This window comes from Mytilus edulis, chromosome 4 (assembly GCF_963676685.1).
Source record: "Mytilus edulis chromosome 4, xbMytEdul2.2, whole genome shotgun sequence".
NCBI classification, from domain to species: Eukaryota; Metazoa; Mollusca; class Bivalvia; order Mytilida; family Mytilidae; genus Mytilus; species Mytilus edulis.
The window spans coordinates 40,421,925-40,494,013 of NC_092347.1; the positions used below are offsets into that span (position 1 = coordinate 40,421,925).

Here is a 72,089-nt window from a genome sequence, read left to right on the forward strand (position 1 = left end):
GATTTTCATTTCCTTATTCGGTTTCTTTTTCCTTTTTCAATATTCATTTCCTTTTTCGTTTCTATTTCCTTATTCGGTTTCTGTTTCCTTATTTGATTTCTATTTCCTTATTCAATTTTCATTTCCTTATTCGGTTTCTAGTTCCTTATTCGATTTTCATTTCCTTATTCGGTTTCTTTTTCCTTTTTCAATATTCATTTCCTTTTTCGGTTTCTATTTCCTTATTCAGTTTCTATTTCCTTATTGGGTTTCTATTTCCTTATTCGGTTTCTTTTTCCTTATTCGGTTTCTTTTTCCTTTTTCAATATTCATTTCCTTCTTCGGTTTCTATTTCCTTATTTAGTTTCTATTTCCTGATTGGGTTTCTATTTCCTTATTCGGTTTCGATTTCCTTATTCGGTTTCTAGTTCCTTATTCGATTTTCATTTCCTTATTCGGTTTCTTTTTCCTTTTTCAATATTCATTTCCTTTTTCGGTTTCTATTTCCTTATTCGGTTTCTATTTCCTTCTTGGATTTTCATTTCCTTATTCGATTTCCATTTCCTTATTCGATTTCCATTTCCGTATTCGGTTTCTTTTTCCTTTTTCAATATTCATTTCCTTTTTCGGTTTCTATTTCCTTATTCGGTTTCTATTTCCTTATTCGATTTTCATTTCCTTATTCGATTGCTGTTTCCTTATTCGGTTTCTATTTCCTTATTTGGTTTCTATTTCCTTATTCGGTTTCTATTTCCTTATTGGATTTTCATTTCCTTATTCGATTTCCATTTCCTTATTTGATTTCCATTTCCTTATTCGGTTCCTTTTTCCTATTTCGATATTCAATTTTGAAAAATATTACAAGTCCAAACTAAATTTTTTTTTTGCTTCAAATTTTTTTTTCCTCAAAATTTTTTTTTGCTCAAATTTTTTTTTCCTCAAAATTTTTTTTTCCTCAAAATTTTTTTCCTCAAATTTTTTTTTTCTCAAATTTTTTTTTTCCTCAAATTTTTTTTTCCTCAAATTTTTTTTCCTCAAAATTTTTTTTTTCTCAAATTTTTTTTTCCTCAAAATTTTTTTTCCTCAAATTTTTTTTCGCAAATTTTTTTTTTTCGTTTCCTTATTCAATTTCTTTTTCCTTATTCGATTTTTATTTCCTTTTTCATATTCATTTCCTTTTTCGGTTTCTATTCCCTGAATCGGATTCTATTTCCTTATTGGGTTTCTATTTCCTTATTCGGTTTCGATTTCCTTATTCGGTTTCTAGTTCCTTAGTCGATTTTCATTTCCTTATTCGGTTTCTTTTTCCTTTTTCAATATTCATTTCCTTTTTCGTTTCTATTTCCTTATTCGGTTTCTGTTTCCTTATTTGATTTCTTTTTCCTTATTCAATTTTCATTTCCTTATTCGGTTTCTAATTCCTTATTGGATTTTCATTTCCTTATTCAATTTCCATTTCCTTATACGGTTTCTTTTTCCTTTTTCAATATTCATTTCCTTTTTCGGTTTCTATTTCCTTATTCAGTTTCTATTTCCTTATTCGGTTTCTATTTCCTTATTCGGTTTCTTTTTCCTTATTCGGTTTCTTTTTCCTTTTTCAATATTCATTTCCTTTTTCGGTTTCTATTTCCTTATTTAGTTTCTATTTCCTTATTGGGTTTCTATTTCCTTATTCAGTTTCGATTTCCTTATTCGGTTTCTAGTTCCTTTTTCGATTTTCATTTCCTTATTCGGTTTCTTTTTCCTTTTTCAATATTCATTTCCTTTTTCGGTTTCTATTTCCTTATTCGGTTTCTATTTCCTTATTCGATTTTCATTTCCTTATTCGATTTCCATTTCCCTATTCGATTTCCATTTCCTTATTCGGTTTCTTTTTCCTTTTTCAATATTCATTTCCTTTTTCGGTTTCTATTTCCTTATTCGGTTTCTATTTCCTTATTCGATTGCTGTTTCCTTATTCTGTTTCTATTTCCTTATTCTGTTTCTATTTCCTTATTCGGTTTCTATTTCCTTATTGGATTTTCATTTCCTTATTCGATTTCCATTTCCTTATTCGATTTCCATTTCCTTATTCGGTTCCTTTTTCCTATTTCGATATTCAATTTTGAAAAATATTACAAGTCCAAACTAAATTTTTTTTTGCCCCAAAATTTTTTTTCCTCAAAATTTTTTTTTCCTCAATTTTTTTTCTTCAAAATTTTTTTTTCCTCAAAATTTTTTTCCTCAAATTTTTTTTTTTCTCAAATTTTTTTTCCTCAAATTTTTTTTTCCTCAAATTTTTTTTCTCAAATTTTTTTTTTTCCTCATTTTTTTTCGTTTCATTATTCAATTTCTTTTTCCTTATTCGATTTTTATTTCCTTTTTCATATTCATTTCCTTTTTCGGTTTCTATTCCCTGAATCGGATTCTATTTTCTTATTGGGTTTCTATTTCCTTATTCGGTTTCGATTTCCTTATTCGGTTTCTAGTTCCTTATTCGATTTTCATTTCCTTATTCGGTTTCTTTTTCCTTTTTCAATATTCATTTCCTTTTTCGGTTTCTATTTCCTTATTTGGTTTCTATTTCCGTATTGGATTTTCATTTCCTTATTCGATATCCATTTCCTTATTCGATTTCCATTTCCTTATTCGGTTTCTTTTTCCTTTTTCAATATTCATTTCCTTTTTCGGTTTCTATTTCCTTATTCGGTTTCTATTTCCTTATTCGATTTTCATTTCCTTATTCGATTGCTGTTTCCTTATTCGGTTTCTATTTCCTTATTCGGTTCTATTTGCTTATTCGGTTTCTATTTCCTTATTGGATTTTCATTTCCTTATTCGATTTCCATTTCCTTATTCGATTTCCATTTCCTTATTCGGTTTCTTTTTCCTTTTCCAATATTCATTTCCTTTTTCGGTTCCTATTTCCTTATTCGGTTTCTATTTCCTTATTCGATTTTCATTTCCTTATTCGATTGCTGTTTCCTTATTCGGTTTCTATTTCCTTATTCGGTTTCTATTTCCTTATTCGGTTTCTATTTCCTTATTGGATTTTCATTTCCTTATTCGATTTCCATTTCCTTATTCGGTTCCTTTTTCCTATTTCGATATTCAATTTTGAAAAATATAACAAGTCCAAACTAAATTTTTTTTTTGCTTCAAAATTTTTTTTCCTCAAAATTTTTTTTTCCTCAAAATTTTTTTTCCTCAAAATTTTTTTTTCCTCAAATTTTTTTTCCTCAATAATTTTTTCTTGAAACTTTTTTTTCCTCAAAAAGTTTTTCAAATTTTTTTTCGTTTCCTTATTCCTTTTTCGATTATCATTTCCGTATTCGGTTTCTTTTTCCTTATTCGATTTTCATTTCCTTATTCGGTTTCTATTTCCTGATTGGATTTTCAATACCTTATTTGATTTTCAATACCTTATTTGATTTTCAATACCTTATTTGATTTCCATTTCCTTATTTGGTTTCATTTTCCTTATTTGGTTTCATTTTCCTTTTTCTATTTCCTTATTCTGTTTCTTTTTCCTTATTTAGTTTCTATTTCCTTTCTTGATTTTCATTTCCTTTTTCCATTTTCATTTCCTTATTCGGTTTCCCTTTTCCTTTTTTAGTTTCTCTCATCATGCTGAACACTGCCAACCTGCCAGAGTTTGCCCAAACTAATGATTTTTAATATTTTGGTGGAAAACTGTTATTTGACCCCTCTGTTCTATTTTTAGTAATGGTTGCCATTTTTTTTTTACGGATAACAATTTGAAGCATACAGTTTGTGCAGCATACCCTAGGAAATAGACCTGCTAAGATTGATCAAAATCCATTCAGTGGTTTCAGAGGAGAAGATGTTTGACAAATTGTTTATGCAATGACTGATGACCACAGACACCAAGTAATGGCAAAAGCTTACATTTCCTTTGGGAAGGCGAGCTTAAATGCTTAGAATTGAAAACTGGTTTTATTTTTTAAATGTATAGGGTAATAAATGCATGTAACAACCACATTTTAGCAAGAAGCGTGGAACCACATTTATTTCTATATTGCAACAAATCTAACAAACTTGTACTTCATTATCGATTCTTTCTAATGACAGTTTTAAACAAGGAGTTTGAAGACTTCCTAAATTGTATTGTATTGTTTACTTGATATTGCATGTGTATTCAGCATAAAAACATTTTATTTGCTTTTTAGTACTAGTTATGTGATTTCGATTTTAGCGTCCCTGATGAATAGTAATCTTGCCGTAGATGAAACACGCATCTGGTTTACCCATTATTAGCGCGGTATCAAATTTTACCAAACAATTCAATAAAAACAAAATCCTTTTGTATGATGTCATCAATTTATTTAGTACCAAGACCATAACAAATAAACTGTAGTCAAGTATAAGTACTAAAACACTACTTTAGTATTCATAGTAAGGTTCCAGTCATAAATTATATGCAGCAATTCTACATGTACAATAACAGTTTCTTAAACACTGATATAGTTCTAAAACTGTGCAGTGCTTGTCCATGCATTATTTCAAAACTAGTATTTTGGAAAATACATATTTCACTTTATGGGAAAATACACTTGTTGTTTATTAGAAAGTCAAGTAAAAACAAGAGTTAAAAAATGATAAAACATAACTTCAGTACCATATACATGGAAAAATACAGAATCTATGTTGCATTGTTTATGAATAAAGCATATTTCCCTTTTTATTAGTTTCAAAGAAAGTTTAAAAATATCATGCACCTTTACGTCAGACAAAAAACCCAGACATACAGATATGTAGAACCTATTTATTTATTATGTGATATAAAATACATACTAGTACGTTATTCTTATATGCCATTTGCATTTGGTAATGAAATTGAAAATTAACACTCCGCCTTCAAAAATATAACAAATTGCGTTAATTGTTAAAATCAAAGTTTTATTTTGGATTATCCCTGATACAGTAAAATCAAGAGTATTCATTAAACCATTGCTAAATAATTATAAAACTATGCTTGTTAACCCTTTTTATTAACACTCATGGTGTAACACCACTAATTCGGGCCAGGCCAGAAAGAACATACCAGAAAGTAGTACATATTTAACACAAAATTGTTCCTACGCATGGACACAACTTTCAAAATATTTAAAATATTTTATTAATTTTGGAATCAAATGAAAGCTGCATGACTGGTGATCATTGTAGAACAATTTTGGACTGATAAATTTGAATAATAAAAAAATGGCATGAAATTTAAAAAGGAGGGTACATTTTGCCTTTTTGTCAGATCGGAAGTACCTGTTTTGGTACATCCGAAGTTCCAGGAACCAGTTCTTTCTTATATGCCATGTAAGGTATGTTGATTTTTTCAGTACATGACACCAGAAGGTGTTGCTTTGACATGCAATGATTGTCACTTTATTTGAACTTAAGATAAAAGAGCGTTAACCACTCGAAATTGAGGAATTTAACATAGAAAGCAATGGGGCCATTAATTAGTGGTGTACTTCCTTATATACAAAATGTACAAACAAATCTATAATAAAGCTGTTTATTCCATTTTGACAAAACTTTAGTAGTTTTTCTATATGAATTGGATTGTGAATAAAAATGCATATTTGCTTGCCAAAAAAAGTATATTCACCGCGCTAAACGTCACATGCTTTTACATGTATAATTTTGGTTAATAGGTTTGATGTACAATTGATTTGGGTAAATAATTTTTATAATAAAGATTTCTCTCGGAAATTGAAATAAAACCATCAATTTTGTTTCGGTAAATATGTGGATTAATTGACTGTTGAAAAACTGATAATCAGATATGTACCTCACCAAGAGACGGTTATTGTATAATACAAAATGTACAAAAAATTTAAAATCTAATATACACTTGCATAAAATAAATATCTATTCAATTCTATAATAAAGTTGAAATGATACTTGCATATATATACAAAATCACATCAAGTAGACACTGATTATAATACATAACATATATAAAGGTTGAGGATGAACATGGAGGCGGCCACTTTCAATTTAGACAAAAACCATCTGAAAAGTGACATTTTTCAGCATATTTGTTCGATTTTTCATATTTGAGCTTGAATTGGATCATTTTTAATGACTAAATTAGTTAAAATCTTTCACATAATTTAATTGAATCAAATGAAATAGACACTTTAAGTGTTTGAAAAGTGGTCAAAATCTTTCGTCAGATGAACCTGAAATATGAGGCCAAAATCTGTCCTTACAGGAGTACTCCTTTATCAAAAATATAATAAATAAGAGAAATGAAATAAGATATGCTCATGTTTTCCATTTTGAGTTTACATAAATATTGTTTCTAATTTTTGGTTAAAAAAGCGGTTTTTAAATTCTCAAAAATTGCAAAAAAACTTTTGTTTATTTAAACTAAAATCAATGCTTTTGATTAGAAAAGAGCACCCTACATTCGAAAATGCATCACATTGTGTTGTTTCTTTTGTAAACTACTATATAAAAGTACACATATGCAGTGTACATTTACTATAAAAATGTACAAACAATTGAAAATCAAAATAAAAGTAAGCTTTCAATAACACACTTATCATAACATACATGTGTACGCAAATTTCAAACAATTGGCATCATATATAAATCTAGTATAATACAAACCATTCAATACCAAAGGCACAAATAATTAGAGTAAGGCTAGCAAACGCCTATCCTTGCACTTTTGCTTATACAATTTCCCCCAAAATAAAGAATCAACAAGTGAAACTGCGAGGTACTGCTCACTGATGATACCCCCGCCGCAAGTGGATAATATAAATAGTGTAAAAATATGCAAGTGTTCGGTAAACAGGAAGTTGTTGAGTGATGAATCTGAAAACGCATCACACAGTATAGCTGACTTATATAAATCCTGAAACCAAATCTCAGAAATCCTTGTATTGTAGTTCCTGAGAAAAATGTGACAAAAATTTTCAACTTGGCTATCATGTGTAAAATCATACAAGTGTTCGTTAAACAGGAAGTTGTCGAGTGATCAATCTGAAAACGCATCACACGGTATAGCTGACTTAGATAAACCCTGAAACCAAATTTCAGAAATCCTTGTATTGTAGTTCCTGAGAAAAATGCGACGAAAAAATAAATAGTGTAAAAATATGCAAGTGTTCGGTAAACAGGAAGTTGTCAAGTGATGAATCTGAAAACGCATCACACGGTATAGCTGACTTAAATAAACCCTGAAACCAAATTTCAGAAATCCTTGTATTGCAGTTCCTGAGAAAAGTGTGACGAAAATTTTCAACTTGGCTATCATGTGTAAAATCATACAAGTGTTCGGTAAACAGGAAGTTGTCAAGTGATCAATCTGAAAACGCATCACACGGTATAGCTGACTTAGATAAACCCTGAAACCAAATATCAGAAATCCTTGTATTGTAGTTCCTGAGAAAAATGCGACGAAAATATTCATGGGACAGACTGACTGACGGACGGACAGACAGAGGTAAAACAGTATACCCCCCCTTTTTTAAAGCAGGGGTATAAATATATAGATATGCTACCGTGTATGGATACCAAACACACCAACTATAAGCATTGATAATATGTACAGACTGGCTAGCATACACCTAGTATCACTACTTGCATACATCTAGTATCACTACTTGCATACACCTAGTATCACTACTTGCATGTACAAAAAAACTAAAATAGTGGTCTTAATTTACAAAATTTGACACCACCTTAGAGTAAATGGTAAATTAATGCAAGCAAATTCAAAGATAAGAACAACATGTTAAAAACAACTGTTTAAGTCACTTTCAATGTAAATCTGGAGGACACTTTACTGGCATATAATATTTATTTGATGACTGCTTTCATTATTCTTTGTCTTATTCTTTGTCTTGCAGTAGCTATTTCATTCTGAAAAAAAGGTGCCAACAGTTTGCATTACATTCATCCCTATTGGTTAATTACCTTTCATTACATATTAATATAGCTTATAATACCTCATGGCATAAATATTTTTAAAGGGGTAATATATACTAATGGAAAATGAAATTTGCATAGTTGGTAATGAGATATTAATGAGAATTTTCATTCATTTACTCCAATGTCATTTACATCAAAATACTGAATTATGAATTAACAAGAAAAAAAGCTATTAGTGTTTTCTAAGGAAAATTGCTGCATTTTGTCCCATTGTTCTCAAATTGGGTTATGCTTTCTTCTTATAGATCTTGCGCTTCAGTGTCGTTTGACTTAATATGTTTTTTCATGCATTTTCCTAAGCAAAATGTCTACCTTAATGTGACAATTCAATTGAAAGTGCGACTATTTAGCATGAAAGTAATTGTTCATGTCCCAGGTGAATTTCAACATAACAGATTCGTTTACCAAAAAAGTGTCCTGGATTATTTTCCAAAATGCAAATCAATACTATATAGAGCTCATGTTGTTATGTTATATGCATTAAATTTATTATCATTTGAACAAAATTAATGTCAAAATAAGGTCAAATGACTGTAAAGAGAAGTACATATAAAATGGAATCATATTTACAATTTCAATAAATATGTAATTACATTGCATAATTAACTTTTATATTTTCATTTTTGGTGTTTTAACACCATTTGAAGTACCACGTCTGGCCTTTTTTGTGATTCTCAAGTTTTTAATTGGCAGGGGAAATCTGAGTACTTGGAGAAAACCACCTAACTTGAATAAAAAAAACCCAACAATACTAGTAAATTAGAATAAGGATGATCCGATCAAGTGCACCAGCACCCGGTTTAATCTCACAATCTCAGTGTTGACTTGCTAGAAAAACAGTAAAGATAAATTAGACTACTCGTCCACTGAGACCCCCCTAATAAGATGATGATTTATTATATTGGTTCTTACCTTCGTGAAACACAAAGTCTGTCCACCTGCTAAAGCTTCAGAATATAGGAGGACAAATACACCACAGTCATATCCGTTTTCTTGGAGACTTATTTTCTAGAGATACAAAAAAAAGATTTACAAATTACCTCTGATTTCAGAACATTGATTATTTTTTAAAACTTGTGAAAAGATATATCATATTAAAAAAGTTATTTGTGAAAAAAAATGTGAATAGATAGGACAATGGAATATCATAGTGAATACAGTGTTTTCGCAAACAACGTCCCTGGTCATGTATACTATGTTTCAAGCTGATGGGAATATTAGCCTGGTGATCTGGAAGAACTAAAATGGATGCACTGGTCGAAAACAGTATGCTAGTCTTCTATTATATGTGGGACAGGGCAGAAAACAAAATATAAAATACTGCAATATACAACATACACTGAATTACAGGCCAATTAGATGGGATTTGCACATGTAAATAATGGTGGGGTTAAATGTTATTGGTGACATGACAAGATCTTCCCTTAATCTTGGATAATGCTTTAGCAAATCTTTATAATATAAATAAGAAGATGAGGTATGAGTTCCAAACAGACAACTGTCCATCTAACTCACAATGTATTTAAAGTTAACAATTACAGTTCAAAGTAGGGCTTCGCCACAGATGAGCCTAGGCTCACACAGTTATAAAAGGCCACGAAATTACCAGTGTTTACAATTTAAAACAGGAAAACCAAAGATCTAATCTGTATACAAATTGAGAAACCAAAAATTGTAAATTAATCACAACAAAGGACAACCACTGAACAACAAATGCATATATATGCAGCGAGTTAAATGCTTAAGCAGGTGTGTCAACCTTCATTTTTACCTCATACATTAGAACAACATTAAAACATGAAAAGACACCATCAAATATTCATTGAAAACTAGTTATAACAAAAACAACACTAATCAAATAGGTATGATCCCCAATACAATCTAAACTACCATTTGACTTAAATGGGTGGGGGCTATATTTTGTCTAAAAGAATATTTATTCCCAATTTGATGAAAAAAAATATTTTGTTCAAACAGTTGACAAAAAAAAATATTGAGTCCAGATTTTCCCCACACCTTTTAGTATTTAAGGAGTAAGTTTGGTAAGGGCCATATTTGGCCTCAATTATAAAGTTCATAGTTACAAGACAATAAATGTTTTAAGTTGCCTTAAAGACAAGTGAGAAAGTGAAACAGAACTGTTTTTGACAAAGATTAATTCTAACACGTTGGTTTTTACATCCCAAAAAGGTCAAGATAAGGGATTTTGTTGAAATTTGACAAAATCAGCTGGATTTCCACCAAATTAACATGATTAAGGACCAGGAAACATAGAGGGCAGGCGTCGACTAACTAAATATTCAAATAAGACATGTGAAATGTCTTCAAAAACATTATTTTAAAAGATCTACGTTGTCAACGTATGCGTTCTATGTTTTCTGTCCAATAATCTATGGAAATTTTACCCTTTTTCATTGATTTTTTCGTGAAAGATCAATATGAGTACAACTTGTGACGTCATAATGAACTGCAGAAACGTAAGTTTTTCAACAAAATGGCTTATTTCCTATCTAGTCACTGTACTAGCTATAAAATATTGGGATATTGGTCAATAAATCTGAATCTGAAATTTACGCTAAAAAAGGGTGCCATTTTAGGACCTTACCGAACATACTCCTTTTGGAAAAATATTATCTGATTGATAGTGTTGAAAAAAATTAATATCAAAAGTGGTATCCGTTAAATAAACTATTCAAAGGTTACTACATATTATTAACACGGTAAAATTAACTTTTAATATAATAATTGAGTTGTTAGCAGTGTTCCAATACAATTAACGCCATAAAACAGGCAAAAAAAAATTATGGGAGGAAGAAACAGACAGACACACACACAATCAGAAGTAAAACTTGAAGCTTTTTTTTGTTGAGTAACTTAAAACCTAATATTAACAAAATAATAAAATCTCCCTGGCACAATTAAGTAATACCAAAAAAAATTTATACTTAATTATTGTTGATTACATACATGTTTTAGTTTCTTTGTGTAGCTAAGATCTATGCTGAATTCTTTTTTATACAGGGATCTGAAACAAATATAAATTAAATAATTATTATATAAACATGAAGATTAAAAGATCCTGAATCAATCACCCATTTTTTTTTCTTATGAAACAAGAGTGCACACGCTGAAATGTCTCGCCTTCTTTACTAATCATTGATATTATGTTGATAGACCTAAATATAAAGCTTTACTACAACTGTCACATAAACATGATAAACTCAACATTAAACAAGAAAACGAAACATTGATCAATGAACCATTAAAATGAGGTCAAGGTCAGATGAACCATGCCAGGCAGACAGGTACAGCTAACAATTTTTCAATACAACAAATGAAATTGACTTATTGCTTATAAATTAAGAAAAAACAGACCAAAACACAAACACTTCACACTCAGCAATGAACCGTAAAAATGAGGTCAAGGTCAATTAAAACATGCGTAACAGACAATTAGATCATAAATATTTTCATACACCAAATATAGTTGACCTAATGCATAAAGTATTGGAAAAATAGACCAAAACTCAAAAACTTAACTTTGACTACTAAACCATGAAAATGAGGTCAAGGATTTGTTCAACTATTAATTTGATTTTAAAATGGGCGTCAAAAATAACGCTCTTGAAAAATGGAAAAAGAAAATTATCTAGATGAAAATTCAGATCATGAGAACTATATAGTCCAAAAACACATTTCAAGGGGACATTGAAACTCATACAGAAAACAGTTTGTTAGTATGGAATGTAAGAAAGCGGTTTAACTTGGTTATTTTGCCAAATAACTTTCCCTGTGTTCCAACAGTCCCTGAAATTCATTGGTCTCTACAGAGTAAACTCGATAAAGTCTCAGAACCATTTTAAAAATAAAGTGCTAGCATTGTAATCGTATAAACCAGGTATCCACAGGACAAAAATTTACTTATAGGAATGAAGCCTAATTAAAATATCGAAGGCTGAGATATCACTAGTACTTTTGGGGCTTGCTGTTCAGTGTGAGCTAAAGCTCTGTTTTGAAGGCCGTACTTAGACCTATAATTGTTACCTTTTTATATTCATTTGTGACGTGGATGTCGAGTTGTCTCATTGGCACTCATACCACATTTGTTTTCTTATATTGAGTGTGTAAGTTCAAACACAATCTTTAATAATTAGCTTCCTTGCTAGCTTAATCGTAAAGTCATTCCCAGGTATGGTAAACTATAGCATCCTCCTTACAGAGTAGTTTTAAAGTTCACTGGGCTAATAGATTGGGTAGCTGTCGCACTAGTGTATTCTCAAAGGAAAGTAGTTTATCTAACATTCTTTTTTTATATAATGATGACTTCATACTTCAGCTGACAAGGAAGCTAACCAAAGTTTTGTTTAACCTTCACACTCAAGTCTGATGGCTGCGTTCTTATTTTGAATAACTTACTGATAGTTTTTGATTAAACAAATAGAATGAATCTGGTTCTAGACCTTACCTGTAGCAGTTATAATCTATAATTTTACTATGTTGATGAATGTATTCTACATATACATGATATATACAATTATTTCAGACAATATATATTACCGTATGAATTCCACTGCCTTCATGTTTATTACCCCAGATGAATCCAAGACAAATACTGTTTGATTTTTGGACTGAACAACCTAAAGTAATATAATTGTAATTCATAAAAAAAATGACAATAAACTACAGAAGCATATATAGCGCCACACAGGTTTTCTACATAGAAAATGTCTGTACATGTACCTGGTCAAGAACATGACTGTTATTTTTCAGTCATTTTGTCATTTGACATGTTTGATGATTTCGAGCCTTTGTATAACCTTTCCCATTTTTAATTCCCCTTGGTTTTTTTTTTATTTACTTTTTAGAATATACAGCTTTGGTTAAACTGAAGTTGTTGCACTATAAATCTAAAAATGCACCACATAGTATAACTTGTTATGAACTTGTTGTTGATGTTATGAACTTGTTGTTGAATCCAGATTTCAAACAGTTATAATATGTAGATCCGGAAGAAAAAAACAAGACAGAATAAAAAAACGGACTGACTGATAGACAGATCAAGAGGTTAAAAATTAGGGGTATAAATATAACAGTTTGTGTGGTGATGATATATATAATGTTTGTGATGTTCATAATTCCCCTGAATCACATACATGTACGTCCATAATGATTTGAATTTCAATGGTTTCTGCTTTACAATTTAAGTTTTATGTTCAAATTTTGATATCCACATTATCGCTACTTTTACAAAAATTATGTAACAGAAAACTTCCATTTTTATTAGTTATTAGCCATTATAAACTGAGCCAAAAAAATTTGGCAACAAATGGTCCAAGTACAGTTATTTCGTAGTGCCTTTCTTTTAGACAATAAATGAAAATTAAAAAAATCCCACCTGCGCTTTCTCAATAATATTTTTACAGTGTGTTGTAATACTTTTGGGACAAATTATATCAAAATTATAGAAACTTCATCAGCTCTAACTCAAAATATGGACAATTGTATGTTGAGGGGGTCATGAAATCTTTTGACAGCTTCTGAAGTGCTAATTTTTGACCTTTTTCAGCTGGACCTAATCACTACTTTACATTAATATTTATGACCCAAATTTTTTTACAGTGTCATTTTACCCCCCAACTTGCAATATGAGGCATAAAACATGGAGAAATAAATTTGGAAGGGGTATAACAGACATTGGCAAGTAACACACTGTCCACACTAAGGACTATATTCGTGGACAACGAAAATCAAAGGACGATAACTGTGTACTCAGACCAAATATGTAAAATTTTTATCTTATTACAAAATGATAACAACATATAATTCTAATAATTACAAAATGGAAATATATCAGAAGCAACATGAATGATTATCACTCACATTCACTAAAAATTTCTCTGTATGGAGGGCAATAGGATCAGCACGCAGAAATGAGTATAGTGTTATTCAAAATCAATTTTCCATCCATGCTCCACATGCATAAATGAAGAAGTGGCAAGCACCCAAGAAGCTGCCCCAAGTCTATGCACTACTCTTGTGGCCAGCATATCTGTTTATGTGTTTATGTCTTTTTCTGACCAATGAAGTATGACTGTTAAAACTACAGGTAGATCTCAGTATTATGTCAATGATATTAACAAAAAGAAATGGCAGAGACAACAAAATAAACCAGATGCTCCGCAGGGCGTAGCTTTATACGACCGCAGAGGTTGAACCCTGAACGGTTGGGGCAAGCATGGACACAACATTCAAGCTGGATTCCGCTCTAAATTTGGATTGTGATTAAATAGTTGACACAGCATAGGTTTCTGACACAGAATGAATGTATTCAAATGAACTTAAAATTTTTGTTTTCTCTTAGAGCAATTCACTATGCTGTTGAATATTAATCCTCTCAAAAAAATGTTTGAAGAAATTTTCTTTTTATTTATGAAATTTCAAATGAGAAAAATTGAACCCAATTTTTTAATCACATCCCCCTTTCCCTTATTCCAAAACTAATTACAATTAAAATATTCTAATGGAGTTTGCAACAATTACTACTCATTTAAATACATCATAAAATATTAAGATGTAAAAAAACTGCTTGTTATCACTGAATGGTAAAGATTATTTAAATTTATCAGTTGGTATTAAAAAGTGAATATACATTGTATATTGTATATAACAAAGATTTAAGTTGATTCTGGACAAAGAAAAAATTCTTGCAGATATTTCTTGCTTACTATACTGGACAAAGAAAGATAACTCTTAATTAAAAAAAATTTTGCTATTTCACAATATTGTGAAATTAGATATTTCTTGCCATTGCACAATACTGTGCAATTGAAAAGACTTGCTATTGCACAATACTTAATATAATAATTTTAGATCCTGATTTGGACCAACTTGAAAACTGGGCCCATAATCAAAAATCTAAGTACATGTTAAGATTCAGCATATCAAAGAGGCCCAAGAATTTCATTTTTGTTAAAATCAAACGTAGTTTAATTTTGGACCCTTTGCACTTTAATTTAGACCAATTTTAAAACTGGACCAAAAATTAAGAATCTACATACACAGTTAGATTTGGCATATCAAAGAACCCCAATTATTCAATTTTTGATGAAATCAAACAATGTTTAATTTTGGACCTCGATTTGAGCCAACTTGAAAACTGGGCCAATAATAAAAAATCTAAGTACATTTTTAGATTCAGCATATCAAAGAACTCCAAGGTTTCAATTTTTGTTAAAATCAAACTAAGTTTAATTTTGGACCCTTTGGGCCTTAATGTAGACCAATTTGAAAACGGGACCAAAAATTAAGAATCTACATACACAGTTAGATTCGGCATATTAAAGAACCCCAATTATTCAATTTTGATGAAATCAAACAAAGTTTAATTTTGGACCCTTTGGGCCCCTTTTTCCTTAACTGTTAGGACCAAAACTCCCAAAATCAATACCAACCTTCCTTTTATAGTCATAAACCTTGTGTTTAAATTTCATAGATTTCTATTTACTTATACTAACGCAATGGTGCGAAAACCAAGAAAAATGCTTATTTGGGTCCCTTTTTGGCCCCTAATTCCTAAACTGTTGAAACCAAAACTCCCAAAATCAATACCAACCTTTCTTTTGTGGTCATAAACCTTGTGTCAAAATTTCATAGATTTCTATTAACTTAAACTAAAGTTATAGTGCGAAAACCAAGAAAATGCTTATTTGGGCCCTTTTTGGCCCCTAATTCCTAAAATGTTGGGACCAAAACTCCCAAAATCAATACCAGTCTTCCTTTTATGGTCATAAACCTTGTGTTAAAATTTCATAGATTTCTATTCACTTTTACTAAAGTTAGAGTGCGAAAACTAAAAGTATTCGGACGACGACGACGACGACGCCGACGCCAACGTGATAGCAATATACGACGAAATTTTTTTCAAAATTTGCGGTCGTATAAAAATTGAAAAAAAATGTTGCTAAACTTTTTTGGCTCAGTATATGTTGTAATTTTGATTGGACATTTTAAACAAAAACTTAGGAGTAATGCAACATTGACATCATGAAAACAAAATCTGACCCTACCATAAACAAAACTTACCAATAATGACCAATGGTTATTGGATGGTACAGGTATAAGCACCATATCCACAGTATTGATAGACTTAATACTTTTTAAATCATGCTTTTTTTCTATCAGAAAGAAAGTGTCCAGACAGAGCACCAAATCTCTGTGGTCTCTTTGAATAATAGCCAGATAGGCATTAATAACCTGAAAATAAAATTTCAATTATGAACATGTTTAAAATCAAAAAAATCATTTCTAAAAGGTACATGTATATCAAAAGTGTATTAACAAACTAGAACAGTTATAATAAAACATTGGAAAAAGGTCCTTTGAAGTTCTACTTGAATAAGATAACATTGTACATGTTAATTGTAAATAATCTAACAATTGCATAAGAATGATTGAGCCCAAAAATTTTAAGAGGTATCATTTGGATAAGGAATAGCAGATTCTTACAATATTTTTTTTCCTAGATGGACTTTCATACTTTATAAAATGGTGCCACCATATCAATTAAAATTCCTGTGTATAAATTCCTGAATGTACTGCATTAATTAGTATATCAACCGGGAGTCCTGATAAATGGACCTTGTTTCACTGAAAGTATCTTATATATATATATATATATACTTTTTCACTCTTTTGGTCTTTTGGAAAATGTTGTTTGTGCTGTTTTTAGACCCTTCTACAACGAAATTTGTTTGACATGCATACGTATAAAAATTGCGGTTTTTATCCAACGCCGTCATAGGTTTGAACGTAGTTTTCAATTTAGGCTCGTTTATATATATATATATATAGCAAAAGTAAATAAACACGGTGTACAGAATGTGTATAATAAAAAATTTAAATTTGCAAAAAGTAAAAACACAATAATACCGAACTCCGAGGAAAATTCAAAAAGGAAAATCCAAAATCAAAAGTCCAAACACATCAAAGGAATGGATAACAACTGTCATATTCCTGACTTGGTGCAGGCATTTTCTAATGTAGAAAATGGTGGATTGAACCTGGTTTTATAGCTAGCTAAACCTCTCACTTGTATGACAGTCGCATGAAATTCAATTACATTGTCAACGATGTATGAACAAAACAAACATACTCAAAGAGTAAAAATGTCAAAAATAGGGGTACAGCAGTCAATATTGTGTTATAATCTTAATATCACAATAAAAACAACAAATGTAACGAAGAATCACAAAAAGGCATACATCAAATTTAACATACTCATTTTGCTTTTCTTGTACCAATCAATTTATGTATATAAAAAGTCTACCCGTAAAGGAAAGAAGGTTTTCATTGCTGGTGTAAAAATGCGCGTTTGAAATTTGTACAGGTAGACATAATAATAATAATTTTGTCGTTAAAAGTATGAACAAAACAAACATACTTGCATCACTATAAAAACAACAAATGTAACGAAGAAGCACAAAAAGGCATACATCAAATTTATTATACTCATTATGCTTTTCTTATACCACTTAATTTATCTATATAAAGTCTACCCGTAAAGAATAGATGGTTTTCATTTCACATCAATTAATAACAGTTTGTTAAAATATTGTCACTAGCGCTTTCATGCCTTCTGGCAAATCTTTAGGCGATGTTTTAACAATGTCCTTGACATCTATAAAAAGATTGTTAATATTGTAAAACCATTTCAATATATATAGTTAAAAAAATATGCATCTACCTGTAATGAATCAAATTCCATAAAAAATGTTCAATTTATAATAACACCTTATACAAGAAAGCAAGATTTTGATTGGTTGATAGCCAGTGTATTTTTCGCATATTCTAAAATGTTTTCCTCATTTAAAACGAATTTGCCTGTTTTTGGATATTCCTTTTTTACCCTCGCGGGCATCTTCCCGCCAAAAGATTATAGATAAGACGTTTCATAATGAAAGCTCATAATGAAAGCTAGCTAACGCGTATTAGTACATAAAATTGAGAATGGAAATGGGGAATGTGTCAAAGAGACAACAACCCGACCAAATAAAAAACAACAGCAGAAGGTCACCAACAGGTCTTCAATGTAGCGAGAAATTCCCGCACCCGGAGGCGTCCTTCAGCTGGCCCCTAAAAAAATATATACTAGTTCAGTGATAATGAACGCCATACTAATTTCCAAATTGTACACAAGAAACTAATATAAAAATAATACAAGACTAACAAAGGCCAGAGGCTCCTGACTTGGGACAGGCGCAAAAATGCGGCGGGGTTAAACATGTGTTTGCTGAACATTATTGCTGTTTACAGTTTATCTCTTTCTACAATAATATCCAAGATAATAACCAAAAACTGCAAAATTTCCTTAAAATTGCCAATTCAGGGACAGCAACCCAACAACCTATTGTTCAATTTATCTAAAAATTTCAGGGTAGCTAGATCTTTACTTGATAAACAATTTAACTTTGTCAGATTTGCTCTAAATGCTTCGGTTTTAGAGTTATAAGCCAACATCTACATTTTACCCCTATGTTCTTTTTTAGGCAAGGTGAGCTAAAAACAAGAAACGAGTATAAATAACATAAACAAACGACAACTACTGTACATCAGATTCCTGACTTAGTGTTTGATTTATAATGCTATTTTCTTTATTTTTTTTAAACTATATTTTCAGAACTAAGGACTTTTAATTTATCAAAATATAATTTGTCCTTGGTCAATATAATCTGAACAGAACCATATATAACTTATTGACCTCGTCAAATGTTCATGATTGATACATATTTGTATCTTATATGTTGCTTTGTTGGTAAGGTTTGAATTTCAGTATTGGAAGTTTCAAGTGGCATGTTCTTGTTCTTGTGAGCACCAGGTTTTGTTGTTGGGTGTTGTTTGTATTTACAAGTACTTAGGTAATCAGGTACGACTTACTTGATCATTCAGCCATCGTCCATCGTCCAGACATTCAAGATTGCTTTCATAAAGGAGAAGAGAGCCTATTTTGCCAATAACTGGATCTGTCTCCAAATTTTCCACGCAATGCTATGAATAAAAAAAAAAAAACTTAATAATTATGTAATATGGATAAAAAGAATTCTAATCAAAGGATATTTCTTGCTGATTGTATTTACTTCACATAGGCTCTTATGTTAAAGTTAAAGCCCCCCGCTGGCATCCGTCTTGAATGAGGGATTGGCTACAAAGAAACAACACTTGGTCAGCACCTCATACTGAACATTTCAATGTGCACTGTTTTAGTTCCTTCAATTCTGTGGTTCTCTAAATTAGAGACATTATAGTATTTCCCATCAGGTCCTAAATGAAACTAGATCCCTGTCTAGCGACCATCTCAGATTATGGATCGGCTACAAGGTACCAACACTCGGTCGGCACCACATTATAAACATTCATACCATGCTTAGTTGCATTCTATAGAGAAGTTCTCTAAAGAAAGATAATTGTATGTATTTCCCACAGGGTCCCATGTTAAACTAAGCCCTTTATGGCTGCCATCTTGGATGAATCAGCTACAAAGTAACAACACTTGGTCATCATCTTATGAGCCATATGCAATCCATATTCGGTTTCATGCCATTAAGTGGTTCTCTAGAGGAAGTTCAAAATGTAAAAAGTTAATGGATGGCGGAAGCCATGTTATGAGAAAAGCTCACTTGACTTTTATGGAGTGAACTTATATTATAGGACAATGGGGTTAATAAAAAATGTCATCATTCCGGGCATTTTTGTTTTCCACATTATAAATAATAAAAAAAATGAACACATTTATGGTAGAATCCTACAACGATGCCAATGTTATATGTCACATAAAAGTAAGTTCCAGAATATCATCATCAGTTAAATTGTGTTCATCTGCCTATGGCATGTAAGAGATACATTTGGAAGATATAATTGTACAGCTCAAGAAGTCACATTGTTTTTTTTTTACTTATCTATTTATATAAATATATATGTGTGAGCAACGGAACAATGGATCATAATAAGGTTATCAGGTTATAGAAACTATGTTCCGTAATTAGTAATTCGTAATTGTCCCCATTTTCAGTTATTCCACTGTTCCTTTTTCAAACGTTTCAGAAAAATGTTTCACATTTTAGTAATTACCGATATGGGTCATGTACTTTTAGATTGCATAAATCGGTGCTTATCAAAGGTTGCGTACATTGGTGCATATATAGACTATATACACAATTATCTCAAAAGCAAGAACGTGGCTCAAAAGATTTTTCCACATCAGTTCACATCAGAACTTCATAAGGCTTCATCAAATCTACATTTGGTTTGGTTTTTTAACTGGTACCAAATCTTAAGCAGTGTCCCCTGACATCTCCTCCAGCTAAGTAATCAATAAATCAAACGAAAAATTATAACATTTTAGACCAACAGTATTATATTAAAATTTCAAAGTTTACCACTTCATCTTACTCTAATTTTACTTACCGAATCTGTCTGTTCGTAATACAGGATATAGGCGTTATTCTTAAAAAAAAATAATATTTTGTTCATTACATTTTAACATTAAAGTTGAGATGTCATTTTCCCATACCATGTAAGGTTTCAAACAGTGGTAATTTGATTTCTCTTTTAAAACTTAGGTACACGTTTTTTTACTTGTAGGCTATTTCCTGCTTTTTTCACTTCACTTCTTTAATTAAAACTCTCAACTTCACCTTTTTTATTTTTCATTGAACCTTCAACAAGCCCTATTAAAATTTCGCAGTTGTGGATATAACTTAATTCCAATTTGAAAATTGATATAAAGATCGAGTTGTAAAACATTGATATCAAAACATCACGCATGATTCAAAAGTTCAAAAGCTAATTACACCTAAAAGACCAACTGATAAATATCCAGTGGAAATACCAATCCATCTTTTAGCCTGAAAAATGAAGGCATAATCCAGGCGACAAGCATAACTTGTTGAATTTTTACTAAGTCCACATCCTGAAAAAGTTACCCACTCTCTATTGGACATCTTTGAAATTGATCTCGTTCAAGCTTTTATTTTTGTTATCAAGGCCATGAAAGTTTATTGGAAATCTTAGAATAACAGAAGGTGGTATTCAGGCGACAAGCATACACGTATGATTTTTTACCAAGTTCTCTTCCTGAAAAAGTGGCCCCCTATACAGATTTTTGCAGAAATCTATTCAATCGAACCATTTATATTTACAAAAACTTCAAATAAGTTTGAAGGAAATCCCACATAAATTGAAGGCACTATCCAGGCAACCAACATAAATGTGTGATTTTTTTTAACATTCAGGTCACTCTCTTGAAAAAGTGGCTCCTTCATGGATATCTGTGCAAGTCATTCAGGTTTATCAGGGTATTACAAGCTGTGCAGATTAAATCATATATACAGACTTGCTTGTTCAATAACTATAACATAAAATTCACTTGATGTCACATTGCAATTTCTATATACTTTCATTTTCATGTTACAATCATAAACCATGATCATGATGTAACCCAATATTGCACAGATATTTTACAGATACATCAAATATAAAAAAAGCTGTTTTAGTGATACTAATATAAACATCATTATCACTGAACTAGTATATATTTGTTTAGGGGCCAGCTGAAGGACGCCTCCAGGTGCGGGACTTTCTCGCTACATTGAAGATCTGTTAGTGACCTTGTGCTGTTGTTTTTTCTATGGTCGGGTTGTTGTCTTTTTGACACATTCCCCATTTCCAATCTCAATTTTATATCTGTTTTAAAATACCTATCAACTGTCAAACTTATTGGATTGTTTTCTCGCCTCTTGATTGATTTAGTGGTAACGAAACTCATCATAGATACCAGGACTAAATTTAGTATATATGCCAGAGGCGCATTTCGTCTACAAAAGACTAATCAGTGACACTCAAATCCCAAAAATTTAAAAAGGCCAAATAAAGTACGAAGTTGAAGAGCATTGAGGACCGAAATTCCTTAACGTTTTGCCAAATACAGCTATGGTAATTTATGTCTGAGGTAGAAAAGCCTTAGTATTATACACCTTAATGTTATTGTTGTATACAAAAGTTTATGAATGTTATTACCTGAATAGATGTATTAGTCATGATGTCTTTGTCTTCAATATTCACCAGCTCATCATTATAACACACAATTTTCTCTTCCTCCAGTGTCAATGTATAGTCTGTTAAAAAAGGGGATTAATAAACAAATAATCGAAATAAATGATGTTACACACACAATGGGTCTGTAAGTTACCTAATATAATTAATTTAGTTTTTATATATAAGTCTATATTCGATTCTAATATTACGTGCTTCTTTCGCTTTATGAATAAACCCATGCTCTAAATCATATAAAATTTGTTTGCACATGCATATATTGACTACTGCAGAATAATTAATTTATCAAATTGGCATGCATTTAATATATTTCACTTCCAAACTCTTAAATGATGCACATTTTTGTTAATTTTTGTTAATAATTCATTTATTATGATTGTAATGTGTTGCAATTGGAAATTGACATATTTGACCTAATAATGTCATGCTGGCTTGTTGAAAACTCCTCCCTCTGAAAAATCACATTGCCAGTCGTTAGCTTGTTTACAAACAAACAAGAGGCTCTCAAGAGCCTGAATCGCTCACCTTAATTCTTTTGGTTAAATCTCTCATCAATGATTATTTTGGCTTTTCAATTTATTTAAATGTTTTTTGGATCGTCCTATTTTCTTCAAAAGCCAAAAAAAATAATCATTTTCTCCTATGTTCCATTTTAGCCATAGTAGCTAATGTATGTTTCTTGACATACAAGGAAATAAAATATAAAATTTATACTAAATACTCTGAAACTCATTTAGCCTAAGTTTGGCTGAAATTGATACAGCAGTTTCAAAGGAGAAGATTTTTTAAAATAAGTCAACATGATGAACAAATTGCGAAAAAAATTCTTAAAGGGCAATAACTCCTTAAGGGGTCAATTGACAATTTTGGTCAAATTGACTTAATTGAAGATCTTACTTTGCTGAACATCATTGCTGTTTACAGTTTATTTCTATCTATAATTATATTCAAGTTAATAAACAAAAACAGCAAAATGTCCTTAAAATTATCAATTCAGGGGCAGCAACCCAACAACAGGTTGTCTGATTCATCTGAAAATTTCAGGGCAGATACATTGGAGAACTTGACCTGATAAACAATAACCCCAGGTCAGATTTGCTCTAAATGCTTTGGTTTTTGAGTTATAAGCCAAAAACTGCATTTGACCCCTATGTTCTATTTTTAGCAATGGCGACCATGTTTGTTGATAGATCATAACTTCGGATACAATTTACAAACCAAATACCCTAAGGAACATTCAGTTAAAGTTTGGAATTATTTGGCCCAGTAGTTTCAGAGGAGAAGAATTTTGTAAAAGATTTTTAAGATTTACGAAAAATGGTTAAAATTGACTATAAAGGGCAATAACTCATAAAGGGGTCAACTGACCATTTCCGTCATTTGACTTATTTGTAAATCTTACTTTGCTGAACATTATGGCTGTTTACAGTTTATCTCTATCTATAATAATATTCAAGATAATAACAAAAAACAGCAAAATTTCCTTAAAATTATCAATTCAGGGGCAGCAACCCAACAACAGGTTGTCTGATTCATCTGAAAATTTCAGGGCAGATACATCTTGACCTGATAAACAAAATAGCCCCGGTCAGATTTGCTCTTAATGCTTTGGTTTTTGAGTTATAAGCCAAAAACTGCATTTGACCCCTATGTTCTATTTTTAGCAATGGCGACCATGTTTGTTGATAGATCATAACTTCGGATACAATTTACAAACTAGATACCCTAAGGAACATTCAGTTAAAGTTTGGAAGTATTTTGCCCAGTAGTTTCAGGAGAAGATTTTTGTAAAATATTACTAAGATTTACGAAAAATGGTTAAAAATTGACTATAAAGGGCAATAACTCCTAAAGGGGTCAACTGACCATTTCCGTCATTTGACTTGTTTGTAAATCTTACTTTGCTGAACATTATTCCTGTTTGCAGTTTAGGCCAAATAAAAAAGCATGTGTGTTTCCTGTTTCCCTACCTACCCTATATTTTAAGCTTAGAAATAGCCTACCCTAAAGTTTTTTTGGTCATTTTTCAATAAGCACTGTTAAAGTCAGGATTTCTCTCCCATAGACTCAATGTAAAAAAAAATGGTAAAATAAAAAAAAATCCCTACCTACCTACCCTATTTTTTTCAAAGATGAAACAGGAAACACACATATTATTTTATTTGGCCTTATCTCTATCTATAATAATATTCAACATTATAACAAAAAACAGCAAAATTTCCTTAAAATTACCAATTCAGGGGCAGCAACCCAACAATGGGTTGTCTGATTCATCTGAAAATTTCAGGGCAGATAGATCTTGACCTGATAAACAATATTACCCCATGTCAGATTTGCTCTAAATGCTTTGGTTTTTGAGTTATAAGCCAAAAACTGCATTTGACCCCTATGTTCTATTTTTAGCAATGGCGACCATGTTTGTTGATAGATCAAAACTTCGGATACAATTTATAAATTAGATACCCTAAGGAACATTCAGTTAAAGTTTGAAAGTATTTGGCCCAGTAGTTTCAGAGGAGAAGATTCTTGAAATAGTTTACGACGACAGACGACGGACGACAGACGCCAAGTGATGGCATAAGCTCACTTGTCCCTTCGGGACAGATGAGCTAAAAAGGGGGGTTCATTGAAGACCCTACACAATCCAACACTTATTCACATCCGACAATAAAATTTCATTCACTATTGCTCAGGCAAAAATTATCATGAATATAATGCCTACCCATGTTAAAACTTCAATAAAGTATAGCTTGCATCAATTATTTCTTAATTTGTGACACAGATCTGGTAAAAAGTCTCAATAACTAATTTATCCAACTGGAATGTATAATGATTAAATTCAAATATATGTTTAAAATATAAATGTTCAATAACAAATTGAATATTCTTTTAGATAATAAATCAAAATTGTCCAAATACAAAATATTTGACAGCATTTCTTTATGGTGCCCACTAGATATTTACCAATTTTTCCAGGAAAATTGACTAACACATGAAAAAGTTTTTGTCATTGCTCATTTGCTGGAAGTCTGCATCTGATAGTTTATCTTTGAAATGTTAACTTCTAAGTAAGTAAAAAAACAAACACTCAAGAACAAAGTGATATTCGTCTTTAATTTTGTTTTCGCTTCAGAATCTACAGATGTGTTCCCAATGTATACTCATGGAAAAAAGAAACAGAGCATCGAAAAAATTCTTATAAAAACATAAATGGTGATACATGTGACATTTTTTGTAAAGAACTAATCCAATTATCACCTTCAGCGCACCCATTTTTGATCAATTCTACATTGTTTCAAAGTCATGAAAAACAAAAATTTTTTAACGAATCTTAAAATTCAAATTTAAAAGGGAGAGATGAAAATCTTGATACTGACTATCCATGCTTGAATTTGTAATCTCATGTTAAAATTTGGGTACTGTGCTCATTTTGTTATTAATACCTAAACAAACAAGATTCTGAAGCAAAAGATAAGCAATGCAGAACAGTCAGTTATTCATGCTCAATCATGAATTAAGTCACTAAAGCTAGGCAGACAAAAATTGCTTCTGAATGACAAAGAGACGTAATCCAACATTTTTTAAAGTGCCTAGGAGCTTCTGGTGGCGTTCACCATTATTACAACATCTTAATTAATTGATCAAAGAGCCTGAATTTTTCAAACTTAATTTAAATAAAATGACAAGGTATGTCTCTGGAAGCACTTCAATATCTTTCATGACCTAAAAGATAAAACCATCTCACAAAATGTAGAGTTATCACATAATCTCATAATTGCACTGGTTTTATTTGTCATCAAGGTCGTTAAAAGTAAATTCAAGTGGTCCCAATGACATGATATTTTTTTATGCAGTTCTTTTTTCCATTAGTATATTTTTTTTTTTTTACATCAACAGATTTTTTTTAATTCTTAAATATTTCAGATGTTCAGTGAAAAAAACCATCTATAAAAATCATGTACAATACTCATTAGCAACAACTGAAATAATTATTAGTATGAATAAAACTGAACAAAATAATGTTGAAGAAACTAAAATAACAAACAAAGAGAGATTTTGCAAGTAAGGTTGTTTTTTTACAAATACAGTTGTTTCAATTAACCCTTTTATTTCATAGAACTGTTCATAACTTTATACATAGGCATGTATACAAATGTACCTTTTTGTATCAATTTTTTATACTTGTGTGCATTTTTATAACATGATCTATACTATCAAAATAATGTTATCCTTTCAAAATGAATGCTGGTCTTTAACTCCTTTAATCATGCATCATTTTGTATCTGAGAGTATAAAAGACAAATTTATTCAGAACTCGAAATTTAACTTCAAGATGAGGGGTTTCTTGTAATAACTATCATCATAAAAATAAAGTCTGTTCAAGTATCTTTGCACTGCAAATCAGCTTCAACTATTTTATCAATGTTTGCCTCATCACCATAATCAGTTTTTAAAAGTCAGGCTATGGTAAATTGTTTTATTATACTTCACGTTAAAATGCCATATTTTGATTGGCTGAGACGAGGGTGTCAATTTACTCTATCACATGGCTGAGCGGGTGACAATTTTTTTTAATGTTACCCTCTCGTCTAGACCAATCAGAAATCGATTATTCAAAGAACAATGAAGTTGTTTTTTTCTAATACCCGTAACGTTGTTATGAACGTGACGTCATAGAAAATACCTTTAAAATAAAATTAATCTGTAAAAGCCAATAATGTTAGGACATTCAGTATAATAAATTAAATAACACATAGCTGAGAGGGTGATAGAGCAGATTGGAACCCCTTGAAAATTGGCTTCGCCGCGGTTGACAATGTTTTCTCGGGGTACCAATCTGCTCTATCACCCTCTCAGCTATGTGTTATTTATATAATGACTGCCTGTGACAGTTGTTTTCACTTCAACTTAAAACTTTCGATTTTGAAAAAAAACATCAAGTTTAGATAGGTTTCCTTTTTTCGGTGGTTTAAGGAGAAAACATATTGTATTAAAGGGTACAATAAAAGAAGACGGATGCAAGTGAAGACAAAAAATCAACTTGAGTTTGGTTTTCGTTAGAAAATATAAGATAATTACAACCAAACAAAAACATAACGCTTCACAAACTGAATTACGTACAATGTCCATGCATGAGAAAATTTCCACTATGTATCTATAAAAAGATTGTTAATATTGTAAAACCATTTCAATATATATAGTTAAAAAAATATGCATCTACCTGTAATGAATCAAATTCCATAAAAAATGTTCAATTTATAATAACACCTTATACAAGAAAGCAAGATTTTGATTGGTTGATAGCCAGTGTATTTTTCGCATATTCTAAAATGTTTTCCTCATTTAAAACGAATTTGCCTGTTTTTGGATATTCCTTTTTTACCCTCGCGGGCATCTTCCCGCCAAAAGATTATAGATAAGACGTTTCATAATGAAAGCTAGCTAACGCGTATTAGTACATAAAATTGAGAATGGAAATGGGGAATGTGTCAAAGAGACAACAACCCGACCAAATAAAAAACAACAGCAGAAGGTCACCAACAGGTCTTCAATGTAGCGAGAAATTCCCGCACCTGGAGGTGTCCTTCAGCTGGCCCCTAAACAAATATACTGTAAACCAACTTTGCGAGCAATTTATTTTCGCGAGTAGAAAATTAACGCGAACATAAATCGTCGCAAATATGTAAAACTTAGATCTTTCCTTATTAATCTATATCCAGAAATTAGAATATCGCGAAATTAAATAGCCGCGAAATAGTTTACAAAGGGTAAAACGCGAAATAAAGTATCCGCGAAAATAAGTTGGTTTACAGTATACTAGTCCAGTGATAATGAACGCCATACTAATTTCCAAATTGTACACAAGAAACTAAAATTAAAAAAATACACGACTAACAAAGGCCAGAGGCTCCTGACTTGGGACAGGCGCAAAAATATGGCAGGGTTAAACATGTTTGTGAGATCTCAACCCTCCCCCTATACCTCTAACCAACGTAGAAAAGTAAACGCATAACAATACACACATTAAAATTCAGTTCAAGAGAAGTCCGAGTCTGATGTCAGAAGATGTAACCAAAGAAAATAAACAAAGTGACAATAATACATAAATAACAACAGACTACTAGCAGTTAGCTGACATGCCAGCTCCAGACTTTAATTAAACTGACTGAAAGATTATGATTTCATCATATGAACATCAGGCACAATTCTTCCCGTTAGGGGTTTAGTATCATACCATCATAACATATATGAGAAGAACATAACCCGTGTTATGCCAACAACTGTTTTTAGAATAAATGGGTTTAGTAATGATGCAAAGACCTTATCAGTGACTCAATATTAACGCAAAAATATGCAATCTTTAATGATCTGACAACAGTATCGTAATGATATCCCTTCTTAATAAGTCTATTCAAAGGTTTTGTAAGTTTTTGAGGTGAATACTGACACCTTTGTGCTTTATAAAGAATATTTCCATAAAAAATTGGATGTGAAATACCTGAACGTATTAGAAGTCTGCATGTTGAGCTATATTTACGAATGATGTCTTTATGCCGATGATAAAATTTAGTAAATGTTTTGACTAGTTTGTGATATCGAAAATCCTGGTGTAATAATTTTTCAGTAATACATAAATTTCTTTCGTTAAAATCTAAAACATTGTTACATACACATACATGTTATGTAGGGGTATTTGAGAAAAATACCAGTCTTGGGACAGAATTTCCCTCGCCTAGCGGCTCGGGAAATTTCACAGTCCCTTGACTGGTATTTTATGCAAATACCCCTCCATAACATGATATATCTGTTCAATATTCAATATCAATGCTTACGATACACCTCTATTCAAAGAGAAATTTCTAGGGATAAATCCCAGAATTCTAAAAAGGAGGGAAGTGCTTAGGGTAAAGTATTCTTGCCTAGGGAGTGAAGTAAACATTTTTTCAACTTTTTTGCTATAAAACCTAAAATAATAATAAAAAGGATGCAGGGTAAGGGAGTTTACGCCATCACAGCCCCTGGATCCACTACAGATGTCTGCATAAAATAGTTCAGAACCAACTTTTATTCTTTGATATAGTATGTAATTAAGATGGCATTTTCTTTAATTCTTATTTTTAGGATAACCTACCTGTACAGACCGAAGAGTATACTGTGCCTCATCAATAGAAATTATCCTAGAAAAGTATATAAAAAAAAAAGTTATTTTAGTAATTTAATCCTAGCATTGACCATGTGCATTTTTAGAATGAACGCTTCCAGGCTTCAGACAAAATGTACTTCGGTCAATGTTTTTACACATTTTGGTTGGGTTGTTGTCTCTTGGCGCATTCACTGTTTCCATTCTTATTCAATAATATAATCATGATCAATGATTGTAGTACCGAAATATTATAGATATATATATGCATTTTTAAATTATTTTTTTTAAAGTACAGTTATTGAGCAATTTTCATTTTTTTTATCAGATTTATGTAAAAACATGTTGTGAATGTCGTAGGTCGAAAGGTTAACCAGTCAATATGTCTGCAGATAGACTTGTTTACAAATCCACAAGTTGAACATGCAACTTTTGCTTCTCTAAAATTGATCGATATCTTTTACTAATAGAGTAATCATACTTCGATTCCTGACAGCAAAAATTTATATCAACATAGAGGTGGTATGATTGCGAGAACACACATATTGATCTAAGACCAAATGTAGTTGTAGTTGATGTAAGCAATTATACCAATCAGACTTTGGTAAATTGTCCTCCTTTCTGAGCTTTCTATTCTTATTGGTTATCTTTCAGACTAGGTGTCTCTAATAATGGTAACTGTATCTGAACTTTAAAAAAAGACATAGTTCCAATGAACATATTTTGCCTACCAAGGAGCATCCCACTCTTTTAAAAATCTATCATCACCCACATTTTCATACTAGTCCAAAACAATGCTGATTTAAACCAAGTATGCAATAAGTTTCATAAAATAATTTCAAGAATTCTTCCTTTGAGAGTGCTAACAAGGTCATTTTTCATTATTTTTAAAGTGGCATAACTCATTATTTAAAAAGTCAATCGACACCAATTAAAAAATTTGTCCATATATTGCTGATATTGAACTCTAACATACATTTCAGAAAATCTGACAAAAATAGGTCCTGTGAAACGCAAACAGGTCTATTTTCCAAAAAAAAAAAATGATTTCCAAGGGACATAACCCTTTTTTTTGTTGAGTTTATTGGAGAATTTGTCAGAGATATTTTAACCTATAGATGGTATAAATTTTCTATGCCCCCCCCCCCCCCCTCCCCTGGTTCAGGGAACAGTAATCATTTTATAATGCTGTCAGCAAGCAAGGTTACCAGTTATTTTGGTTTTATCTACAAACCCAAGTTTATTGCTGTAAAAAGGTCTTTCTTACCTGTCTACTTTGATTGTATCTGTTACTTTTTCCAAGTCATTTGTAAATCTCTTTAACTGGATGATTAATGTTGACGGTGTCTGGATGACTCTAGTGATACGCTCGAATGGTGTTTTTATTTTGCAATGCCTGCAAATTCTAATAATCAAACAATAAAAAAATGAACAAACAGCACAAAAGCATGCAATGTCAGTACATAAATTAAAAAGTAATAAAATTAAGATGTAATAAGTTTACCTTATTTGATTTTTTATAAACTATGTAACAGAGCCGTAATAAAACATATTAGCGAAAACTTACACCACTAGAACCAAATTTGGATCATTAATTAATATAAAGGAAACTATTTGTCTTCATGAAAATTAAAAGCAAAATCATATCAAAATTAGATCAAACTATGTGATATAACTATAATGTTAAGAGATTCCGCTTTGATCATTTGTTCATTTAAAAAAAAAGGGAAAAAAACCTAAGAATAAGAGTAAATGCGTAACTAAGGCATAATGTTTATAATTTATTCTCCGCCAGATGGAAGTTTTCTTTAAAAACAAGAATCGTAATTGACGCTCGACATGCTCGAATCAAACTATTTACTAAGCCAAATAAAATACAAAATTGCAGCAATGTCTACTTTGAAAAACCACATAATTTTATTACTGCATTAAAAGAATATGAGGTGGACAACATAATTGTATAGTGAAGAATCTGAGAAAGTTTCATTAAAAAATACAATAGGTGGTTTATGGAGGAGTTGTGGTTACAAAACTGGTACCTCAAAGAAGGCAATGGAAAAGCCTGTGTTTTTCTTACGGGGGGGGGGGGGGGGGGGGGGGGGGGGGGCAAAATATTTAAAACCCCTGCTAATCTTAAAAAATAGTCCAGCAAATATGATAACGTTTAATATATGTATTGAAAAATTGAGTTCAGATGTACATATTTCATCTGTCAAAGCATTTGAAGTCCAAAGACTTTACTCTTTTAGAAAAGTCAATCAGCACCAATTTTTGAAGTTGTCTGATATATTACTGAATTTGAGCAATAGTATAAGTTTTTATAAAATTCTGGCAAGACTTGTTTCTGCAAGAGCAGTAACAAGGCCATTTTCAGTAAAACTAATAAGGGGTATAGCTGGGTACATGTGTCACTATCTGGAGAGGCTAGCAAAGAACATAACAAGGTGGAGAAATATCATTAGTCGTCACCAAGGGGCAACAGGACTAAGCAAGTCAACTTCGACAAAATATTATGAGCCTTGTGTACATTGACATGTCACTCTGTGTGTATGTAAATGACCCCTTCTGCAGATATAGTTTAGAGAAGGGGATATTAAATGACAAGTAGAAACATTAAGTATTAATTTGTCCAAACAGTACACTTATCAAATGTTACATAGTGATTTATTTTCTGCATTGTATCCCTACCCATAGAAGACCAGGATTAAGGCCATGTTTTGTAAGAATAATATGATTAATAATTTGATAAAGTTCATAACATTATTATAATTAGTAGTTTAAGAGGAGTTGCAGATATAAAAGTACTTATTGTAGTGGATGGACCAACAAAGCGATTCCGCCTACACTATATTCCTCTGCTATAAAACAGACATGGGGTATGAAAATGATATATATGTTAAAACCTCAAGGAGTCCTGAACCAAAAACGGTTTCACCATGTTAACCAATATGTCAAAATCACATAATCCTATTTGCACTAACTTAGCTTAACTGAATAAAAATAATCACAAACTTACAGCATATTTTCATCTGTCAATGTTTCAGTTTTAAGATATTCATTTACCATTTTCTGAACAGAAGGTTTCAATTCTTGATGAACTAGTTCAACTGACAAGATCAAAGTTTTTTCCTCTCTTCCAACAAATTCCTGCAAAAATAATTCTGTATAAATGGGGAGGCGTTTTGTTAACAAATTAAAATACATGTTTGTTCCTTCAAGTTACTAATTATAACGTACATCAAGACTACTCAGTGGTTCAGGAGAATAATTGGAGGTGGGAGTGGTATACGTTTAATAGGATGAATTTGTTTTTTACTTTTTGGTAAAATAAAGATGTAAACATCTTTTCTTAAAAAAATGCAATATAGGATTAAACACATTTTTTCTAGAGGTTATTGATGTGTAAACCGGGGCGATTAACTCACAAACTGAATAAAAGTCCGAAGGACTTTTATGTTGAGTTTGTGAGTAAGAGCCCCGGTTTACACATCAATAACCTCTAGAAAAAATGTGTTTAATCCTTATAATTCTTCAGCCAAACATTTGTGATATTTAATAAACATTTGTTTTGTTGATGGCTACTATATATATTTACCATCAAAAACACAATGGCAAGTCGTAACTAAGAAGTACGCCGCCATCTTGACTTTCTAAAAACTATAAATGTCCGATAAATACAACGGAATCTTAAATGAAATAGCACCTACCTCAAAAACTTCATTTTAATTAAATGTTATCCGAATTTGAAGCGTACACGTAACAAAATAATCTTTCCCTTGCAAATTTCCAATCGAATGACGTCGTGTTTTGCCATGACGTAAATTCGCCAAATCCTTCATGAAATTTCGCGGAATTTTATTAAATTTTATTTTTATACATTTTCGAAGCTTTAGTGCTTTCTATATATTTCTTTTTTTGTTATATATGCACTAGAATAGTAACAACTGTTATGTAATTGTTTTTAAATCTCAATTTGCTGAAAATCCCGGGATCACTGCAAGCTTGTGTATTGCGCATTAATAGATTACAAAAGTAGTTTCGGAAACATGGTTTATCGAAGTGTAAACTTTGAGAAAAATTCTAATTGACCAATCCAATTCAAGTATTTATAGATATGCAAATCATATAAGAATTATTACAATATAAACATAAGTTGAATTGGTGTGATTTCCAATGACAAAAAATGAATGAGACATCTTTTCACCCAAGACCTACATGTAAAGGTAGTAAATGTATATAATTATCATAGGTCACAGTACAGCCTTCACGATAAAGCCTTCGCCCTGACATCATAAAGAAACTATATGTATAAAAGGCCTTACAATTATCATTGTAAAATGAGTAAGTCAGGACAAACAAACAGCAAAAATAATATGACAAGAGTGCACACCCTGAAATGTTTCACCTTCTTTACTAATCATTGATTTTATGTTGATAGTCCTAAATATAAAGCTTTATTACAACTGTCACATAAACTTAACATTAACCAAGAAAACTAAACATTGATCAATGAACAATGAAAATGAGGTCATAGTCAGATGAACCATGCCATGCAGACATATACAGCTAACAATTCTTCCATACAACAAATATAGTTGACCTATTGCTGATTAATTAAGAAAAACAGACCAAAATACAAATATGTAACACTTATCAATGAACCATGAAAATGAGGTCAAGGTCAAATAAAACCTGCACTAGTTGACCTATTGCATATAGTATTAGAAACTAGAGGCTCTAAAGAGCCTGTGTTGCTCACCTTGGTCTATGTAATTGTAAATATTAAACAAAGGAAGCAGATGGATTCATGACAAAATTATATTTTTGTGATGGTGATGTGTTTGTACATCTTACTTAATTAACTTAACATTCTTGCTGCTTACAATTATCTCTACCTATAATGAACTTGGCCCAGTAGTTACAGTGGAAAATGTTAATAAAAATTTACAAATTTTAGGAAATTTTTTAAAAAATTGACAATAAAGGGCAATAACTCCTAAAGGGGTCAACTGACCATTTTGGTTACTTGACTTATTTGTAAATCTTACTTTGCTGAACATTATTGCTGTTTACAGTTTATCTCTATCTATAATAATATTCAAGATAATAACCAAAAACAGCAAAATTTCCTTAAAATTACAGATTCAGGGGCAGCAACCTAACAATGGTTATCTGATTCATCTGAAAATTTCAGGGCAGATAGACCTTGACCTGATAAACAATGTTATCCCATGTCAGATTTCCTCTAAATGCTTTGGTTTGAGATACATGTTTCAGCCAAAACCTACATTTTACCCCTATGTTCTATTTTAAGCAATGGTGGCCATCTTGGTTGGTTGGCCAGGTCATCAGGCACATTTTTTTTATACTAAATACCCTAATGATTGTGGCCAAGTTTGTATCAATTTGGCCCAGTAGTCTAAGGAAAAGATTTTTGTAAAAGTTAACACCTGATGATAGATGACAGAAGATGAAAGACGAGGGACACCAAGTGATGATAAAAGCTCACTCAGCCCTTTTGCCCCAGGTGAGCTAAAAACAGGATCCTTGATTATTTATATTTTTTCTATGTATTTTGTCACATATACATTTGCTCTATATCCCTTTTTCTCCCATTAACTCAATAGACTTAATATATTGATAAAATCTGGAAACAATGTACCTGTATACATCTTCAGAAGACAGTTTTAAAATTTTGCTTTATATATACAAGATATTAAATGTATTATGGACATTTACTGACCAATCTTTTATAGAATAGCAACCGTTTGAGGAACCACCATTTATATTTTCGAAAAATGCTTCACGTAAATGCTTTGCTGCGAGTTTCATGAATTTAGGATTAAGAAAAGCTATCTAAGCATTTTTTACATTCCTTTTATGATTTTTTCTTGTGCATAAACTTATTCTTACCGATAAAAGGAAACTGAAGTTATGAATCATAAACCATTTTTCAAACATATTTATACTTTAATTAACAATGATATTGACCGTTGGCCTATTTACAATCAAATGACATGTCATATATCTTGACCTTGAAAGTGATTACTTTGTACCAAAATTGTTATCTGGAATCATTAAAATAAAAAGACCTTTGCTATGGATTGAAAAGCGTCATATAGACATTTGAATCAGGGGAAAATAGTCATACAGAGTTCGCAAAAACTTCGTTTGACCCGTCGGACATTGGACCGACAGAGCAAAATTATTTGTCAGTCCTACAAAATTTTTGCCAGTCCTAAAAATCTGTCAATTTGATCCTAATATAAAATAATAACATATTTTATCCAAAAATATCTTTATTGTTATTTTTAGTTTTATTTTTCACAGCCACGGACAAATTAAAAATGAAGGACACGTTCTGTTCTTCTGATTGTTCTTATAGTCATCTTAACTATCAATTTCATCAACTGAATCATTTTCTCAGTATTTGTTATCTCCATCTAAGATTTCAATCGCCGATTGTTTGCCAAGAACAAATTTAGCAGGCCACGTGTAGATCGGCAGCTTGTCTATAATAACAGGAATCCAGTACCTGAAATAACCTGCAGGTACATCTGAAGACCGATGTAAACACGTATTGGAATTAGTTGCGATACAACTAATTACCGATAAAAAGGGAACTACAACGGCCGTTTTTACATCGGTCATCAGGACCGGCACTAGGTTTCAAAATACTGGTCTGAGCCTCATTTTGGCGGTCAGGACCGACCATTTTCGCGAACTCTGGTCATAAAGAAATTAAATAAATCATAAAATGGACATGTTTGTAGGATTGGACAGTCTATAGAAAAATAGCATACTAAATGAAGTATAGGAATCATTTACACTTACACGGTTGCATCTCAAACAGTGATGGTCATATCTAAGAACACATGGAACAAATTCTTTAAGTGTCTCGAGGAAATAGGCCAGAAAAATCGATGGATCGTGTTGTCTTCCATTTGCCAGATCTTTCAGTTCCACATTCAAGGTAAATGATTTCTGAAAACAAACAAAAAACAAAAAAATATGTTACTTGAAAATCGATAATTTATTCTTTTGTAAATATTTATATTATTTTGAAGCATACAAAGACTGCTGATATACATGTAGTTGATGTAGGAAGTGTTCTGTTGACTTATATTTATCTTTACAAATCAATAAATAATCCACTATATGCAAATCTTAAGGTTCATCATAACCTTTTGGCTAAAATGGCCGTATTTACACTCAAAATTTTACTCCGAGTACAGACTAACCTATACACCTGCAACAGTTTTGAGGGATGGCAGGAACTAGATATATAAATTTTAAATGCATTTTATGTTTCAGAAAATTATAACTTTTCTAGATTTTTCTATCCATTTTTTTTCGTTCCTGCAGAAGGTGCAAAAATTAACTAAGTAGTGAAAACGATTGAGAAGCTCCCCTCATATAATCAATGTTGTGAGTAGTATTGATTTAAATGGACAATAGATGGACAATAGTCACCTGTAAACAATAGGTGTTTTAACAGGTTTAAACTGTGTAGCTGAGTGGACCGTATCAAATGAAACTCGGGTGTTTGTTTATTTTGCTATCTTTTGCAGACTGGAAAAAAATGCACATCAAAATGCAGGTAAGTTTTTAATTTTCTGAAACGTAGACTTCATATAACTTTTATATATCTAGTTCCTGCCATGCCTTAAAACTTTCCTGGATGTACCAGTTTGTCTGTACTCATAGTAATTTTTGAGGTGTAAACACGGCCATATTTTTCAATTCCTTATGATGAACCGTAAAGGGTACAGCACCACCAAAAGAGTAGTAAAATCGTGAACAAATATAAATTTAATTGTGTAACAAATATCTTTCATCAGTAATTACAAATCCTTGGTACATTGTAATATGTAGATTTAATTTTGTTACATCTTACTGTTGTGTGCATTCTATGTTAATCTATAGTAGTAAGTACATATTTGAACATTGTTGAAGCATCTGGTGTGATTTTATATAAAATGATCTATGATTTTGTAGATAACATACAATATAACCTCATCTTCTGTTTTGCAATAGTCCATGAAAGGGGTCTCATTGGGGGTTTCTGATCCCAGATACTGCTTACTGTTTTGTCAGGTTTCCCGTATCCTGCTTTAAATACACTACGAAATGTATGAACAGAACGTTTTTACAAGCAATTCTCATTTTTTTATTTAATTTCCTGTGTCCCACTAGACTTCATTTCCTGTTTTCACAACACAATCATTTGACTTTCAGGTGTCACGCTTAGACCCCAATGAGAGCAGAGACCCACATGAAAAGGATGTTATGAATTAAGGAAAATAAATTACCATTACATACCATGATTACAGAAATTAGAAAACCTTTTAAATTGATGAAATAAATATAACACAAACATTTATCATGTTTATATGGAATCTAAGAAACAATTGTATATGGATTCATTTAAGGGGATAGACCTGATATATGGGAGACAACTTTTACACATGTATTGAAAATCATTTGTGCTGCTGCATTTTATTAAAAACATAGCAGTTAATTAAACAGTGATCAAGCATTATGTTGTTTACATTTGACAGGGAAAATATTAAGCAAACAGATCCAGTTAACTGTACATGTTTTACACAACAAAGCATTAATTCCATTAAAGATATATATATATATAATGACTATTAAACAGATAAAGACTCGTTTACTCAGTGATCGGGAAGGACGTGCGCCCTGCGCCTATCGACGAGAAATGGCGCATAGAGTGACAAATATAAGCGCCCATGTGGCGCACGATTTTTTCACTTCATTTCGAAACGTTTAAAAATCGTCCTATGGATTTCCGATCGTGTTCCGTGCCGCCATGTGTGTGTACACAACTGTGTAATATTCTTCCAATGATAGGAGCACTTATATATTTTTGGGACGTCTCGGGTGTTTTCCTATGGTAATAATAGAACCATGCGTTTAACTGATTACCCAAAAAAACGTAGTTAACCATCGTTCATGATATAATTTTTTATAAACAACTTTAAATTTGTAAAATTTGGCTAGTACAGACGACATTTTTTCTCATATCATATAATCTTTTAAGTTAGCTTAGTTTACTATTATTTCGATTGAAAAATCTCAAAGCCTTTTTATGAATATAGTTTATGTCTCCATAAAAGGCCCTAAACTGTCCTTGTCATGTTTTGGTCTTTGGCTCGTTTTGACACTTTGAAATCATGACTTCACCGAATTGTTGTTTTGTTCTTTCAATTAATTAATACTCTCTACTGTTATTCTTGTCATCGTGATGAAGTTATAATAATACAAGAAGTGCAGAGGAAATGCCAGAAACGTCCTCTAATACGGAACGTCTGGAATAAGTATGGTATTGACGAAGACCCAAATTAAATGTAAAATAAAAAATGAACATGAACAAGACCAAGACAACAGTACCAGTTTTAAAATTGTAAATAAAGGTTATCTTAAATATTGTCTGGTTAGGAAGAAGTATTGTATATTCATTGAAATTGAAATTAATAAAATCACAGGAACACTATCCATGATATTAGTAAGAATCATAAAGGTAAGTAACACCACCTCTTTGCTGATATACTTTTTTAGTTTTGTTTTACTTAAGTCAATTCAAATGGCCCACTCATTGGACAACATGGCCCATTATTTTTTTAAATGGCTCATTGAATTTATTTTCGGGGGGCCCTGGGCCCATTGAGAAAAAATCCTTCCAGATCACTGGTTTACTAAAGTTTGTGGAATCATTTAGAAAGAAATTTGTGAAATTCAATTTGAACAAATGGATTGAAAAATAAAGTTAATGGTTTTTAAGTGCTGAGTCATTGATACAGAGTTTGTACTAACTGATTGTGTTTGGGTTTTTTAAATATGAAAGGCACTATTCCCATGATTCTTGAAGATATCATCTGAACAACTGGAAAATTGATTTATACTGATGTACTGTCAGTTAAACTTAGTGTATGCTATAAAAAAACAAATATTGACTTGTAAAAATTCAAGTGTGACTGCGCAAAATTGAAATGAACACTTTATTTCAATATTATTACTTTTTACAAGTTACAATTTCTGCTCCCTGTAATTACAAAACGCATAAGTAATAAACAATAATTATATGTTCATTCAGGGGAATAAATGTAGGTGTGTATGCAATGGTTTATTACAGACCCACGTGCGAAATCACGAAAATATATTTTCAGAATCCCGCCAAATATGAATTTGCCCGCGTCAAAATAGACACACAAAAACTAAATTTATAGCCACGACAGCGTTCACATCTGATACCAATGTTGTGTTTCTGTTATGGGCGTTTATACTCATGGCTACAAACCTTTAACTATCTGTTATAGTCACTGAATAGTCACTGAATCAGTCACTTGACTTCGTAGCACGTCTTGTTGGGTTATCTCTAGCATCGAAGTGGGGTTTCCGGTCTTGCGCATTGGGAAGTTATTGTTCCTCCTAATCGGAGCACCTTGGTATGAGGGTTTGGATGGGGTTAAATGATTAAAGAATAATGCCCTTAAAAAATGAAGATTAGAGAATAATGAGCCAAAAAATAGAAGATTAGAGAATAAAAGGGTTAATTTTTGGAAGATTAGAGAAAAAAGGGGTTAATTTTTTTAAAGATTAGAGAAAAATGGGGTGAAAATTAAATGTTTACAGAATAACAGACCCCCCCATCCATACCCTCTGGTATTGGACTTTACCACAATCCCAGTACAAGCTTATGCTAATAAATAATCTACACAGTACTTAGTTGGATAGTGACAGACTGTCAATCAAAACAATAAATTCTGAAGGCTTCTTGCTATTGACTATTGATGGCAGGGACATTTTGTTGCCTGGGAGAGAAACCAATATATAGTTGTGTTTAAAAATATGTTATCTCACCCAAAGGATACTCGTCCCATACTGAATATTACTGTTTTTATCTTATAAAATTCATTACAATTATTATTGGGACAGAACACCGTCGATTATAACACATTAAAAGAATGCAAAGACAGTCAGGTGGACTTTACTGTTGTCTATGAACTCTATTTTTTTCGTTCTGAGAATGCCAGTGTATCAATAATTAAAAACTTCTTTTTTTACATTTAGGCTATTTGTATTACCACGATGTTTCAGATTTACTTAGAAATATATTTCTTCTGTGCATTTTAATAGTCTATTTCGAATGACAACATGTGCCAGAACACAAAATGATTTTTGCCTACTGGTGTTTTCGGCCGATTTTAAGAGTACACCAACATTGGTCATATTGAATATACCCTAAACATAAAATGAAAGATCACGACCATTTAATTTCATTAACACTTCAGTGGCAGATGATGAATGGATCCCTTCATTTTCAAGGATGTAAATAAAAGAAAAAATTAACGAGAGGAACATTTTAGTGTTACCAAGTCCTACCCCCTTAAGTGTCATAATGTTATACATTACCAGTATATCAGTGATAGAATAAACTGTAGGCTGTGTAGTTTTAGTATTCAGCAATGCTATCTTCTTCAAAACCACATTTCTTAGAACATCCTTGCTATCATCTACAATATAATCTAGTGGTGTCAGCATTTAATATGATTTTAAATGTGCATTTATTGTTGGAAATACGCATTATTATATAGATATATGTCTAAAGATGTAGTGTGAGTGACAATGAGACAACTCTCCATTCAAATAACAATTTTAAAAAAATAAACCATTTTAGGCCAATGTACGGCCTTCAACACGGAGCCTTGGCTCATACCGAACAACAAGCTATAAACTTCGGAGACCCAAAATTCCTAGTGTAAAGTCATTCAAACGGGAAAACCAACGGTCTAATCTATATAAAAATTATGAACATAAATGATAGTATGTCTTTGTCTTATTGATTTTACCACAACTTCAGAGTTCATTACCCCGATCTTCGAACCGATATAAATACATATAAAAATTGAGAATGTCTTCGTTTAACTGTACCAATCTATCACGTTTCCATATCAAATTATCCAGAAAAACACACCCATATGACAAAGCATTAAAATAATTTAGGTTCTCTTAGAAAGTCAGAAGCTGACGATTATAAAACATGTAAAACGAAATTAGCATTTTTTTTTTAAATAGGGTGCATTTGGTATTTAAAAAAAATACGAAATGAAGACAAACTGGTGCATAAACGAATTGAAAAAAAAATTATTTTCATAATACTTTTATATACTCCACAGTTTGATAAAGCATATTCATATAAAGTAAGCCGGTCCGAGTCATTACTGATATAAATATTAACCTATGACATAAGTTTCATAACATTCTTGCAAGAATTGGACACGTAAGAGCGCCGACGAGGCCATTTTCCAAATACTTAATATTTCCAAGGGTAACTCTTTATTTAAAAGTCGAGCGACGCCGATTTTATAAATTGTTCCCGTAAGAGGTCTAACAGTTGGTTGTACGTTCCACGCAAAACCTGGTACGGGGGACCAACAAAATTACTAGTAGTATATAATCAAATATAAACGGGGAACATATTCTATGGCAGATGTTTCTCGAGTTGATAAATATACTTGTAATTTAAATTTGTCATCATCCTTTTTGAGATTAAAGCCAAACAATAATTATTCTATCGATTATTCTATTTTTTCAACAGCAGGCCAGTTCTAATTTGTCCATTACGTTTTCAAATCCCTTGATTCAATTATCTAGCTAAGTTTGGCAGTAACGCGCTTAATGTCATAAGGTGTCAATTCATGGTTTTAGTCATGCCAACGTTTTGTAGATCTTTCTTTGCTCTTTGCTGAACACTTTTAGTTGTTTAAAGTTTCTCATGCTTTCTATGGTAATACATATCAATTTTCAAACAATATTACTAATTCTGTACAATTTCAGTGTTTTTGGGAGTGGACAAACAAATTCAAGTTATTTTATCAAGGATCTTATAACATCTATCATATGTATACATGTTCTTACCATAACTACATGAGGAAATCTTGGTACACATCTTGAGAGCTTGTAGAGAAGAATTTAGCCAGCAGTTGTTCTTTACATTCTTTAAACCATTATTTCTTTTGCACACTTGTTTTGCCTTTTTTGGTTCCGGTGCCTTACTTGGACTTATGTAGTAAGACCGGATATTACTTTCTTCTCGTTTTTTCCATATTTCTTCCTGCAGTTCAATATTATGTCCAACTGCCTTCTTCGTAGTTTTAATCTTACCGCTGCCAACGGTTTTGGAAAATCCCTTGATTCGACCTTTCAGCACCTGATAAATTCTTCTTATAAAATTCCCAGGAGCAAGACGTTTTTTGCCTTGTAAAGTGTCTTTCTTCATTATTTTGAACCAGTTTTCGACATGGCAATTTGAGTCCCTTGTTATCCCTTCTGTTATACTGACGACAACTCCACTCCATAAAGGAAATATTGGCATGTATGTCTCTATGTAAAGTAGAGCTGGAGGTAGATAATACGGATTTGGCTGCTCATTTGTTTCGTCTAGTTCAATTTCGCCTTCCTGCTTGAAAAAATAGTCACTAAAAGGTGATGACTTTCTTATGGTTGATAATGAAACCAGTTGGTCATCTTCGTCAAAGTCTATGACAAAATCTCCCCCTTCTCCTTCTGTATCCTTTTCAACTTGACTTTCAATTGAACTCTCAATATTTAGATTCAGATACGAAATTCCTCCTTCTACTTTTTTTGTCAGTGTAGGACTTGTCAGGACATTCTTGATATGCTTAAATGTTAATTTTGCCTTTTCCAATTTTGTTGCGTTTTGCAGCAAAGCAAAACAGTAAAGAATAAATTTGCCCAGCTGCTTGTCCTTCGTTAAATCAGACATTTTATCTCGAATTTTTTTTATAATATGGCTGCAGCATAAATGTATTATACATGTGTCTCTCCTTTCTTCGTTTGTGTTTTCTCGTCTTAATAAACCCCACATTGAATTTAAGTACTGCTTGATATTTTGGCCACAAAATGCAGCAAGCGAGGCATTAATTATTGGCCACGAAAAATCGCTTTCCACACGATCTGGAACAATAGGCCTACCAAATACAATAGAAGTGGCATGCCTTAGCTTCAAGGCAAATGACGCTATGGATACAGATGTATGGTCATTTGTCACCATTTCTGCTACAGGCATTGACGGCTCTCCTTTAACGGGGCTTTTAACACAAGCTGCATAATAGAATGGTTTTTTTGTTTGGTTCTGGATTTTTCTAACAACTTTCCCAGTAGCATCTAAATATATTACCAAAGTTCCATTTTTTTTTTAATCTTTTCATCAATCGTATTTGTTCTTCTGTGTAGCAAATAATGCTAAACGGATCTGCTCCAACAGATTGAATATACCCTTTTATTTTTTTGCTTGTCTCGTCAAGATCAGACATTGCATTTTTTGTAAGCAAGACGTCGGCTATATCTTCTTTAGCAAATTTTTCCTTTTGTCGTATTTCATACAGCACTTCTTGAAGGACTTTTTTAGTTAGGCATTCTGTAAAATTTCCATGTTCAATAGCTTCATTTGGCATATCTGCCATAAGAGTATAGTGCACATTACTGGCACCTTCTGTTTCTAACCGTTTTCCTATTTCAGTTCTTTGTTTTCCAGTTAACTTTCTTTTTTTTACCACTTGTTCTTTATGAACACAGTTTCCGTGGGTTTGGACTTTTATCTTGATAAATTCCTTGCTGTCTTTAGGTTTTTTTCTTATGGTAAATTCATACATTGTGCCTTTTGCATGCCCACAATACGCCTTTCCCTTAAAATATGGTGTTGTTTTCTTTCTTGATCCCATTTTTTTCACCCGGTTATATTTAAAAGCTAAAACACAAGATGAGTTAATCTTATAAAACTCTTTGCTCAAAACATCGGTCCACTTTCCAGAGAGGGCATACTGTTTTTCTTTAGGCTTTATTGTCTCCCATGTTTGCTTGCTAATTTTTATAGAAAATTTCGAAGGGCATTCTATTTCACAATGTTCTTCGCTGGAATCTGACGGATCATTGTTATCTGAAAAAGCTGGTATGTGATCATCTTTCCTGTACTTAGCTTCTGTGTTCCTATCTTTCTCTTGTGTTGTTTGTTCTGAAAAGTCTTCGTTAATGTCCTGTAAACCATAGACTGCAGGAATATATTCTTCAGAATCACTGTTTAGTGGCAGCACTGGTCCCCCTCTTTCAAACTCATCATCCTCATGATAAACCTTCTTCTGAATTCTTTCTCCTAAATCATCTGGCCTGTTTATCGGTCTTTTTGGTTTGGTCAAATTCATGTCAAGTGAATCATTGTCATGTTCAGTATTACTGGGGGCATTATTTCTATCTTTCTCTTGTGTTGTTTGTTCTGAAAAGTCTTCGTTAATGTCCTGTAAAACATAGACTGCAGGACTATATTCTTCAGAATCACTGTTTAGTGGCTGTACTGGTCCACCTTTTTTAAACTCATCATCCTCGTGATAAACCTTCTTCTGAATTCTTTCTCCTAAATCATCTGGCTTGTTTATCGGTCTTTTTGGTTTTGTCAGTTTTATGTCGAGTGAATCATTTTCATGTTCAATGTTCCTGGGGGAATTGTGTGTGGTCTCATGCAGTGTGTTATACTTAAAAAAACTTTTATCTTCCTCATCACTTGAGTCTTGAAGTGATTTGTACATGTTTAGTGGCAGTACTGGTCCACCTCTTTCAAACTCATCATCCTCATTACTATATTCTTCAGAATCACTGTTTAGTGGCAGCACTGATCCCCCTCTTTTAAACTCATCATCCTCATGATAAACCTTCTTCTGAATTCTTTCTCCTAAATCATTTGGCTTGTTTATCGGTCGTTTTGATTTTGTCAAATTCATGTCGGGTGAATCATTGGCATGTTCAGTATTACTGGGGGCATTATTTCTATCTTTCTCTCGTGGTGTTTGTTCTGAAAAGTCTTTGTTAATGTCCTGTAAAACATAGACTGCAGGACTATATTCTTCAGAATCACTGTTTAGTGGCAGCACTGGTCCCCCTCTTTCAAACTCATCATCCTCATGATAAACCTTCTTCTGAATTCTTTCTCCTAAATCATCTGGCTTGTTTATCGGTCTTTTTGGTTTTGTCAGTTTTATGTCGAGTGAATCATTCTCATGTTCACTGTTCCTGGGGGAATTGTGTGTGGTCTCATGCAGTGTGTTATACTTAAAAAAACTTTTATCTTCCTCGTCACTTGAGTCTTGAAGTGATTTGTACATGTTGTGTTGTAAATTATATACATTGTCTTCGTTTATAGTTTCGTCTTCTGTTTTAGTGTTTTCTGCTTCCTCAATTACTTGCTCAGGAAGCAATATGTTCCCCAATTCTGCGCCGAACATATTTTTCATTATATATTCGACTTCCAACTCAACATTAACTGTAGGAGGAAGAGTTTTTTTCACTTTTTCCGGAATCTGAAACTCCTGAGAGGACAAATTCTTATTTCTTTTTCTTCGTCGTTTTTGTTTGTCGTCCATGTTTTAGAAATCAGTATGCACTATTTGGTTGTTATTTTTTTTTTTACCTAAAAATAAAAATTGAAATGAATGTTCGCTCGATTGACAAATAATCAGACAACCGATGTAACAAAATTGATATACAAATCCTCATTTTCACGGAGATGTAATTTACCGCACCCGCAAATTTATAAATGATCCTTGAAAACTTGTCTATCCTTAACTCGGTCGCACCTAACCGGATAGCACGAACGGACGACTAACGGATAAAAATAAAAGCTGTCCGTTGACAAAATTGTTATCCGTTGGGAGTCCGTTGATGTACTGACCGAATTAAACCGACGTGTAGCGGATGCAAAACGGACACAGACCGGATAAACAACGTACGAGAAACGGACACGTACCGGACAAAACGGACACGTACCGGACAGAACGGATGTCGAACGTACACCCAACGGACAAGTAAAGCATAAAACAGATACCTAACGGAAGCGTACCGGATAAAAGGGATGAAGTAGATATACGAAAAAACCAAAGGCGACAATAATAATACATGTAAATCGCATAAATATTAAAAATGTTTCTGTATAACTGGTTTTGGTGTGTTCTTCAAAATTCCGCCAAACGACAGTGTCTGGCTTGAATAAGAACTGCTTTATTATGAAGACGTGCCTATACTCTAAAATCGATTATGAATAATAAGAATTCATGAAGCTTAATCTGACATACCAATAATTTGCATTCCTAACGCAAAATTTTCAATTGGCATTTATCCGTTTCAGATCCGTTCATCGTCCGTTTTATCCGTTATACGTCCGGCAGAAGTCCGTTTCTCATCCGTTCAACATCCGTTTTATCCGTTTAACGCCCGTTATACATCCGTTGGTGAATTTATCTTCCAGACCTCCAACAGATGTATAACGGACACGTAACGGATACAAAACAGAGACGAAACGGAGGAGTTCCGTACAAAACGGACGCCTAACGGACGTTCAACGGACATTTAATCCGTTGGACGTCCGTTCAAAGTTTTGAACATGCTCAAAAATTTTCACCGGACAGAACGGACGTCGACGGATAAAACGTACGCTTAAGGTGGTATGAGAGTCTAAAATAAAAATGATAGAATTTGTTCATACTTTGCCAAAACGTAGTATCTATTGATATATGTTGAAATATATTATAAAAATGATAGGTCACCGTGCATTTTCTCACACTACAGGACGCGACAAAATGACACATTTTGTAAGGATTATACAGGAAAAAACACCAATTTGTGGATAGAAACTAAACAAAATGATAGAATTGTTCAATACTTAAGGAAAAGATTACTTCCAGACAATGCTTTGAGAATTTCGAAAGAAAAGATAGGGTCACCGTGAGTTTTTTCCGACTAAAATACATAATAGGAAAATTCCATGAAGAATCCTTCAGAAAATGAACTATTTTAGAGTTACCTCCCCTTAAAATGGCAATTTAATTTTTTTTTTTAAAACAAAAAAAAATAATCAATTTTTGCAAAATTATCAATATTTATAAGTTATATTCTTATAAATTGGTTTTTTTAAATGAAAATTCATATTAAATTTCTGCATTCCTGCATCAAATTTTGCTAACTTGATAGAAAATATGGACCTTTGGTTCACTGTTTTTTACAATCCAAGATGGAGGAAGACACCCAAACCACCTTAACGGACATGCAACGGATATGGACGGACGTCTAACGGATAAGAACGGACGTCTAACGGACATGAACGGATTGAATAAAAGTTATCCGTTAGACGTCCGTTCGAGCTATCCGGTAAGGTGTGACCGAGGTTTTAAGAAATTCAACACTGTATTTACATCATTGAATATTGTTTTTATTGTTATCAATATTGAGTTTGTAATCAGTAAATTGAAAGCAAACTAAATAAAATTGTTATATATGTTCCAGACCATATGAGTATTTTGATCGTAGTACGCGTACGGTCTGAGCAGTATTTTTAATGAGCGTACTGGGCTGCAATTACTGAATTACTGACATGCTAAATACCGGAGATTTACAGATCAAATGAGCGTGATTGTTTTAAATAGTTAATATATTAATTTTATATTTCAATAACTATTGAACTTATTTTATTTATTTGATATATGAGTTATGTTGATCTATTCTATACATTTGTATCTAATAAACTTGACCAGCTTCTATATATATATATAGTCAGACCTTAGTCAGACCATACGCGTACGGTCCGACCGTATGCGTATTTTGAAAAAGTACGCATACGGTCCAAATATTCATACGGTCTGGAACATATGCATAATGCACAATCATGGAATTACATTATGCCGATACCTGTATCTTTGCATTACATAAGGTCATGTTTATGACGTCTTTACACTGAATGCATTGGATGTTAGATGTGCAATGATTGATAGTATTAAGTGCATTATTTTTTATTATTTGTTATTGGCTTTGAATTAGCTGTCAGCAACTGCGAGTACTATCAGATCTGTACTTATGGTCTTTTTGTTGTTGCGATGTATAAGTGCCCAGACACGGTCACTCTGTTTTTGTTTATATCTTTATCTTTTTGTATCCTTCTGATGAGTTAAGCCTTTTCCAACTGACTGTTATAGTTCGTTCTTATGTTGTACAGTTACTACTGTCCCAGGTTAGGGGAGGGTTTGGATTCTTCATCCTCGGCTCATCGTCCTGAGCACTATGTGTTTTATACCAAGGCTAAACTAATGAGCACTATGCTTATAATGTCTAGATCTCAACCTATAACCCAAACCATACGTAAAATTGAGAATGGAAATGGGGAATGTGTCAAAGAGACAACAACCCGACTAAATAAAAAAAAAACAACAGCAGAAGGTCACCAACAGGTCTTCAATGTAGCGAGAAATTCCCGCACCCGGAGGCGTACTTCAGCTGGCCCCTAAACAAATTTATACTAGTTGAGTGATAATGAACGCCATACTAATTTCCAAATTGTACACAAGAAACTAAAATTAAAATAATACAAGACTAACAAATGCCAGAGGCTCCTGACTTGGGACAGGCGCAAAAATGCGGCGGGGTTAAACATGTTTGTGAGATCTCAACCCTCCCCCTATACCTCTAACCAATGTAGAAAAGTAAACGCATAACAATGCGCACATTAAAATTCAGTTCAAGAGAAGTCCGAGTCTGATGTCAGAAGATGTAACCAAAGAAAATAAACAAAATGACAATAATACATAAATAACAACAGACTACTAGCAGTTAACTGACATGCCAGCTCCAGACTTCAATTAAACTGACTGAAAGATTATGATTTCATCATTTGAGTTTTGAAAAAAGTCAACAATATCACTGATATCATCTGAAGCGCTAGACATTATATCTCGAGCCTCAATTACAATATCTTGGGCGCCCAACATAATACCTGTAGCGTTCGACTTAATTATAAAAACAATCAAGTTACTAACTAAATATCGGAAGTGTTCGACTTGCTATCTCGGACACTAGCTTAAAAATGTCGATTACTTGACCTTGCGTGGCACGAGCAGTCGACGTTATATATTGAGCGATGTAGACATATCAAATCGTTTTTTCAACGCTGAATTCATTATTGTCTTTAAATTTTGCATTGTTTATTCTACTAAAGAACATGTTTTTATGATAAGAGAAAAGGTAGATTGATTGATATATCAATTCGAACACTCGAGATCAAATGTCAGTTCTCGACTCTCATCCTCATTTGGGCGTATGACATTTGCGCCGATTTTGAACATTTTCGTTCTTTCATTGCGCCGATTTCATTTTTTCATTTGCGCCGATTTTTTTTATTTGCTCCTAATTAGATTTACAGGTAAGTTAATACTTGTACATGTACTATACCAGTGGTAAAATTTGGTTCTAAATGTTTTTCATTTATGTTTTTAAGATAATTTTGATTCATATGTTTCTGCAACTTCATTGTAACATGATAGACATATTGCACACTGAAACTAGCCGCGGAGACAATTCTTTAATCATCAAGGGCCATACATATCGGAAGATAAGTGTCCTGAAATATAACAACATATCTTACTAATGTACTATAAAACTGTGTAAAGCCAGAGTCACCACGGATTTTATTGTCAAAACACAGATCGAGCATAAATATGTGGCAGATGTCCGAAAGACAGAGGGTGAAGAACTACGGTTACGTTCAGGGAAAATGTCTGGAGATGTATCTTGTAGGCCTTCTTCCACCTCCCCACTGTGAGCAGGGGACAACAGTTATATACATGTTATGATTGACAATTCATAAATTTGTACAAGTGGCTAATGGAAGAGGTCTATAATGTAAAATGAAAAACAACATGACTTGGATGGAGAGTTCTCTCATTGGCACTCATATCACATCTTCTTATATCTTTTAAAGAATTGAATGCTTCTTTTTGTAAATTTATTGGGGTGTAAAAGCGTTGACCGAAGTACATTTTGTATGAAGCGCTTCCGCGCTTCATTCTTAAAATGTACGCACGGTCAACGCTTTTACAACACTATAAAGTTACAAAAAGAAGCATTCAATACTTATAATTACATTTTTTAGCTAGGATCATGAAAACACGATTGTTATCCAGTTTTATTTAATTCACCTGTGCACTTTATTGTGGGACCTTGTGTCATCATGCATGATAAATGTTATTGTCTCATGCAATTGTTTACGGAATAACATGTGATGTACTGTTAGCCAATTAGAATAACGTATTACAATGAAACATACATCTAATGTAATTATTATATGTATAGCACTCTCAGCTAATGATTATAAGTAATTTAAAACTTTTGACCATTTTAATTCCTGTAAATACATGTATATGCAGTTTTTTTTTAATCGGCATTTTCCTACACCCTAGCACATATAAATTATTATATATTAAAAAAAAACACAAAAAAAACACAAAACTTTATGATTTAATTATGATATCTATTATTTAGTGATCATTATAACCAAATTCAGTCATCTGTATATAATATAATTAATTGTTTCCCTATGTTTTAAGGTGTAAATAGTTGCTCAAACTATACCCTTTGGGTAGTGCTCCACATTTAATGGAGGAATATACAAGAAACTGAACTGAACTGAACTGAACTGAATTATTCACCTGTAATTTACCTGTAAAACAATCGGCGCAAATGAAAGAAAATATCGGCGCAAATGAAAGAAAAAATCGGCGCAAATGCAAAATGACGCCTCATTTGATTTTTAAATTTCAAAATCAAATACGGAATTATACAAAATTAACCTTTCTACTATCGGTGTAAGTATCCAAAGAAAGTAATCAAAGCACTATAAGCGATGTAGGCAGTTAACCAAAAAGCAAGGCAAACGTAATTAGGGAAACTGTGGCAGTGTTGCTTCAATTTATTTCAAACATTAGACATTCGTTTATTGTAAATTTATGTTTATTTAATGGCAAATTAATTAACAATGATCCATAAATAACAAGAGGCTGTCACAACGACAGCAAACCGGAGTTATTAACATTTATTTGTGTCCTGCCAATATTACAAGAACCATAACTGATGAAAGGTGAAAGTAAAAATCGTCAATATCAAATTTGACCTCCATTGTGTCATCAGTATCAACATATTAAAGTTTGAAAAGCTTAAGTTGAATGGTTCACGAGTAAATGCACGGACACGACTTAAAAAAGCAAATTTTCAATCTTTCAAGAACCATAACTTCTGAACGGTTAAAGTCAAAATCGTCATTATTGAACTTGACCTCAATTTTGTCATCAGTATCAACATATTGAAATTGGAGAAGCTTTGGTTGAACAGTTCATGCATAAATGCACGGACACGACTGGAAATGCCATTTTTCAATCTTTCAAGAACCATAACTCCTGAACGGTAAAAGTCAAAATCGTCATTATTGAACTTGACTTCCATTTTGTCATCAGTAACAACATATTAAAATTTGGGAAGCTTTGGTTGAACAGTTAGTGCGTAAATGCAAGGACGCGACTGAAAATGCCATTTTTCTATCTTTCAAGAACCATAACTCCTGAACGGTAAAAGTCAAAATCGTCATTATTGAACTTGACCTTCATTTTGTTGTCTGTAACAACATATTAAAATTTGAAAAGCTTCGGTTGAATGGTTCATAAGTAAATGCACGGACAACATTTGGTTGTCGCCCGCCCCGCCGCCCGCCGTACATCCCCAAATCAATAACCGACATTTTTGTCACAAAAATCCGGTTAAAAATTGTGATAGGCCCAGAAATAATTCCTAAAATAATTAAAGTAAATTCAATTAACCTAGTCTCATTTTATGCACCAATAAAATTTTATAATAAACATACTATTTGTAACGGGATTCCGTTACGAAGTCTCCCAAATAAAGCTCCAACAATTCGTCATTCACGTTGAAGCCTGACATTGGACAAAGTCCAGTACACATTGGTTAAGAGTAGTAAAGTGATATACATATGCGACGCATAGGAGAATGATCTTGTATGACATTCAAATCTTTTTGAAATGACGAACAGGAATAAATACGGTTTAGGAGTGGGGATCTTGACCGTTTACAAGTTCTCAAACAGGAAGGGTGAGGTGACCTCCACGGACTCGCCATAAACCTTATTACATTTGTTATACATGATATAAAAAAGAAGTTGTGGTATGATTGCCAATGAGACAAATATCCATAAAAGATCAAAATGACACACACATTAAAAATTATAGGTCACCGTACGGCCTTCAACAATGAGCAAATCTCATACCGCATATAGTCAGCTATAAAAGGCCCCGATAAGACAATGTAAAACAATTCAAACGAGAAAACTAACGGCCTTATTTATGTAAAAAAAACAAGTGTGGACACAGATGAGTGTGGATAGTATGTATGGATGTTTGACAGTGTCTTATGACAAAATGAGTTCTGTTTTTCCTATATGGTGTTATTAACTGTGTTGCACGAGGACAACCATTCTAAGCATTATGAGTGTTATTTATTAATTTTTGTATGCCCCCACCTACGATAGTAGAGGGGCATTATGTTTTCTGGTTTAAAAAAATGAACGAAAAACAAATATGTAACACATAAACAAACGACAACCACTGAATTACAGGCTCCTGCCTTGGGACATGCACATACATAAAAAATGTGGCAGGATGAATATATATGGTTTGGGGTTGGGATCTCGATCATTTCCAAGTTCTCTAACAGGTATGGGTGGGTGACCCAAGGGACTCACCCTATATTTCATTTGATTTGTTTTATTTTCTCATACATAAATATATATAGTTAAGGATTGGGATCTCGACCAATTACATGTTCTAAAACAGGAGTGGGTGGGGTGACCACAGGGAATCCCCATATATCTCATTTGATTTGTTTATTGTCCCATATATGTGGTTAAGGTGTGGGGGACTCGACCGTTTACAAATTCTCAAACAGGATGGAAATAATGACCCACGTACTCCCTGAATATATCATTTGATTTGTTTTATTGTCCCATACATGACAACACAATTCAAATTGTCTGTGTACCAGTTATTACATCAATATATTCAAGAATGACTTATATTTTGAAAAAAAACACATATAGCTGTGGTTAAAATCTGTTCGCATTGACAACAAATACTGTAAAGCTGCTTTTACTTTCAATTCCTCGTTCATTTATTCATACTTCGACTCTTTGCCAAATGCTTACATGTAATTTATGATGAGCTTTATCCTTTATTTATTGTTAAAATGAATTTCTTTAAAAACTCCTTTACATAAGACAAAAAGAATCAATGAAATAATTTACCTACCCTCGTGCTGATACTTCGTCCATTGTGCTGCAAAGTAACTTGTGCAATGAAAGGTTTACCGAACAGAACAAAAGTCTACAGAAAAAGGATGCTGCCAATTCCCCGTCACGTGACCAATACTTTTTTTCATGGGAATGTTGAACATAAAAGGGTAAAAAAAGGCTTTGATCTGTAGTATCAACCATGGGAAAATTTGACTTCAAAGAAGTTCAATAGGTACCATCAAAGATTCTTTGACTAATTTCGTGTTTGAAGTTACTACACTGTCGTTGATTGTAGATTTCATCCATGCATCAAACGAATAGCACAGGACCATGTCGTTTGCTTTGCTAAACATTTTTTATTTTATTTTTAAATGTTGCATTAAATTCACAATTCTCCTTTCCTTGCCTTCTTCTAATTAAAAATTGATGAGTTTAAAGTAAAAATTTTTTTATAGTAATACAACTGACATGTAACTGAGAAGTCAGGAATTTGTGGTTCTAACCCATAATTTTATTTGAAAGTATTATCTCAAATATTTTAAGATACATTATTTAACTAATTCTCTCTTATTAAAATTTTTCAAACGCTATCAATGTGATTTAAAAATGATAGTAACGTATATATGCACCCACCCCACCCCATTTATATGTATCTGTATTGGGATACTATTATAGAGCGGTAAAATAATATAAGATAATATGAATGATCTGTTGTTTCAATTATTACTGATGGTTCATGTTTGTCCATCGGCTTTAGAATTGGGCGTTTTCAATAAAAACGTCATTTCTTGTCCAAGCTACTATTAAAAAAAATGTGTTTGATCTTTACAAGTCCTTTTTGTGCAGTCAATACATTGAATAAGATAATGATTTAAATGTGTAAGCAAAGAAACATACTATTTTAGAGGGATTAATAAGATATTTGATTCCTGCATGGTTCAAAATTTCCAAGTCCTCTAGTTCAATTGATACTTTTGTATACAATATTTTACAAGTACTAATGTTAAAGTTTAATTTAACTTAAATGGGTTGTAATTTCCCCTTTTTGATAGCAGATGTTTTATTTGTATATGAATGTTTTATTTAATGTTTAATCATTACAAATTCTATAAATTAAATAGATTTTGGTATTTATAAATGATTTAAAAAAAACATATAATTAATATACGGAAATTATTAAAAAAAAATTTGGAAAGTAACAAAAATTTAATTACCAAAATTTAAAAACCTTTAATATTTATAAGAAGAAGTAGAATACAATAATTGTTAAATGGCTGCTACTAAATGTTACATACAGAGTTTATCTACCACTTTGTGACGCGCGTATTTGAAGCAAACTCTTTTGACGTCCCATCTACTACCATTAAAGGTAGATTAGAAAAGAAAGATGCTGATGTGAGGAAAATGTTCAAAAGCAAGAACAATCTCCGATTTAAAACTTTAATTATCCTTTAAATTTGATTTAGGTAATTGATTAGGACGACTACTTTAAAGTCGTTTGAGTTTTAGTATTTTTCTTTTAAAGAAACTTTCATTACGAACTATACTGGTATTATGTGACCAAAACATGTTCATTAATTTTGTTATATTCCAGGACTTATATCTTCTTTATCATTAAAGTATAGTGGGCCCCTAATTAGGAAAGTTGTTTAAAATACAATAAGATATTTCCCTTTTAAGTTATAAAAAAAATCGTTGTTTTAAAGTCTATTCATTAAAATGTACACTCTTAAATAAGTTTGAGAGAATAATCATTGACACAATGGAGCAAAATCATCTTATTTAAGGGAAGAGGGAGGGGGTTAAAAAAAGGTAAATTTTAAACGAAAAAATATATTTCTTGTTATTTGGCGAAAAAAATAATAAAGTGGCGAAAAATATATTGTTTTGGCGAAAGAGGTGGCGAAGAAATAATTGATCAAGGGAAAACCCTGGTATCAAGTAGTTATGGAAATATTACAGAAATATGCAAAATAAGATGTTCATAAAACAATGACAACTTGTACAAAATATCTGTAAAAATTATAATTTGTACAACATTACATCTTGTACACAACATATATATATGCAACTGGTATGATCCCTTAAATTGTCATTTCAAAGAAAACAGTAGACATTATACAGCGAGTCTTTAAATATTAAAGTAGTATAATCGTAGTTTATATATACAGATAAACGCGAAAAATAATTGTCTTTTCTAAGGTGGTAAGATAGTTGTGGATCTAAACACCATAATATGGACAACGCTCTGATTGGCTAATTTATTTCTCATTTTTGTTATCTATCATACGAGTGGTTGTACTTGTGTGCATGTTTCAAACCGGAAGTCTTATCTATGACTAAAAGTCAGTCTGATGACGGAATTGATATTCGGACTCCTTTTTTTGTTGTTTTTCTCCAAAAATGAACCATAAGAATGGACGACAAATGCGACTATGCATGTCATCTTTAAAACCCAGAGGCATGATGATTAATTTATCATGGAAGGAAGAGAAGCGACACACAAAAGGAGGTCTTCTCGTTTAATAGTATAAAAATACAAATATAGTACTAAACAATACAGTATACATAGCTACAAACACAAATTAGAAACAACAGTTTTTATATATTAGTATATATATCGGAGTAAATTTGTAATTTATATATAGTAATTAGCAACCTTGTACACGTATGCTAGATAGCCAGTCAAGGTCGTTAAAAACTTCCATTTGTTGTATGCTGATTGCAAATTACTGTATATAGTAAGTAAGTAAATAGTTTATTATAGTGTCACGATCCAATATACATCATCATATACAATATAAAAAATTCTTTAAAACAATATTAGATCCCTGCCTTTAAGACATATGAGACACTTTCATCCTTTTCAAACTAAAAAATATATACTATAATGTAAAATAAATATTTAAATAATATATGTGAATATAAATAGTTTCTAAAATTTGGTAATTAAACTAATTGAATTTGAATAAGTATACATAAATATTTGTGTAAACTGATTAATCCATCATCCTTGAATGTGCATGGTGACATTGCACTTTTATGTTCTGTGTAAATACAAAAATGTAACAGTCTCTCATAGTTCTTTTAAGAATGACACATGCATTCTAAATTTTTTATATTATGTACTTTTATTATATTGTGTTTATACTTTCTATGTATGTAGTGAAACTATCCTTGAATCCTTCATTTACATTATGTTTAGATTGTTTTGAACGTTTATATGACATCTAACATCCATCGTCAATCAATCAATAAACTAGTATGATTTGTGGTACGTGTTGTGAATCTCAAGCAGAATTGCTTTTGATACAGATGTACAATATATAATAATGTAAATTTTTCAGCATCAAATGCGGGCTGTTCATAGCCGTGATCTCCTAGTCGTTGGCATCGTACACAATGTAACAGTGCCAAGTTCAAATCTAGCAGTATGAATGAATCTTTTTATTGTAATTTTTCTCTCGACCAAAATATTGTTTTAAACTTAGTGATAATATATATTTCATTTTTCATATACAATTGATGATTTTGTTTCTGTATTTACATTGGAAGACGTAGTTTGACTGGCAGTGGCGGATCTAGATGGGTCAAATAAGGCGTTGCTTGGACGTTTTTGGGGAAACTGATTAATCAGACAAGTCTTCGAGAACTTTCCCATTTCCCGTGTATTTATTTTTTATGCGACAATTATTTACTTATAATGATATGTTTTGCTGGTATTTACTGATTATAACAAATTCATGTGATTCGCTATGGCGGAGTTGACCAGTTCGCCGTAAAACGTCACTCAGTCATTTTGAAAATCAAATTTCAGTAACACATAGACTGAGGATAACAATCATGACATCTTCAAAACGAAACAGGATTGAACAAGAACGTATTGACTTGAAGTTCTATTTCACAATTCCACGAGACAGAAAGTTATACTCTATTACACTTTCTTGAAAAAAAGTTCCACAACATTATTACTTACCTACGGAAACCTGTGTAACCCCAAACGCCCCAGCCTATTTTTACTAGAAATAACACAGCTGAATGATGGTCCCCAGTCTAAATAGATTTAAAGTGTAAGGAACGAACCATTTGTTAGAGAAGGCGGTCTGAGATATTTGAAAGAAAAAAAACTGACTTGGGTTTTTGTCTATTAAAAACTAAAATTTTGACCGTATCTGGATTGAAAACAATAATCTTGTCCACTTTTTTGCTATAAGAAACTAAAGTTTCCAACAAAATTATTTAGAATTATATAAACATGATGAACAAAAAAACGGGCGTATTTTTTGGGGGCGGGGGTTTGCATGTGTGACTGGAATGTCTGTTTCGGCGAACTGATACTGCATATTAAATACTTTTTTCAAGACCGAAATGCCACCGGCTGCTGTGTGTGATCCATTTGTCAACCGTCATTCATAAACTCGCTGTCATTTTAGAATTATGTCGTAGCCTTTTGTTAATTTGGAACCCCGCATTTCCATTAAAAAAATTTGGCGAAACATATCAACCGAGCATTTGGATAAAAATTGCTTGTTTGTCTTTCTTCAATCGTGTCGGTCGTATTGTAAATTTCATTGAAGAGCCCGGCGTATATCTGGTTTACAACAAGAAATCTGTGAGGTTGTTCTAACTTAACATACAACAAACAAGAATTGTCCATGTCGAGGTCCTACATGCAATAAAGCAGTAAATAGCTTTGGATCCATACTATTATTTTATATATACAGCATAAAAAAATGTTCAACCCTTACACTTTACAACAACTATAAAATATATATGCCCAAAATAAGGAACCGTTTAAACATGCATTCTACATAAATTTTATGTTTTTTAGCCCCCAAAAAGGTCACAATTTTTTTCGACTCGCTTCGCTCAGCCATCTTTAAAAATGTCGCCCCTTTTCTAAAATCCAGAATCCGCCCATGAAATTCAGTACATGACGTCACAAAGTATATCGGTTTTTAGATATTCTAAAAATAACCGTGCGATATGCTTTTTGCCGGTCAATATGCTTTTTGCTATCCGTCGTTTTTTCTCTACCTTCGAAACTATAGTTTAACATGTGACTATCTCTAAACGAATCAAATATGTTAAAATATACGAATTAATAATATATATATATATATATATAGTGTTTGTATGATATTTTATTAGATAACAAGTGTGGACACAGATGAGTGTGGATTTGTTTTTCGTTTATTTTTTGTACATAAATAAGGCCGTCAGTTTTCTCGTTTGAATTGTTCTACATTGTCATTTCGGGGCCTTTAATATCTGACTATGCGGTATGGGCTTTGCTCATTGTTGAAGGTCGTACTGTAGTTGTTTTAATTTCTGTGTCATTTTGGTCTCATTGGCAATCATACCACATCTTTTTCATATGTATTTGCTTACTATTTGTATGGATCTATGTATATTACTTTATGGTGGATCGTCAGTATCATTAGTAAAACTTTTTGTCAAAATGTCGAATTGTTTTTTTTAGTAATGAAAATGCCTGACATGATGCTTGGGGCTAGATGAGCTAGAAAGAGAACTTATGTGTTGTGGTTTTTTCTTCAATTCTTTGATAATATTTCCTCCAAAGCTTGTCAAAGCAAAAAAGAGTTTTTACTAATGTGAAAATGATATCGTGAAAAGATCCTTTGTCAGCATGCTTCAAAGACTCATAACTGTTCTTAGAGTAATCTGGTAGAATTCAAGCATGTAAGGTGGATATTATGAGCATCTAGTTAATGTGTCTAGATATCTAAAAAGTTATAATATTCAATACAAAAATGGTAGTGCAAAATTATTCTCTTTTTATTTTTTTGGTTATAATATATGGACACAAATATAAGTGATACCATTACAGTATTTGTTGTGGTATGAAAGTGTAGTAATTAACATTTACTGTAACAATGTTAGTGAGAGCCGTGGTGTAGTGGTTAGATCATCGAACTACTAACACAAAGGTTCCTGGTTCGATTCCCGTTTGGGATGACAATTTCAGGGACTCAATTTTCTGCTCTCCCTTGACACCATTTGCGAGTATGGTCTTAAGGAAACGATGATAGTCAGTCGCAAGGGGACGATAAATGGCTGACCCGTGATAAGAGAGAGCCATATTTCTTGCACGTTAAAGACACCCTTGTAGATTTCGAAAAAGAGTAGGCTAATGCCGCTACAAGGCAGCACTCTCACCCGCAAAGTGGAAAGGGATTAATATAAGTTGCAAAACTTGTTTCCCAATCCAAACATATGTTAATTCACACAAATTAAGAAATAAACGAATAAATGAAAAAATGTTGAACAGGTACAATGAAATATAATAGTTTTAGAAATCAATTAGGCCAGATAGGCCTAAATTTGTTCTTCTTCACATAATTGAATGACCATTTACACTCAGGTCCTAGTCTTTAGTAGGCAATACAGATGTATTAAAACAACCTAGCATAATATTGCGTGAAGGGGGAGTAGCATTGTCCGGTTTTTTTTCTTCAATTTGATCAATAGACACATAATGTTTGGTTCAAATCGAAATAAAATGCTTTTTTTTTTATCTCCCTATTACATACTAGTACATTGTACATAGAATGAATACTACTTTGACAAATCCTTGTACATGAGAGTTGTATGTCAATTCTTTATTTCACAAAGAATGAATTGCACAGCAATGAACTCAGCTCAAAGCAAAGCACTTTAATGATACACTTAGACAGAGAGCTCAATCCAGTGATATACTTTGTACTACAGGTTCTTCAGGAACATCATCGACTAAAACCATATCTCACCAACATGACTTACTACATGGTTGGATCTGACAGAAATCCTGAAAAAGAAATGAATTTTATCATCGTATTTTAAGTATATATACACAGATTAAAACTTTCGCATTTGTGGCAAAAACATTCAGTATTTAGCAACTTTCAATCGCTTTATGCACAAATTAATATAGGTTGAGTGCCTCTCTTGTCGGCAATAAGAACATACCTCCACTTAGTTTTAGTCAACTGATGAAGAAACATTCAAAACTATAAAATTTTATTTAAGACTTATCAGTGTCTATTTGCCATCGCCACTGAATCAATGATATATGTACACATCTATACATGTAAGACTAACATTAAAGTATATCCGACTAAAACTGACGTTCGGTCTTTACTTCATCCCAAAAAGCTCGCTATACTTTTCCTTTTTTGTCTTTTGTTCGAGCCTGTATATTGACCTCTAGATATCTTTCAATTACATCCAGTTTGGTGCGTGTTGATGTTTGATAGTTGTAAATATAAGGAAATAATAACCGAATAAGGAAATGAAAATTGAATAAGGAAAAAGAAATCAAATAAGGAAACAGAAACCGAATAAGGAAAAAGAAACTGAATAAGGAAATAGAAACCGAATAAGGAAACAGAAACCGAATAAGGAAATGAAAATCGAATCAGGAAATGGAAATCGAATAAGGAAAAAGAAACTGTATAAGGAAATGAAAAAGAACGAATAAGGAAACGAAAAAAAAATTTGAAAAACTTTTTGAGAAAAAAAATTTTGAGGATAAAAAATTTGAGGAAAAAAAAATTTTGAGGAAAAAAAAATTTGAGGAAAAAAAATTTTTGAGGAAAAAAAATTTTGAAGCAAAAAAAATTTTGTTTGGACTTGTAATATTTTTCAAAATTGAATATCGAAAGGAAAAAGGAACCGAATAAGGAAATGGAAATCGAATAAGGAAATGAAAATCCAATAAGGAAATAGAAACCGAATAAGGAAATAGCAATCGAATAAGGAAATGAAAACCGAATAAGGAAATAGAAACCGAATAAGGAAATAGAAACCGAATAAGGAAACAGCAATCGAATAAGGAAATGAAAATCGAATAAGGAAATAGAAACCGAATAAGGAAATAGAAACCGAAAAAGGAAATGAATATTGAAAAAGGAAAAAGAAACCGAATAAGGAAATGGAAATCGAATAAGGAAATGGTAATCGAATAAGGAAATGAAAATCCAATAAGGAAATAGAAACCGAATAAGGAAATAGAAACCGAAAAAGGAAATGAATATTGAAAAAGGAAAAAGAAACCGAATAAGGAAATAAAAATCGAATAAGGAACTAGAAACTGAATAAGGAAATCGAAACCGAATAAGGAAATAGAAACCCAATAAGGAAATAGAAACTAAATAAGGAAATAGAAACCGAAAAAGGAAATGAATATTGAAAAAGGAAAAAGAAACCGAATAAGGAAAAAGAAACCGAATAAGGAAATAGAAACCGAATAAGGAAATAGAAACTGAATAAGGAAATAGAAACCGAAAAAGGAAATGAATATTGAAAAAGGAAAAAGAAACCGAATAAGGAAAAAGAAACCGAATAAGGAAATAGAAACCGAATAAGGAAATAGAAACTGAATAAGGAAATAGAAACCGAAAAAGGAAATAAATATTGAAAAAGGAAAAAGAAACCGAATAAGGAAATGAAAATCGAATAAGGAACTAGAAACCGAATAAGGAAATGAAAATTGAATAAGGAAATAGAAATCAAATAAGGAAACAGAAACCGAATAAGGAAATAGAAACGAAAAAGGAAATGAATATTGAAAAAGGAAAAAGAAACCGAATAAGGAAATGAAAATCAAATAAGGAACTAGAAACCGAATAAGGAAATCGAAACCGAATAAGGAAATAGAAACCCAATAAGGAAATTTATTACATTGGTTGCAATGAATTACATTGATTTCCCAGTTAGATAAAAACCGATAATTTCACATGTGAAATAAACGTGGTTATTTCACTCTCTGACGTCATACAACAATAGGCGTTGTCAAGACGTCGATAACGTCGGATCAAAACAAATTGTCAATGCGTAGGAACAAGATATAGTTCCTTACATTTTCTACATTAATTTCATAAAAAAAGCCATTTGCCAATGTAATAAAAAGAATAACTAATCGCCGTATTTGAATATCAAAAATAAGACAAATTGTGACCGAACACCGCTCTGGATTAAACTCGTGCTGCGCACTCGTTTAATCCATGCGTCGTTCGGTCACGCGTTGTCTTATTTTTGATATTCAAATACGGCGATTAGTTATACTATAAGGAATCCGATTCAGGGAATAGAAACCGAAAAAGGAAATGAATATGAAAAGGAAATAAAAATCGAAAAAGGAAAAAGAAATTGAATAAGGAAACGAAAAAAAAAAATTTGAGAAAAAAAATTTTAGGAAAAAAAATTTTGAGGAAAAAAAATTTGAGAAAAAAAAAATTTTGAGGAAAAAAAATTTGAGGAAAAAAAAATTTGAGGAAAAAAAAAATTTGAGAAAAAAAAAATTTTGAGGAAAAAAATTTGAGAAAAAAAATTTTAGGAAAAAAAATTTTGAGGAAAAAAAATTTGAGAAAAAAAAAATTTTGAGGAAAAAAAATTTGAGGAAAAAAAAATTTGAGGAAAAAAAAAATTTGAGAAAAAAAAAATTTTGAGGAAAAAAATTTTGAGGAAAAAAAAATTTTGAGGAAAAAAAATTTTGAGCAAAAAAAAATTTTGAGGAAAAAAAAATTTGAAGCAAAAAAAAAATTTAGTTTGGACTTGTAATATTTTTCAAAATTGAATATCGAAATAGGAAAAAGGAACCGAATAAGGAAATGGAAATCAAATAAGGAAATGGAAATCGAATAAGGAAATGAAAATCCAATAAGGAAATAGAAACCGAATAAGGAAATAGAAACCGAATAAGGAAATAGAAACCGAATAAGGAAACAGCAATCGAATAAGGAAATGAAAATCGAATAAGGAAATAGAAACCGAATAAGGAAATAGAAACCGAAAAAGGAAATGAATATTGAAAAAGGAAAAAGAAACCGAATAAGGAAATGTAAATCGAATAAGGAAATGAAAATCCAAGAAGGAAAAAGGAATATTGAAAAAGGAAAAAGAAACCGATTAAGGAAATGAAAATCGAATAAGGAACTAGAAACCGAATAAGGAAATCGAAACCGAATAAGGAAATAGAAACCCAATAAGGAAATAGAAACTAAATAAGGAAATAGAAACCGAAAAAGGAAATGAATATTGAAAAAGGAAAAAGAAACCGAATAAGGAAAAAGAAACCGAATAAGGAAATAGAAACCGAATAAGGAAATAGAAACTGAATAAGGAAATAGAAACCGAAAAAGGAAATGAATATTGAAAAAGGAAAAAGAAACCGAATAAGGAAATGAAAATCGAATAAGGAACTAGAAACCGAATAAGGAAATGAAAATTGAATAAGGAAATAGAAATCAAATAAGGAAACAGAAACCGAATAAGGAAATAGAAACGAATAAGGAAATGAAAATCGAATAAGGAACTAGAAACCGAATAAGGAAATCGAAACCGAATAAGGAAATAGAAACCCAATAAGGAAATAGAATCCGATTCAGGGAATAGAAATCGAAAAAGGAAATGAATATGAAAAAGGAAATAAAAATCGAATAAGGAAAAAGAAATTGAATAAGGAAACGAAAAAAAAAATTTTGAGGAAAAAAAATTTGAGAAAAAAAAAATTTTGAGGAAAAAAAATTTGAGGAAAAAAAAATTTGAGGAAAAAAAAAAATTTGAGAAAAAAAAAATTTTGAGGAAAAAAATTTTGAGGAAAAAAAAATTTTGAGGAAAAAAAATTTTGAGGAAAAAAAATTTTGAAGCAAAAAAAAATTTAGTTTGGACTTGTAATATTTTTCAAAATTTGAATATCGAAATAGGAAAAAGGAACCGAATAAGGAAACAGCAATCGAATAAGGAAATGAAAATCGAATAAGGAAATAGAAACCGAATAAGGAAATAGAAACCGAAAAAGGAAATGAATATTGAAAAAGGAAAAAGAAACCGAATAAGGAAATGGAAATCGAATAAGGAAATGAAAATCCAAGAAGGAAAAAGAAACCGAATAAGGAAATAGAAACCGAAAAAGGAAATGAATATTGAAAAAGGAAAAAGAAACCGATTAAGGAAATGAAAATCGAATAAGGAACTAGAAACCGAATAAGGAAATCGAAACCGAATAAGGAAATAGAAACCCAATAAGGAAATAGAAACTAAATAAGGAAATAGAAACCGAAAAAGGAAATGAATATTGAAAAAGGAAAAAGAAACCGAATAAGGAAAAAGAAACCGAATAAGGAAATAGAAACCGAATAAGGAAATAGAAACTGAATAAGGAAATAGAAACCGAAAAAGGAAATGAATATTGAAAAAGGAAAAAGAAACCGAATAAGGAAATGAAAATCGAATAAGGAACTAGAAACCGAATAAGGAAATGAAAATTGAATAAGGAAATAGAAATCAAATAAGGAAACAGAAACCGAATAAGGAAATAGAAACGAAAAAGGAAATGAATATTGTAAAAGGAAAAAGAAACCGAATAAGGAAATGAAAATCGAATAAGGAACTAGAAACCGAATAAGGAAATCGAAACCGAATAAGGAAATAGAAACCCAATAAGGAAATAGAATCCGATTCAGGGAATAGAAATCGAAAAAGGAAATGAATATGAAAAAGGAAATAAAAATCGAATAAGGAAAAAGAAATTGAATAAGGAAACGAAAAAAAATGAGGAAAAAAAAAAATTTGAGAAAAAAAATTTGAGGAAAAAAAATTTTGAGGAAAAAAAATTTGAGAAAAAAAAAATTTTGAGGAAAAAAAATTTGAGGAAAAAAAAAATTTGAGGAAAAAAAAAAATTTGAGAAAAAAAAAATTTTGAGGAAAAAAATTTTGAGGAAAAAAAAATTTTGAGGAAAAAAAATTTTGAGGAAAAAAAAATTTTGAGGAAAAAAAATTTTGAGGAAAAAAAAATTTGAAGCAAAAAAAAATTTAGTTTGGACTTGTAATATTTTTCAAAATTTGAATATCGAAAAAGGAAAAAGGAAAAAGGAACCAACTTGTGTCTGGTTATACTGTACAAAAAAAACGCAAGAACACTCAGGACAGAGAAATATCTAAAATAAATAAAATGATGATACATTACCACATGTAAACCACATGATAAGATATACATTTTATTTACATATGGTACAATTAATTGACATGTCTATTTTCAGTAATTTTCTGTTTTTCTGGGAATCATTGTTTATTTTTAGTCAGAAATGGTGTTTAACTAGCTACGAGTAATCTTAGATCGGTAATCTGTGTCTTTTGTACTTTTGATAAGTTGGATTTTATTTTTGTTTGTTTGCTTTGTGCGCATCTTGTTCATGTAATCCCTTTCCATCTAAATACTACAGTTCTGTTTTATGATGTCAAAAATAAATTTATTTAAAAAAAAAACAATCTTAGTACTCATGAAGACAATATGCCAAAATGGCACAACAATGTTAAATTGATGACCATTAAGAATACGATTATTGAAAGCATCAATTAGTTTACATTGGTCGTATCTAAATTTACGGTATCTTTAAACAACATCACCATCAAGATCGGATATTTGGTTTGCAATAAGGTTTCCAATATAAAATTAAGACAAGAAACATCACCCTCCCAACAAAACAAAAACTGGTACATTTTGCAACTAAACTGTTGACGAAAAAGTATGCAACCTTTACAGCAGACACAATAGAGCTTAGTAAAGAAATGGTTAATTTTCAACATTATAAACTTTTGTGGTGACTATAACATTAAAACAAACATGTCTCACATGATGAATTTCCGATGCTGTTGTTTAGTTTATTCAAGTTTCGAATTGTGTAATGTATGTGAATCAAGAAAGTACGAATTCCAAATTTTTGTGTGCAATTATTTTTAGTGTATTGAACAGTGGACAAAAATGAGATTGGTGATTGGGATTTCAGGAAATGCTGCATACAAATCATGCTATAAAGATTTGAAATGCGAGAAAGCATACGAGAATATGATGTAGTCGGCATTATTAATATTTAAACAAATCACCTTGCGTTCTAATAATTTGTTTTATTTACAATGATTTTGTGTTGCTTGCATTAGTGAACGCCATTATCTCAATAGCTTGGAATAATTTACTCGTCATCAATTTTAATTAGTGTGCATAGATTCTACATGAGTATGCATATTTTATATATTTCTTGTTTTTACTTTTACATCTAGAAATAACGCCTTTGTCATCATCATTTGCTGACATGAATAAAGAATTCGTCCTGTTCATCTCTTTATTCATTTTTATTTCCATGTTTTTGAATCGGTTGTTAATTCTCTATTGCCAATTTTGCTCAGTTTTACAAAAGGCAATAGTTGCTTCCCTTAGCTTTCTATTAGATATATCCGATGGCAAACTGAAAGATTTGATTACTATCAATTCTAGCATTCTATATAAAAGAATAAGATATACTGAAGATCACATCATTTATAAAATAGCATCGTCTAAATTCCATACAGATCATTGAAAGAATCAATTAGTTTACATTGGACGTATCTAAATTTACGGTCTTTTTAAACAAAATCACTACAAGATCTGATCTTCAACAAATTTTGTAACTTCGTACAAAAAGTGTTACTTCGGTACTCCTAACAACCTGTTATTTAAGCCATTTTGTCCCAGGTTAGAGTTGTCTTTTTGGCACTCTTGCAACATCTTTTTTATTTCTACCTTGTAACGTCTATGTTATATAGGCACCTACGTTTTAATATTGTATTTATAGTGTGTCATAGATCAAACTCATTCGTTCAGTGTATGTTTACTTGATGTCAATTACCATGTCAATTGATATTTTATAGTGTGTCTTTTTATGTTACACTACTGTCTTAGGTTATTGTGAAGGTTGGCGCCTGTTCAAACGTTAAAACCGCTGCATTTTTATGTACCTTTTCTAAGTCAGGAGCTTCATGTTCGGTGGTTGTCGTTTGTTGGTGTTGTTTATAGGTGTTCCTCGATTTTTCAAACAGTTTGGAAGTTATACAAGTAACATCTACAATTTTTTGCCTTAAGAAAAATTCTAATCACAGAACCAGATTTAGCGCAAATAATACCACGGTGGCACTAGAGTTAAAACTAATTTTGCAATTGTGTCGTAGCAGTAAATGCGAGGCTAATAATACTCTATCCTGTGCAAGTTTTAGCTCTTCTGATTGCTATTAATATATATATATATATGAGCTTTCGAAAAAAGATTGATCAAAGTAAATATTATTAAACTGTGTATGTCTACATATAGTAACCAATGGGGAGATGGTTTACATCTAGGTTTGTCGCTTCATAATTACACATAAAGAGTTAGTCTTCTCGATTGGATAATGATAATCCGAAATTCAAACTTTTCCAACAAATATATAACATATATCATGCATGTATAATGAACAATATTCGTTATTGGCATACTGCAATGCACTGTGAGTATCCACATATTTTTTTATTCAAGCATTCAGCACAATTGAGATCCAAATATGCTCTATCCTAAGAATAAAACCTCGTTTTATTTGATTGATAACTATAGCTGTGGTATATATTTGAAAACACACCATTCAATTCTTATTTTCAAAGATTTTTGAAACTAAAAATATATGTAATTCACATCTTGAATATAAAAGATGAACTATAAACACAATGCGTCGAACGAAATTGTCTCGTGAGATGAATGCAGTATTACTCAACATAAAGTCACAACTAATACGTCATATAGCTAAAATTGGAATATAAAAATGTCGATTTCACTATGAATAGCTCGTAAAAAGATATTGAATGTCAATCATCATTGAACATATCTATCATAAAATTATAGCTATTGTTATACGTACATGTACATATTAATTATTAATTTTACATCTAAGAAGATATTTTGTCAAGTACTTTTTTTTTTAAATTAATCAAAATTGCGTTTGCACGAAGTACTCAAACAATGCTAAAGCATATTTCTGTTTGATTAGGTAGATATTTTTTCTTTAATCGTAGTTTGCTTTCATATGAAATGAAAGAGTATGACGGAATCAAATGTTTCGTCTTTCAGTCAATTATAAAACAGTTTTTGTAAGAATTTAGCACCTACTGTAAATATAGGGATATGTATTTCCATCCGAAACTAATTGAATGTATTTCTTCAAGCTAGTCAGAAAGTAAAAAGGAATAAGACAAATGAGCAAATGAAAAAAATATTTGCTCATATGTCCTACTATTAATCCAAAACTGAGAATGAAAGGAAAAACATAACTTGAGTAAGACCTTGTCAGTTGAACATATTATTAATAGACTATCCTTTTTTTCGAATTGAAAATAGACTTATCATGTATTATCTATTTTTTAGAGATTCGTTCAGATTCACCTGAAGATTGTACAAAATTGTGAAAATGCAAAAACGAAACGGGAGTATATACAGTATACCCTTCCTCGTATGATAATGGAATAGATGTGTTTTGCAGCATGACAAACTGGTAGCTGGACGGTAATACGTACCTTAATACCAAATGTGGATAATAAAAAATATCAAAAGGTCTGATAGCGTTAGTCCCTCTCCTCGTGCAATTGATAAACACATTTAATGGTTTTACCCTTCGCACAACTATTCATCCTTTTAAATTTAAAAGATGCACGAGTCCTATAGTTACAATAAGTTGTCTACAGTTTTTGAAAAGACACATAAAAAAAGTGTTAGTAGCATGCAGATGAAATTTTGCACTGTTGTTGTGCATAATATTTAGATATGTATGCTATTTTCTGTTTGTGAAATTAGACAACTCACAAATTTCCGTGAAACATATTTAAGTTCTAGGATACGATATATATGTTCCAGACCATATGAGTACTTGGACCATACGCGTATAGTCATGACCATATGGGTATATACTCATATGGTCCGACCATACGCGTATGGTCTGGGTAAGTAACACTCTGTTTAATACTTCTAAACTCTTCATATGGTATGACCGTTCATCAAAAAGACGCTATCATATAGGTAATTTTATTATTATATTATAATAAAAAGATAAGCTAAATAAAAATTAGAAGTTTCACCTAGTTAATTTTACTTACTTGTCAAAACTATAATAAACACATTTTATACCTATGGTCATTACCGATGGTCAATATCGATTTGTTATTACGAGTGAATGGCAATATTTTGACTTAAAAAAATAAATTCCAAAAATTTCTTAATGAACTGAACAACATTACACAATTAAGAAGTTACTGGAAAGTAACATAGTTTATTTAAGTGGTTTGTGAATATGATGTATTGCAATCATGTTACGATATTTGAGATCTAGAGCTTCTTTTTAAAAAAAAAAACACCGTAGACATATCGGAATGGCCCAAGACCTCGGTGTCACTGTACGCAGAGCTAAAAAAAAAAAAAAAAGGCTAGCTTTTCACTCGCAAACAAAAGGTGTAAATGAAAATGATCGGGCACAACCAAGACTTGCAAATGCAAAAAAAAATATGATACCGTATGGAAGTAAATGTCACCCAAGCCTACATGTAAGAATGTAATTAACGATGAAAACTTACTATGGCATCAATATTTAATTTTTACGTAGTATTTGTATTATAAAAATAATACATTGTCATGTTACCATCATTTTTTTTTTAGATAAAGTTTTTGTATTATTGAAACTTTTATAATGTAATTTAAAAAAAATATACCTATATGGTCCAAATACTCATATGGTCCGGCCCTTTAATAGCCAAACGAGTATTATACTCATATGGTCCGACCATACGCGTATGGTCCAAATACTCATATGGTCCGGAACATATATATAAAACATAAAATGATTACTGGTGTCAACTCACAAATATGTATTTAGTTTGATATCAAATTTAATGTTTTGTTTGTATCAAAAAATGCATTAAAATTGAACCCCACATTTCATGCTTCACTAAATGATTCGGTGACTATAATGAACGCATCTATCCCATAGAACTTGAAATAACGGATAAAACAGATACAGTTTTTTTTTGTACACGTATCATATTTTGACTTACATCTATAAATCGTCAATGAGGATCGGTTGAGAAGAAAACTTTACGACAAAAGAGATGATTTCAGCACCCAATCGTGAAATTTCCATTTCTATGTGGTGAAGTTGGGGTCATATTTCAAAATTCTACGGAGGCCATCACTAGTTAGTTACGGAATATCTTTTTCATAAATGACGAAGGATATGTTCCAATAGTAATAACCACACAATCCCGTCCTCTTTTTCTCGAGTGTAATATCGCCAGATTGTACTTACTTGATCATCAAGACGTGTGCCACATGTAGAGTACATGTGATCAGCCCCGGTTCTTAGTGGGGTTCATGTTTCTCGGTCTTTCTGTGTTTTGTTTTGTAGACTGTTGTTTGTTTTTAAATCTATTTTCGTTTTATTGTCGTGGGGTTGTCAGTTTGTCTTTGACTAATGGTTTGAAAATCCCGTTGGTTCTTTTGGCCTCTATTTCCGAATACATATGATATATGGAAATTATCAGCAAAATAAAACAAATAGGGAGGTATGATGGGAGCTATTATTTTGCTCCTGTCGTAATTATGTTAATTCGATTCATGAATAAACAGACTGATATAATCTGAACTCTTTTGTGTACAAATGTCACTTGTGGTGTCGCTATATATGAACATCAGCCTTCCCAAAAAAAATATTTAACACACATTTGCATCTTTATAAAATACATCTTGAAGCAAAATTTCTTTTCGTTTAAAGTTGTTGCTCATATCCAAATATTGATGACAGGTTCCAAAAATGAGGCTATATTTGGAGTTTTTGAAGTTTTTCACCAAATGCTAGAACATTGAGGCCCTCTTGCAAATAAAATACTGATGATTGATATTTTGATCTCTTATCAGAACGTGACAATATTTGTACACGGGCCAACGAATGTAATGTCCTCATTGTGATCTTGTGTGGCTGCATATGTATACATTTTGCTCGCCAAAACACTCCTCTTGAGCATTGATTTGACTTCCACATTAAAACGCGATGACATTTATATACCGCCGTCTTATATAAGTAAGTGTTTCTTTTGCAATCATACTACAACATCTTATGTTTATATCAAAGGTTTTTCAGAGAAGAACAGACGGAAGTAAAAATTTTGGAAGGACCTGGGTAGATTATAAAAATGGATTTGGTAATCTTGAAAATGAGTTTTGGCTTGGTAGGTATATCTTAATTCAAATATATCACGGCTTTTTTGTATTTGTTTCTATATTGACTCTATTGTGCGGCAGTAATGATTTGATACCGGATAATTTTTACATGTACCCGGTTTACTTTATACAATTCATTTGGGAGACTTTTGTTTACAGTTTAGAAAATGGTCAAATTTGTGTGATTATTTTTTCGTGGGATTATTGGACAACTTCTATCCGTATTCGTTTTCTTGTACAATTTTTATAACGTTGATTTGGTACAATTGGCGATCTATTTATTTAATAGAATGCAGTATTAATCTATATTTGTAAAAGGTAAATAGTGGCAGCTTTTAGTAATTTGAACACCTTATACCGATTTCATTTTGCACGGCATGGGTTTCATATATAGCTACATTAGTTTCTTTAAGCTAGTACAATGTTATATCATTATTATACATGCAGCTGCATGTGAGTCGTTGCTGTGTGTAGTTCTGATCAATCAATAATACCTGTCATGTAAATTCAAAATGAAAGGAAACGTTTTGAAACCATAGAAAGGCAAATATAGATACGTTTATAAGTTTTTAAGCTTTAAAGTTTAAACTGCTTAAACTAAAATGACAACACCATCGACAGGAATCTTTTCCAGAAGTATAATTTGTTTTCCTTAACCCATATCATC

The 72,089-nt window shown here is 31.7% G+C and overlaps 2 protein-coding genes across 2 annotated transcripts; both read right to left on the minus strand.

Moving 5' to 3' along the window:
* Positions 1-4,280: 4,280 nt before the first annotated feature.
* Positions 4,281-39,837, minus strand: LOC139521865 (uncharacterized). The gene is made up of 14 exons (XM_071315526.1): positions 39,492-39,837; positions 36,005-36,154; positions 32,187-32,317; positions 30,438-30,575; positions 29,162-29,207; positions 27,151-27,184; positions 21,994-22,091; positions 20,383-20,421; positions 18,856-18,966; positions 16,006-16,176; positions 12,481-12,560; positions 10,891-10,948; positions 8,836-8,931; positions 4,281-7,854 (listed from the first exon to the last, which is right to left on the minus strand). Exons 3-14 carry the CDS (start codon positions 32,234-32,236, stop codon positions 7,792-7,794), a joined length of 984 nt encoding a protein of 327 aa, XP_071171627.1. The 5' UTR covers positions 32,237-32,317; positions 36,005-36,154; positions 39,492-39,837; the 3' UTR covers positions 4,281-7,791.
* A 3,522-nt stretch (positions 39,838-43,359) lies between these two features.
* Positions 43,360-45,627, minus strand: LOC139521373 (reticulocyte-binding protein homolog 1-like). The gene has a single exon (XM_071314851.1). It carries the CDS (start codon positions 45,625-45,627, stop codon positions 43,360-43,362), a length of 2,268 nt encoding a protein of 755 aa, XP_071170952.1.
* Between the last annotated feature and the right edge of the window lie 26,462 nt (positions 45,628-72,089).

Coding starts and splice junctions, on each gene's coding strand:
- LOC139521373 (XM_071314851.1), bottom strand. CDS start 45,627: ATGGACGACAAACAAAAACGACGAAGAAAAAGAAATAAGAATTTGTCC.
- LOC139521865 (XM_071315526.1), bottom strand. CDS start 32,236: ATGGTAAATGAATATCTTAAAACTGAAACATTGACAGATGAAAATATG. Junction 29,208..30,437: donor GATACAATCAAAGTAGACAG/GTAAGAAAGACC, acceptor ATACTTTTCTAG/GATAATTTCTATTGATGAGG. Junction 7,855..8,835: donor AGACTTTGTGTTTCACGAAG/GTAAGAACCAAT, acceptor CCTTTTTTTCAG/AATGAAATAGCTACTGCAAG.